General features: G+C 53.1%; 5 protein-coding genes and 1 long non-coding RNA gene across 11 annotated transcripts; 3 read left to right on the top strand and 3 right to left on the bottom strand.

Annotated features, from left to right (window-relative positions):
- Positions 1–1,461: 1,461 nt before the first annotated feature.
- Positions 1,462–6,451, bottom strand: ZNF48 (zinc finger protein 48). 4 transcript variants are annotated; one of them, XM_017954548.3, is made up of 3 exons: positions 5,990–6,451; positions 5,695–5,788; positions 1,462–4,243 (listed from the first exon to the last, which is right to left on the bottom strand). In XM_017954548.3, exons 2-3 carry the CDS (start codon positions 5,771–5,773, stop codon positions 2,463–2,465), a joined length of 1,860 nt encoding a protein of 619 aa, XP_017810037.1. In that variant the 5' UTR covers positions 5,774–5,788; positions 5,990–6,451; the 3' UTR covers positions 1,462–2,462. The 4 variants fall into 4 exon arrangements, with proteins under 4 accessions (XP_017810037.1, XP_031514177.1, XP_031514179.1 ...); XM_031658317.1 differs by having other exon boundaries at positions 5,662–5,788; XM_031658319.1 differs by having other exon boundaries at positions 5,954–6,444.
- Positions 6,452–16,403: 9,952 nt separating this feature from the next.
- Positions 16,404–21,372, top strand: SEPTIN1 (septin 1). Of its 3 annotated transcripts, XM_031658320.1 has the most exons (11): positions 16,404–16,688; positions 16,849–16,939; positions 17,036–17,122; positions 17,331–17,454; positions 17,752–17,886; positions 17,981–18,098; positions 19,493–19,594; positions 19,962–20,061; positions 20,318–20,483; positions 20,807–20,897; positions 20,987–21,372. In XM_031658320.1, the coding sequence occupies exons 1-11, from the start codon at positions 16,671–16,673 to the stop codon at positions 21,071–21,073; spliced, it is 1,119 nt and encodes a 372-aa protein (XP_031514180.1). In that variant the 5' UTR covers positions 16,404–16,670; the 3' UTR covers positions 21,074–21,372. The 3 variants fall into 3 exon arrangements, 2 of the variants coding, with proteins under 2 accessions (XP_031514180.1, XP_009197110.1); XR_004179811.1 differs by lacking the exon at positions 20,987–21,372 and having other exon boundaries at positions 20,318–20,567; positions 20,807–20,903; XM_009198846.4 differs by lacking the exon at positions 19,493–19,594.
- Positions 21,373–21,515: 143 nt separating this feature from the next.
- On the bottom strand, positions 21,516–24,745 carry MYLPF (myosin light chain, phosphorylatable, fast skeletal muscle). The gene is made up of 7 exons (XM_003918681.4): positions 24,648–24,745; positions 23,604–23,696; positions 23,287–23,362; positions 22,980–23,084; positions 22,809–22,887; positions 21,805–21,853; positions 21,516–21,711 (listed from the first exon to the last, which is right to left on the bottom strand). Exons 1-7 carry the CDS (start codon positions 24,648–24,650, stop codon positions 21,607–21,609), a joined length of 510 nt encoding a protein of 169 aa, XP_003918730.1. The 5' UTR covers positions 24,651–24,745; the 3' UTR covers positions 21,516–21,606.
- A 4,937-nt stretch (positions 24,746–29,682) lies between these two features.
- On the top strand, positions 29,683–44,568 carry TBC1D10B (TBC1 domain family member 10B). Its single transcript, XM_031658321.1, has 9 exons — positions 29,683–30,943; positions 35,488–35,587; positions 35,887–35,994; positions 36,093–36,199; positions 41,814–41,928; positions 42,052–42,117; positions 42,294–42,483; positions 42,828–42,982; positions 43,072–44,568. The coding sequence occupies exons 1-9, from the start codon at positions 29,994–29,996 to the stop codon at positions 43,723–43,725; spliced, it is 2,445 nt and encodes an 814-aa protein (XP_031514181.1). The 5' UTR covers positions 29,683–29,993; the 3' UTR covers positions 43,726–44,568.
- Positions 44,569–44,570: 2 nt separating this feature from the next.
- On the bottom strand, positions 44,571–46,282 carry LOC116271305. Its single transcript, XR_004179812.1, has 2 exons — positions 46,191–46,282; positions 44,571–45,341 (listed from the first exon to the last, which is right to left on the bottom strand). It is a non-coding gene; the product is annotated as an uncharacterized LOC116271305 (long non-coding RNA).
- Positions 46,283–46,358: 76 nt separating this feature from the next.
- On the top strand, positions 46,359–49,034 carry CD2BP2 (CD2 cytoplasmic tail binding protein 2). Its single transcript, XM_003918682.4, has 7 exons — positions 46,359–46,491; positions 46,999–47,102; positions 47,383–47,518; positions 47,644–47,801; positions 47,902–48,337; positions 48,418–48,524; positions 48,610–49,034. The coding sequence occupies exons 2-7, from the start codon at positions 47,025–47,027 to the stop codon at positions 48,718–48,720; spliced, it is 1,026 nt and encodes a 341-aa protein (XP_003918731.1). The 5' UTR covers positions 46,359–46,491; positions 46,999–47,024; the 3' UTR covers positions 48,721–49,034.
- The last annotated feature ends 17,747 nt before the right edge of the window (positions 49,035–66,781 follow it).

Raw genomic sequence — 66,781 nt, forward strand, 5'->3', positions numbered from 1 at the left:
ACGGTGGCTCACGCCTATAAATCCCAGCACTTTGGGAGGCAGAGGCGGGCAGATCACCTGAGGTCAGGAGCTCGAGACCAGCCTGGCCAACATGGTGAAATCCCGTCCCTACTAAAAATAAAAAAAATTATCTGGGCGTGGTGGCTTAATCCCAGCTACTAGGGAGGCTGGGGCAGGAGAATCGCTTGAACCCGAGCGGAGGTTGCAGTAAGCCGAAGATCCTGCCACTGCACTCTAGCCTAAGCGACAGAGTGAGACTCCGTCTCAAAAAAAAAAAAAAAAAAGAAATCAAGAAATCAAGAAAAGAAAGTGGCCAGGCGTGGTGGCTCACGCCTGTAATCCCAGCACTTTGGAAGGCTGAGGTGGGCGGATCACGAGGTCAGGAGTTCGAGACCAGCCTGATAAACATGGTGAAACTCCGTCTCTACTAAAAATACAAAAATTAGTCGGGCGTGGTAGCGCGCGCCTGTAATCCCAGCTACTCAGGAGACTGAGGCAGGGGAATCGCTTGAACCCGGGAGGCGGAGGTTGCAGTGAGCCGAGATCGCGCCACTGCACCCCAGCCTGGCCGACAGAGAGAGACTCCGTCTCAAAAAAAAAGAAAGTTCACTGAAGGTCGGCTTGGAGGGCACACTGGTAGGGAAGGGAGCTAGGAAAACCAGGAAGAAGGAACTTCTAGAAGCCCCAAAGAGCTCCCCTCAGGCCATCAAGAGCCCCAGCCCCGAACGCAGGGTTCTAGGGTTTTGAGAGCCCAGCAATTTGGAAAGCGCGGGCGGAGCAAGAGGAGCCGCACTGCAGCCAGCCCTGGTCTGTTTCTAGGGAAGCCAGGCCGGTGCTTACGATCTCGCGAGAACCCGTCCAGGGATTCTTCCCGCACGGAGATCGGGGAGAGCGGGGGGCGGGAACTTGAGAGCCTGTATTTCGTTGCCTTCATTGCTTAGAGGGGAGAATCGCCCTGGACTTTTTTTTTTCTTTAATCTCTGGCCGATCTGGCCAGTGGTTCTCAAAACGCGAGGGATTGCAGACGTGCTTCCGAGGCCCCGCAGGGCGGTGGGAAATCCGGCGGGCTTTTTGGGGGGTGAAGGAGCACTCTATTTGCCCTCCCTTTGGGCCGTGCAGCCGAATGACTCTTTTGCCGACGCATAAAAAGGGTCTCGGATGTCGGGTTTCCCAGGTCCCGGTGGGCGGCGCGCCGGCGTCCGGGCTTTCCACGCAGGTTCCAGACCTGTGGGCCGCCTCCCGCCGACAGCCGTCGCCATAGCAACAGCGCCCCCCGCACGCCCCCTCCTCCTCCTTCTCGCTGCCTTCCCTCTGGAGTGCCGCGCGGTTTTCCTTTTAAGGGTCGCGCTGGATGCTGTGGCGTAGGTGGTGCCTGCGGGCAGCCAGACCTCAGGCGGGGCATCGGCTGATGCAGCTGGCGGCCGTTTTTGAACCAGACGTCGGGGCCAGAAAGCCGCTGACTACGCCAAGACAACCTCTTTATTTAATGGGCTCAAACAGCAAGGGAACCATACAAAATTTACAGTTTGAATTTTGCCCGCAGACACCCCTCTCCACCTTTTTCATGCCTGTGTGTACACACACACACAGCCCAAGCCTCAGACGAGAAGCCGTTTATTGGTAAAGAGACACATGGAAATGTGGCTGCCAGGCCTCAGAGTGTCCTGCCCTTCTCCCAGCCAGCTGGCCTCTGCTATCCACCAGGACTGGGGCTTGGCATCCAGGCTGGATACCATGAGTGCACCTTCTGTCTCTGGTCTATTCTGCCAGTGTGTCCGTGTCAGGGTGGGTTGGCTCCCTCCAGGGCACAAAGGTCTGGCTCTGTCCAAGAGTGCCCCTCCATAGGGGTGGGTACCACCATACCACAGAGCAGTATTTGCCCCATCTTGATGATCAAGATACCCCTGCCTCATCCCATTACCTTAAATTCCAGAAGCCCCATCACTGCAGCTCAGAAGGTAAACAAACCCTGGTTCAGGCGTTGGTCTCCCAGAGCAAGATTGGGAGGCATCAGTGGTGCAATCAGCTTACTGCAGCCTCAAACTTTTGGGCTCAAGTGACTCTCCCACCTCATCCCCCCAAAGTGCTGGGATTACAGGTGTGTACTACCTGCCCAGCAAGGGGAAAGTGTCAGTTCTTAACAGATGAGGCAGCAGGAATTCAGGGTTGAGTCCTCAGGTGAAAGCCAGTTTATTTATTCAACAAGTATCGAATGCCTACTGTGTGCTAGGCAGTCTTCTAGAAGCCAGGGGTATAGCCCGTCCTGGCAAGATCCTGACTGGGCCCAGCCAGGACAGTTTCCTGAGCTTCAAGGTTACTCTCTCCAATCCCTATTTCTATCTATTCTCCTTCCTCCCCTTTCTTCCCTTCCTTCTCCCTCCCACCACCTCCCAGGCCCTTTCTTTGCTAAGCAGCAGAGCCCCTCCCTTTGGTCTCCTGGGCCTCCACCCTCCCTGGACCTGTCATTCCAGTCCTGTTGGTGCCTCCTGCTTGAGGGGCCTTGCCCTACCATCCCCTATCCCAAAGGGCCTCAGGACCAGGTGCCCACGTTGGTGCTTGATGCGGGCAGAACTGTCACCAAAACCCTTGCCACACTCTGCACACTTGTATGGCTTCTCCCCTGTGTGTGTACGCCTGTGTTTGACCAGATCTGAGCTTCGGGGGAACTCCTTCCCACAGAAGCCACACACGTGGGGCTGGCTGGGTCCAGAAGGCTGGGCCCGAACTCGGGGTCGAGGGGCTGTGGGTACTGGGCCAGGTGGGTTATGTGGCCGCAGGAGAGTGGATGGTGGTGGTGGCCGGGCCCGTTCACCACGGTGGGTGCGGAGGTGCTTGACTCGGGCTGAGCTGTCAGCAAAACCCTTGCCGCATTCAGGACAGAGGTAGGGTTTCTCCCCTGTGTGCACGCGATGGTGTTTCACCAGGTCAGAGCTTCGGCGGAAGCCCTTGCCACACTCAGGGCACTTGTGGGGCTTGTCGCCCGCCAGTGGTGGGGGTGGCTCCCCGGCCTGTGGGCCCCCAGGCTCCGGCTCCAAGCCAGGCAGGCCAAAAGGCTCACCAGAGTGTGAGGGACTTCGAGGTGTCAGCGGGGGGCTGGTGCCCAGAGGAGGTGGGGGTGGGCTGGGGATCAGAGCAGGTAGGGGATAGCCTGGGAAGCTGAAGTCCTGGGGCTCCATGTGAGTGAGGCGGTGGCGAAGAAGGGTAGAGCTGAGGCTGAAGGTACGGTCGCATTCCGGGCAGGCATGGGGCCTCTCGCCACTGTGGGTGCGGAGGTGTTTGACTCGGGCGGAGCTGTCCGCGAAACCCTTGCCGCACTCTGGGCAGAGGTAGGGCTTCTCACCCGTGTGTACCCGCAGGTGCTTCACCAGGTCGGATCCCCGGGCAAACTCCTTTCCACACACATCACAGCCAAAGGGCTTGGGCCCCAAGTGACTGCGCTGGTGACTCAGGAGGCTGCAGCTGAGCACAAACCTTTTGCCGCAATCAGTGCAGATATATGGCTTGTCCTGGGCCTTCGGTCCCTGGGTAGCTGCTGTGGCTGCCCGAGATGGCTGCCGTCGGGGCACCACTGGTCGGGGGGGCTGCTCCCCCCGGTGTGTCCGCTGGTGCTTGATGCGGGCGGAACTGTCACCAAAGCCCTTGCCACATATGCCACACTTGTAGGGCTTCTCACCAGTGTGTGTCCGCTGGTGTTTCACCAGGTCAGAACTCTGCCGGAAGCTCTTGCCACATTCACCACAGATAGTGGGGCGCTCACCAGCAGGGATCCGGGACCGAGGAATCTTTGGGGGACCCTGGGCTGGTGGCCGGGCTCTATAGGGCTTCTCCCCACTATGAGTCCGCTGGTGTTTGATCCGGGCAGAGCTATCCCCAAAGCCCTTGCCACAGACCCCACACTTGTAGGGTTTCTCCCCCGTGTGGGTCCGCTGGTGTTTCACCAGATCTGACATCTGCCTGAAGCTCTTGCCACACTCACCACACACAGCGGCCCGATCACTACTAGCCTGGCCCCAGCGTGGTTCCCCCAGGAGCCGGGGGCCTCTGTCCTGAGGCTGAGGCTTTCCTAGACCCTCTCTCTGGACCCATAAGTCATCCCAGTTCTGGATGCCTTCAGGTTTGAGAGAGGCATTTCCTACTTCATGATCTGGGGCCAAATCTTCTTCTTCCTTGAACCCCAAGCCATCTTCCTGTGGGGTATGTTCGAACTCATTCGGCTGGGAAATCACGTTCTCACTCCCTAGACCTGAGGAAAGAAAAGGAAGTTGTAGACCCTCCCCTTTGGCTCAGTCCTTATCTTTGACAGCAACCTCTCCAGGAAGACTCCCTTGACAATCTGTGGTCACGGGAACCCCAATCTGTCTCCTGTCAACCTCTGGTGCACTTACTATCTGTGCCTCTCAATAAAAACTTAACTGGGCCCTTAATGTATGCCATTCACCGAACTCAGCATTAGTATTCAATCCTTGCAAACAATACTATAACACTATGAATATCCCCATATTACAGGCATGGAAAGACTCAGAGAATTTAAGTCCCTTTGCTGGAGGTTAGAAAGGTTAGAAAGTAGCAAAGCCAGGCCAGCAAGGTGGCTCACACCTGTAATCCTAGCACTTTGGGAGGCCGAGGTGGGTGGATCACTTAAGCCCAGGAGTTAGAAACCAGCCTGGGCAACATGGTGAGACCCCATCTTTACAAAAAAATACAAAAATTAGCTGGACATGGTGGTGCGCACCTGTGGTCCCAGCTACTGGGAGGCTGAGGTAGGAGGATCACTTGAGCCCAGGAGGTGTAGGCTGCAGTGAGCTGTGATTGTGCCACTCTAGCCTGGGTGACACAGTGAGACCCTGTCGCCAAAAAAAAAAAAAGAAAAAAAGTAGCAAAGCCTGGTGTCTTAAGGTCTGTCTGACACTCAATCCCATGTTAATCCCTGCATTATACTGTCTATTTTGAAAACCTAGTATTTGCTATTATTATCTTATTATATTAGCCCATTCAGTAATTTATTACATCAGTTATCCTGTGTGTACCTGAGAGAACCCAGGCACACATCCCTTCCTCAAGAAGCTTAGGGTGGTAGGAGAGATAAGATAAAGTATCAATGGTTATAATTGTGGGTTCAGAATAACTATGTTGTCACAAGAGAGATAGGAGATAAGGAAGTAGGAACTGGCATTACGGCAGAGCGAAGAGAAAATAATGGAGTGGAATGGAAGATAAGGTGTCAAAGGATGTTGGCACTAGCCTGAGCACGCACGGTTTGGATTGGACACTAGCTAAGGCTTTTAATTAGGAGACAAGGGGACGCTAGGGAAGGTTTTCCAGAAGAGACACAGGATTATATCTGGACTTAGATCAATCTGGCGGCAGAATGCATCAGTGGAGAGAAAGGGGCAGAGAGGAGGCTACTGCAATTGCCAGGATAAAATAGAATGAAACCTGAAGTAGGGCAGAGGCAGAGAGGACGAGAAAGGCCGTGGGGGAGGGGGCAGAGGCCGTGAAGAGCCCCTCCCGGCCTGGTGCACAGTAGGTGTTCGGAAAGCTCCGCTCCCTCCCTCGGTGTTTGCTCCCCTCCCCCTTTCTCCCCGGAGGCACAGCTCACGTCCGATCTTCCTGCATCTCGGCCGGCCAAAGCCAAGCATCGCAGTCCCCACCGGCCGTTACCTGTTCGTGGTGGCGCACGGCCGAGGCCCTCACCTGTGCGGGCGCCTCTCAGCGGCTCCCTCTCCTCCTGGCCGTGGAGATCCGGGCCCCAGGGCTCTACCGCGCGCTCCATCGCCGGCACGCCGCCCTGAGGAAGAGGACAGACAGCATCCCGCGGTCATACAGCCATGTGTGGCCCGCGGCGCCCTGCCGCTGCCCTCTGCCGGCCAGCGCTGGCACCGGGTGGCGTCGGGTCCCAGGTACGGGCGAGGCTCCGGGTGCCCCCCGCCCGCGCCGCCGGCCGCCCCTGCACCTGCTGCTCCTCTCGGCGCGCAGCCGCCGCTCTCACCTTGCCGGCCGACGCCGGCTCCGCCACCCTGGCGCCCTCCGGAGCTCCTCAGCGGGGTGCGGGTGCCCGAGCCGCCAGCGGCTCCGGGATGCGGGCTCCGCGCCAAGCCAGGAGGGGGCTCGGACCCAGCCGTCCCGGGGGCGGCCGCCGGGGGCGGGGACGGGAAGCGGAAGCGCGGGGCCGCACGGAGCCGCTCTAGGACCTTGGAGGAGCTGCGCGCCTGTGGGGGTCGCCCGCGTCGGCGGGAGCTCGGTGGCCCGCGGGCGGCAGCGTGCGGCCCAAGGGCTACTCTAAGCCGAGGACGGCGGCCCGAACTCGGTGGTATTAACCGTGTGCCTCCTGGGCTGCAGCTGGGTAATGAGGCCGGAGGCTCTTCGCAATTGTGGCTGTGTGTCTCCGGCCACCCGCGCCGACCTCCGGGGCCGGCCGACTGCGCCAGCCACCCCGGCCTGGGAGAGACAAAGAAAGAGGGATCCAAAGACGGACTCGGGGAAGGGGGTGGGGGAGAGACCAAGGCAGACAAAGGGCGGCGGAGACCCCAGACGGGGCGGGGCGGGGCGCCGAGACATGGGAAACAAAGCGGGGCTGGTCCGAGAGGCCGAGAGCCGGGGTGGGGGTGGGGGGTGGGGGGGGAGGGGGGGCTGGGCTGGGGAGACCGAGGCAAGAGCAGAGGCTAGAGGCAGACACCGGGTAAATGCTGCTGGGGAAATGGAATCAGACCTGGGGCCCGGAACAGAGACCCTGAGCCAGAGACTCACATCAGAGCCTTGAGTCACAGAGGACGCAAGGGCAGAGAGAGACCGAGGGACAGCGGCTGACCAAAAATACGGGGAGCCAAAGATTGGCCGCTAGAGACAAAGAGACGTAGGAACGGATAAGAGATAAAGTCATTGACGCAGAGTCCGAGGAGCAGTAAGAAGAGGCTGGGAGCCTGGGGAGAAACAGGCCCAGGAGCAGAGGAACAAAAGACGGCAGTCAGCGAAACGGGCAGAGACAAAGAGAAAGAGACACAAAGAAAGAGGCGGCCAGAAAGACTCCGGACAGGTCGGCAGCACTACAAAGGCCAGGCTCAGGGAGAGGCTGAAGAACAAGCCCTGTTTCCCATCCTGGTGGGGCCCTGGCTGGAGCTGTGTTCCCAGGTTCCCAGGCCCCAGGAGCAAGATCCCAGTATCCGCCCACTGGGCGGGCTTGGTTTTGGGGTGGAGAGAGTGTCTGGAGGTGTCTTCAGCCCCTCTGCCAATGATGGTGGGGGTAACTGTGGTTTGTGTATTAATTCACATTTATTAGCATCTTAGTGCTAAGCCAACAGTTGGGGATAAAGAGTTGAAACACCTGCAAGATTTGTCCTTGGAGAGCTACCAGTCTAAAGGAGCAAGTACACAAATCACTGAAATTAGAGAATTTAGCTGGGCCTCGTGGCCTGCCCCTGTAATCCCAACTGGGAGGATTCCCTGAACCTGGAAATTCAAGGATGCAGTGAGCCATGATCATGCCACTGTACTCCATCCTGGTCAACAGAGTGAGACCCTGTCTCTAAAAAAAAAAAAAAAAAAAAAAAGAGACACACCAACAAGGCACAAGTATACATATGTAACAAACCTGCACGTTATGCACATGTACCCTAGAACTTAAAGTATAATAATAAAAAAAAAAAAAGAGAGCGGGCTGGGCCCAGTGGCTCATGCCTGTAATCCCAGCACTTTGGGAGGCCAAGGTGGGAGGATCACTTGAGGCCAGTAGTTCGAAACCAGCCTGGGCAAAAAAGTGGACCTTGTCTCTACAAAAAACCAAAAATTTAGCTGTGCATGGTAGCACATATCTGTGGTCTTGGCTACACTGGAGACTGAGGCAGGAGGATCACCTGAGCCCAGGAGGTAGAGGCTGCTGTGAACCCTGTTTGTGACACTGCACTTCAGCCTGGGCAATAGAGCGAGACCCCATCTAAAAAAAGGAGAGAAAGACTGTTAAGGTAGTTGTATGGACCCGGCCGGGTGCAGTGGCTCATATCTGTAATCCCAATACTTTGGGAAGCCGAGGCAGGCGAATCACATGAGGTCAGGAGTTTGAGACCAGTCTGGCCAACATGGTGAAACCCTGTCTCTAAAAAGATACAGGGCCGGGTGCTGTGGCTCACGCCTGTAATCCCAACACTTTGGGAGGCCGAGGTGGGCAGATCACGAGGTCAGGAGATCGAGACCATCCTGGCTAACACAGTGAAACCCCATCTCTACTAAAAATACAAAAAAAGTAGATGGGCATGGTGGTGGGCGCCTGTAGTCCCAGCTACTCAGGAGGCTGAGGCAGGAGAATGGCATGAACCCAGGAGGCAGAGCTTCCAGTGAGCCGAGATCATGCCACCGCACTCCAGCCTGGGCGACAGAGTAAGACTCCACCTCAGGAAAAAATAAATAAATAAATACAAAGATACAAAAAAAAAAAAACTAGATCTCCAGACCACGAGAACGGAACAAAAAGAAAACCTTAGGCTGGGATCAGTGGCTCACGCCTATAATCCCCACACTTTGGGAGGCTGAGGCAAGTGAATCACCTGAGGTCAGGAGTTCGAGACCAGTTTGGCCAACATGGTGAAACCCCATCTCTACTAAAACACAAAAATTAGCTGGGTGTGGTGGTATGCGCCTATAATCCCAGTTATTCGGGAGGCTGAAGCAGGAGAATTGCTTGAACTTGGGAGCTGGAGGTTGCAGTGAGCTGAGATCACACCACTGCATTCCATCCTGGGCAACAGAACAAAACTCTGTCTCAAAAGAAAAGAAAACCGCCAGGAATGGTGGCTCACACCTGCAATCCCAGCATTTTGGTAGGCTGAGGCGGGCAGATCGTGAGGTCAGGGGTTTGAGACCAGCCTGACCAACATGGTGAAACCCCGTCTCTACTAAAAATAAAAAAAATTAGCTAGGTGTGGTGGCACTCACCTGTAATCCCAGCTACTCAGGAGGCTGAGGCAGGAGAATCCTTTGAACCCTGGAGGCAGAGGTTGCAGTGAGCAGAGATCACTGCACTCCAGCCTGGTCGACAGAGTAAGACTCCGTCTCAAAATATAAAAATAAAAGAAAACCGGCCGGGCGCGGTGGCTCAAGCCTGTAATCCCAGCACTTTGGGAGGCCGAGACGGGCGGATCACGAGGTCAGGAGATCGAGACCATCCTGGTTAACATGGTGAAACCCCGTCTCTACTAAAAAATACAAAAAACTAGCCGGGCGAGGTGGCGGACGCCTGTAGTCCCAGCTACTCGGGAGGCTGAGGCAGGAGAATGGCGTGAACCCGGGAGGCGGAGCTTGCAGTGAGCTGAGATCCGGCCACTGCACTCCAGCCTGGGTGACAGAGCGAGACTCCGTCTCAAAAATAAATAAATAAATAAATAAATAAATAAATAAATAAAAGAAAACCTAATGTGTGCTAGAAGCTTGAGATCCAAAGATGACTATGGATTATGACCTATTTTCAGAGAGGAAAATAGAGAATAGTTCTGTTTTAATGTGCCGTGAGTTTACGTATTAGGAAAGCAGTGAAAGATGAAGACAGAATGTAAGCTTATTTGGCCAGGTGCAGTGGCTCATGCCTGTAATCCCAGCACTTTGGGAGGTCGAGGCGGGCAGATCACGAGGTCAGGAGATCGAGACCATCCTGGCTAACACGTTGAAACACCCTCTCTCCTAAAAATACAAAAAATTAGCTGGGCGTGGTGGCGGGAGCCTATAGTCCCCGCTACTCGGGAGGCTGAGGCAGGAGAATCACGTGAACCCGGGAGGGGATGCAGCAGTGAGCCCAGATTGCGCCACTGCACTCCAGCCTGGGTGACAGAGCGAGACTCCAACTCAAAAAAAAAAAAGAGAATTTGCTAGGGATGGTGGTGCAAAGCTCTAGTCCCAGCTACTTGGGAGGGAGAAGTGACCCCAGGTGTTCAAGGCTGCAGTAAGCTATGATCGCACTACTACATTCCAGCCTGGGCAACAGAACAAGACCCTGTCTCAAAAAAAAAAAAAAAAAAAAAAAAGAACTAATCCAAATTACTAAATAATTACTAAATGGGAAGAGAGCTGTCCTGTCCACCACACACTGCCCTATATGAAACTCAAGGTACTGCCGTCCTTTGTCGAGGCAAACAAGCCCCAAATATCGTGTGAATGATTCGTCATAATTAGTTGGAATTAAGCACATAAATGGACTATGGTGTCACTGTTAATTCATATAAACTCTACATTTAACACAATGACCAAGCAAGAGTCTTTTTTTTTTCTTTTTTTTTTTTTGAGACGGAGTCTCGCTCTGTCGCTCAGGCTGGAGTGCAGTGGCACCATCTCAGCTCACCACAACCTCCACCTCCCAGGTTCAAGCAATTCTCCTGCCTTAGCCTCCCGAGTAGCTGGAATTACAGGAGTGCACTACCATGCCCAGCTAATTTTTGTATTTTTAGTAGAGACGAAGTTTCATTTTGTTGACCAGGCTAGTCTCTAACTCCTGATTTCATGATCCGCCTTCCTCAGCTTCCCAAAGTGCAGGGATTACAGGCGTGAGCCACCATGCCCGGCCGCAAGAGCCTTTTCTGCAGGGCAATTTGTTTTCTTTTTGTTATTGTTGTTTTTGTTTTATTTTTATTTATCTTTATTTTTAATTTTCTTTTGAGATAGAGTCTTACTCTGTCGCCCAGGCTGGAGTGCAGTGGCGTGATCTCAGCTCACTGCAACCTCCACCTCCTGAGTTCAAGCAATTCTCCTGCCTCGGCCTCCTGAGTAGCTGAGATTACAGGTGTGCGGCACCACGCTCGGCTAATTTTTGTATTTTTTTTAGTAGAGATGGGGTGTCGCAATGTTGGCCAGGCTGGTCTTGAACTCCTGACCTCAGGTGATCCACCCATGTTGACCTCCCAAAGTGCTGGGATTACAGGCGTGGCCACTGCACCCGGACTGTTTCGTTTTTTTGAGACAGGGTCTCGCTCTGTTGCCACTGCACCTGGCCTGGCATTAATATGTAGAAATGCTTCAAATATATAACTTCCTGGGCCAGGTGCAGCAGCTGTAATCCCAGGACTTTGGGAGATCAAGAAGGGAGGATTATATAAGTTCAGGAGTTCAAGACCAGCCTGGGCAACATAGCAAGATCTTGTCTTTACTAAAAATCAAAAAGCTTAACTGGGTGTGGTGGTGCGCACCTGTAGCCCCAGCTATAACAAACACAAAAACAAAAACAGATAATGTACATGTGCATGTATCATGGATAGATGTAGAGAACAGGCCTGGCACGGTGGCTTACACCTGTAATCCCAGCACTTTGGGAGGCTGAGGTGGGTGGATCACCTGAAATTGGGAATTCGAGACCAGCCTGACCAACATGAAGAAACCCTATCTCTACTAAAAATACAAAACAAAATTAGCCGAACCTGGTGGTGCATGCTTGTAATCCCAGCTACTTGGGAGGCTGAGGTAGGAGGAAAATCACTTGAACCCAGGAGGCAGAGGTTGCGGTGAGCCAAGATCGCGCCATTGCACTCTAGCCTGGGCAACAAGAGCAAAACTCCCTGTCAAAAAAAAAAAAAAAAAAAGGCTGGGCGCAGTGGCTCATGCCTATAATCCCAGCACTTTGGGAGTCCAAGGTCAGGAGATCAAGACTCTGTCTCAAATTTAAAAAAAAAAAAATGAAGTGACAAAAGCATGTTTCCAAAGTTACAGTGTGACCCTATTTTTATAAATATAAACAGTATGTATACATATATATAGGCGTACGAGAAGGATAAATACTAAAATTGGGTTATAGAAAGATAGTGATTGGGAGGCCAAGGCGAGCAGAGCACCTGAGGTCAGGAGTTCGAGATCAGCCTGAACAACATGGTGAAACTCTGAGTCTACTAAAAATACAAAAATTAGTCAGGTATGGTGGCAGGCGCCTGTAATCCCAGCTAGTTGGGAGGCTGAGGCAGGAGAATCGCTTGAACCCGGAAGGCGGAGGTTGAAGTGAGTTGAGATCGCGCCATCGTACTCCAGCCTGGGGGACAAGAGTGAAACTCTGTTGGCCGGGCGCGGTGGCTCAAGCCTGTAATCCCAGCACTTTGGGAGGCCGAGACGGGCGGATCACGAGGTCAGGAGATGAGACCATCCTGGCTAACACGGTGAAACCCGTCTCTACTAAAAAAATACAAAAAAAACTAGCAGAGGCCCGAGGTGGGGCGCCTGTAGTCCCAGCTACTGGGAGGCTGAGGCAGAATAGGCGAACCCAGGAGGCCGGGCTTGCAGTGAGCTGAGATCAGGCCACACTTCCCAGCCTGGGTGACAGAGCAAGACTCCGTCTCAAAAAAAAAAAAAAAAAAAAAAAAAAAAAAAAAGAAATTGAAACTCTGTACTGTTTTGTTTTGGAGACAAAGTCTCACTCTTGTCCCCAGGCTGGAGTAGATGGCTGATCTCTTCAGTGCAACCTCTGCCTCCCCGGTTTCAGGAGGTGCCATAGAGGCACCGGGGCGGCAGGGATGCCGAACTCAGCCTGACTGGGCCACTGTGCTGGGAACAGGGACGGCATGGCTGGTGGGTGCAGAACTCCCAAGCACCTCAGGTGAACAGCCTGCCTCAGCCTCCCAAGTGCTGGGATTACAGGAGTGAGCCACCCGAAACTCTGTCTTAAAATAAATAAAAAGAAGAAGAAAAAGAAAAAGGCGAGGCTGTGACGGTGGCTCACACCTGCCTGTAATCCCAGCACTTCAGGCAAGGCGAGGTGGATCCGCAGTCAGGAGGCTCGAGGCCATCCTCATCTCTGTAAAATGCATGCCAGGCATGGTGGTGAGCGTCTGTAGTCCCAGCTATGAAGACAGGGCAGGGAAAGTAACATGAAGCTGGGAGGTGAAACCAGTGAGCTGAATGTGCCACTGCACTCCAGCCTGGCAGCATGGGCTCAGCCTCAAATAAAAAAAAAAAAAAAAAAAAAAAAAAAATTAATTGAGTGCAGTGGCTCATGCCATCCCAGCACTTTGGGAGGCGAGGTGGGATCACTTGGGGAGCCAGGAGTTTGAGACCAGCCTGAGCAACACAGTAAGATCCTGTCTTTACAAAAAAAAAAAAAAAATTAGCTGGGCATCGTGATGCACAACTATTGTCCCAGCTAGCTGGGAAGTTGAGGCAGGAGGATCACTTGAGCCCAGGAGTTTGAGGCTGCAATGAGTCATTGTGGTGTCACTACACTAAAGCATGGGTGACAGAGCGAGACCCTGTCTCAAAAATAAATAAAAAGAGATTACAGACGTGAGCCACTGTCTGGCCTACATTTTTTATTTATTTTTTTAATACAGATCGGGTCTTGCTATGTTGACCAGACTGCTCCTGAACTCCTAGCCTCAAGTAATCCTCCCACCTCAGCCTCCCAAAGCACTGGGATTACAGGCATGAGCCATCACGCCCAACTTTTTTTTTTTTTTTTTTTTTTTTTGAGAGAGAGTCTCGCTCTGTCACCCAGGCTGAAGTGCAGTGGCACAGTCTCAGCTCACTGCAAGCTCCACCTCCTGGGTTCACGCCATTCTCCTGCCTCAGCCTCCTGAGTAGCTGGGACTACAGGTACCTGCCACCATGCCCGGCTAATTTTTTGTATTTTTAGTAGAGACGGGGTTTCACCGTGTTAGCCAGGATGGTCTCGATCTCCTGACCTCATGATCCGCCTCATGATCGGCCTCCCAAAGTGCTGGGATTACAGGCATGAGCCACCACGCCCGGCCCAACTTTTTTTTTTTTTCCTTTAAACATGGTATTCTGTCAAAGGCTGTTGAATAACTCAGAGAAGAATTGATCAGGATCTGAACCCAAAGCAGGTTAATGGCATGGAGAGTGTGGAGAAAAGGAGACCAATTTTTCTGAAGGATAGGCGGGAATTGGAAACTCACTGGAAACACTTGCGGGGAGTGAGGGTGGGAGTTCAGATTTTTTTTTTTTTTTTTTTTTTTTTTTTTGAGACAGAGTCTTGCTCTGTCGCCAGGCTGGAGTGCAGTGGTACTATCTTGGCTCACTGCAACCTGCGCCTTCTGGGTTCAAGCGATTCTTGTGCCTCAGTCTCCCGAGTAGCTGGGATTACAGGCATGTGCCACCACACCCAGCTAATTTTTGTATTTTAGTAGAAACGGGGTTTCACCATGTTGGCCAGCATGGTCTCGATCTCCTGACCTCCTGATCTGCCTGCCTTGGCCTCCCCAAATCCTGTGATTACAGGTGTGAACCACCATGTCCTGCTGAGTTCAGAATTTTAACTAAGACCATAGAGATGCTCAGCCTGGTGAGAGATGCAGGAGGAAGGCCGGTGGTGGAGTGCTGAGAGGTAACATGATCCCTGCCCTTTGCTTATTTATTTATTTATTTATTATTTGAGAAAGAGTTTTGCTCTTGTCACCCAGATTGGAGTGCGATGGCACGATCTCGGCTCACTACGACCTCCGCCTCCCAGGTTCAAGTGATTCTCCTGCTTCAGCTCCCGTGTAGCTGGGATTACAGGCATGCGCCACCACGCCCGACTAATTTTGTATTTTTAGTAGAGTCAGGGTTTCTCCATGTCGGTCAGGCTGGTCTTGAACTCCTGACCACAGGTGATCTGCCCGACTTGGCCTCCCAAAGTGCTGGGATTACAGGCATGAGCCACCACGCCTGGCCTATTTATTTATTTTTTTGAGATGGAGTCTTGCCCTGTCGCCCAGGCTGGAGTGCAGTGGCAGGATCTTGGCTCACTGCAACCTACGCCTCTCAGGTTCTAGCAATTCTCCTGCCTCAGCCTCCCTAGTAGCTGTGATTACAGGCACGCACCACCACACCTGGCTAATTTTTGTATTCTTAGTAGAGACGGGGGTTTCACCATGTTGGCCAGGCTGGTCTCCAACTCCTGAACTCAAATGATCCACTTGCCCTGGCCTCCCAAAGTGCTGGAATTACAGGCGTGAGCCACTGCGCCCAGCTACCGTTTCCAGATTCTTAACAGTCCCTAGATGGTATTAAGTAGCATTTTTGTTTGTTTTTGTTTTTTGAGATGGAGTCTTGCTCTGTAACCAGGCTGGAGTGCAGTGGCGTGATCTTGGCTCACTGCAACCTCCACCTCCTGGGTTCAAGCAATTCTCCTGCCTTAGCCTCCTGAGTAGCTGGGACTACAGGCACACGCCACCATGCCCAGCTAATTGTTTGTATTTTTAGTAGAGATGGAGTTTCACCATGTTGGCCAGGATGGTCACGATCTCTTGACCTCGTGATCTGCCCAACTCGGCCTCCCAAAGTGCCAGGATAACAGGTGTGAACCACCGTACCTGTCCTGGGGTAGATTTGTTTGCTTGTTTGTTTGAGATAGGGTCTTGCTCTGTTGTCCAGGATGGAGTGTAGCGGTGCAATCTTGGCTCACTGCAACCTCCATGTCCTGGGTTCGAGCAATTTTCTTGCCTCAGATTCCCAAGTAGCTGGAATTATAGGCACACACCACCACGCCTTGCTAATTTTTGTATTTTGCTAGACAGGGTCTCGCCATGTTGGCCAGGCTGGTCTTGAACTCCTGACCTGAAGTGATCCACCCACCTCGGCCTCCCAAAGAGCTGGGATTACAGGCATGAGCCACCATGCCCAGCCTGGTGCTGGGAATCTGAAGAAGGAACAATGACCCTGCCTATGGTAGGTGGGGAGATTGCATAGAGGCAGAGCCCTTGGAAAGAAACACTTGAAGGATGAGGAAGAGTTTAACTGATTCGGAAAAAGGAAAAGCTCAATGTGGGTAGAGAGCCAAGGATGTTTGGAAGAGTGAGAGATGGGGTGATGAGGCCAGCTGAAGGAGGCTTTGGCAGTCAGGCCAGAATTCAGACTTGACTCTGAGTTACTGGGGAGTTCCTAAAGGATTTCGAGCAGCGGAGTTCCTTGGCCAGGATTCTGAAGGAAAATCTCTCCGGCAGTGGTTTCCAAAGACCTGGAGTCCTTTTATGAATCCATTGTCTTAGCTGGAAAATGGATGGCCTTACCCACTCCCAATCCCATCATGGCTTCTGGTCCACTTAAACCATGAGAATTTTTTTCTTTTTCTTTTTTTGAAACAGGGTCTTGCTGTGTTGCTCAGGCTGGAGTGTAGTGGTGTGATCACAGCTCACTGCAGTCTTGATCTCCTGGGCTCATGCAATCCTCCCACCTCAGCCTCCCCAGTAGCTGGGACTACAGGATTGTACCATCATGCCTGGCTAATTTTTAAAGTTTTTGTAGAGATGGTAGAGGGGCACATCCCTCTGTTGCCCAGGGTGGTCTTGAGCTCCTTGGCTCAAGCAGTCCTCCCTCCTCTGCCTCCCAAAGTGCCGAGATTACAGGCGTGAGCCACCTTGCCTGTCCTGGGAACTGGTTTTTAATCAGCTCATCAAAACCTTCATCTCACTTGCTAACAAAGGGAGCCGCTTCCTTCCTCTCTGCACATACCCCATGTCTCACCATGATAATGGAGTTACAGTGGGACTTGGAATCCAGATGTGTGAAAGATGGAGGGGTTGAAGGTGCATAGAGGGGTGATGGGCAAAGGGGTCCAGGAGGTGATAACCCCAGGTATTCTTGGCCTTGGCCTTCCCCACCTCTCTGGGACTGGGCCAGTTTGAGCATCTCAGCTGCCTCTTCTGCCCGCCCACTCGTTAGCCGCACTCAGCTTCCTGCCCCACCAGAGGAAGTGGGGAGAGACGGCAGGTGCAGTGATGGCTGGCGGAGTCATGGTGAGTCCTTATGCCCAGAAACCCAGGCATCTCGGCCCCCAGCCCCCTATGCCTAGGGTCCCCAGACCCCACTGACTCTTCCTAGCCCAGGAACTCAAATGATCCTGGGGACCCTGCCTGCCATTGCCAGCAGCCTCATATTGTCCACCCCCATCCACAGGACAAGGAGTACGTGGGTTTTGCTGCCCTCCCCAACCAGCTGCACCGCAAGTCTGTCAAGAAGGGGTTTGACTTCACACTAATGGTGGCAGGTCTGGGGGGTTTTGGAGAGGGAACTGCAGAGAGGATGCCCTTAGGAGACCCTGGTTGTCCCCTCCCCTGACCAGCTGGGCCTGTTCTGTCCACAGGGGAGTCAGGCCTAGGGAAATCCACCCTCATCAACAGCCTCTTCCTCACCAACCTCTATGAGGATCGCCAGGTGCCAGAGGCCAGTGGTAAGACCCTCCCCACCCTCCCCAGGCAGTGGCCCCTGTCCCCAGGTTACACCCTAGTCTTTTCCATCTGGGGACTCAGGTAGTTGACTACTTTTTTCTGAGACTTTCCTCCCCTGGAAAATGGGTGCAGGCAACTGTGATATTAACAAAGGAAATTAATCTTGCCTCAGAGCCTCCCTGGATCCCTGACCTCTCCCCACTCCCACAGCTCGCTTGACACAGACCCTGGCCATTGAGCGCCGGGGTGTGGAGATCGAGGAAGGAGGTGTGAAAGTGAAGCTAACCCTTGTGGACACGCCTGGCTTTGGGGACTCAGTGGACTGCTCTGACTGGTGAGGAAGAGGGAAGGGGACAGAGGCTCAGCCTCTCACAGTGGCGACTCCCTGAAGACCAACGGGTCAGTTAGAGGGCTGGTTTGTGCTGGCTCCCTATTCCAAAAGGTTGTGTCTGTTTCAGAGGGTCACTGGGTCTCTGTGCTTCTTGATGACTCGCCTAGGCCCCCACCAGTTCCCTTTAATGTCTTTGGAGGGAGCCAAAGAAATGATGTTCTATTCCCACAGTCCTGGCTAGCCTCGCCCCCTGCCCTCTGGCCTTTGATCTCTGACCTCACATCCTCTTCCCACACCCAGCTGGCTTCCCGTGGTGAAATTCATCGAGGAGCAGTTTGAGCAGTACCTTAGGGATGAGAGTGGCCTGAACCGGAAGAACATCCAGGACTCCCGCGTCCATTGCTGCCTCTACTTCATCTCACCCTTTGGCCGGGGGTCTGGTGGGGGGATCCTGGGGGCTGGGGCATTTAGGGAGGGCTGGGGGGTCTCTGCCCCCTGAGGCTGGGCACTGACCAATCCCTGGGTGCAGGCTCCGGCCCCTAGATGTGGCCTTCCTTCGGGCGGTACACGAGAAAGTCAACATCATCCCAGTCATTGGCAAAGCGGATGCCCTGATGCCCCAGGAAACCCAGGCCCTCAAGCAGAAGGTGTGAGTGATGACCTCTGGCCTTTGACCACAAGTGAGGCCAAACCTGATTTCAGCTTAGACTTCTTTGATCTTTTTTTTTTTTTTTTTTTTTTTGAGACGGAGTCTCGCTGTGTTGCCCAGGCTGGAGTGCAGTGGCGTGATCTCGGCTCACTGCAAGCTCCGCCTCCCAGGTTTTCACCATTCTCCTGCCTCAGCCTCCTGAGTAGCTGGGACTACAGGCGCCCGCCACCGCGCCCGGCTAGTTTTTTGTATTTTTTAGTAGAGACGGGGTTTCACCATGTTAGCCAGGATGGTCTTGATCTCCTGACCTCGTGATCCGCCCGTCTCGGCCTCCCAAAGTGCTGGGATTACAGGCTTGAGCCACCGCGCCCGGCCGACTTCTTTGATCTTAAAGTGGCCTTTTTGGAGCATAGTGTCTCAGGCTAGATTGTAGGAGAAGCTTCTGAGGAATGTGGGTGGTAAGCTGCCAGCCAGCGTAGCCATGTCTCTGAAGGCTCAAAATAGGCTAGATATGCAGCCCCTGGGCTAGATGCCTGGCTAAGGCCTATTTGAGGGCGGGAGCATAGACATAAGAACATGGTGACTTCCATCTGGCCCCCACCCCGTGTCTTCAGAGCCCTTTCCCACTGTTTCTGCTTATATATCTCTCAGCCTCTCTTTTTTTTTTTTTTTTTTTTAGATAGAGTCTCACTCTGTGGCCCAGGCTGAGTACAGTGGCAAGATCATAGCTCACTGCAGCCTCAAATTTGTAGGCTCAAGTGATCCTCCTGCCTCAGCCTATTGAATAGCAGGGACTACAGATGAGCACCACCATGCCCGGCTAACTTTTTTGGCTGGGCGTGGTGGCAGACACCTGTAATCCCAGCACTTTGGGAGGCTGAGGTCAGTGGATTACTTGAGCTGAAGAGTTTAAGACAAGCCAGGGCAACATGGCAAAACCCCATCTCTACAAAAAATATAAAAATTAGCCAGGTGTGGTGGTGTGCACTTGTAGTCCCAGCTATTCAGGAGGCTGAGATGGGAGGATCACCTGAGCCTGTGAGGTTGAGGCTGCAGTGAACCAAGATGGAGCCACTGGACTCCACCCTGGGTGATAGAGTGAAACCTTGTTTCAAAATATATATATTTTTTTGTAGAGATGGGATCTAGCTATATTGCCCAGGCTTCTCCTGGTCTCTTAATGTCTGCCCCATATTAGAATCTTGTGTTTCTCACCATCTATGTCTCTGAGATTTTGTTTTTGTCTTCCTGTACGTCCATCTCTCCCCATCTCTGTCTTTCATGTCTTTCTGTCTCTGACCACCCAGTATCTCTGTGTCTCCCTGTCTCTGGTCATGCAATGTCTGTCATTGTGGCCTGTTTCACACTGTCTCCGTATCTGTTTCCCCTGAGATCCGGGATCAGTTGAAGGAGGAGGAGATCCACATCTACCAGTTCCCTGAATGTGACTCTGACGAAGATGAAGACTTCAAGAGGCAGGATGCAGAGATGAAGGTGTGGGAGACAAAGAAGGAAGGCAGGCTGGGCGCGGTGGCTCACGTCTGTAATCCCAGCACTTTGGGAGGCTGAGGCAGGCGGATCCCCTGAGGTCAGGAGTTCGAGACCAGCCTGGGCAACATGGCGAGACCCCGCCTCTACTAAAAACACAAAAATTAGCTAGGTGTGGTGGCGGGCGCCTGTAATTCCAGCCACTCGGGAGGCTGAGGCAGGAGAATCACTTGAACACTCCAGCCTGGGCAATGGAGCGAGACCCTATCTTAAAAAAAAAAAAAAAAAAGAGGAAGGGGCAGGAAGCAGAGGAGGTGGGTGAGAAAGTTTCTGCCATGTGGGCCAGCGGTGACCCCTGCCCCCTGCCCTCCAGGAAAGCATCCCTTTTGCAGTCGTGGGTTCATGCGAGGTGGTGAGGGATGGCGGGAAGCGACCGGTGAGGGGACGCCGCTACTCCTGGGGGACCGTGGAGGGTGAGTGAGGCCAGGCAGGGTTCCTAAGGCCAGCAAGGAGCCCGGGGCCTCTGGGTCAGGCGCACTCAACATGTGAAGTTGGGGTGGGCTTTGGTCCCAGGGGATCCTAGGGGGAAACGGGTTCTCCTTTCCATGGGCTGCAGACCGCGGACCCTCCGCTAGAGTGGCAGCAGGACTTCCCTGTTGACCCGACCCTACGGGTGGGTGGGACCCGAAACTCCCTGACGTTCGCTGGTCCGCGCCGCCCCCTCTCCAGTGGAGAACCCACATCACTGCGATTTCCTGAACCTGCGACGGATGCTGGTGCAGACACACCTGCAGGACCTGAAAGAGGTGACGCACGATCTGCTCTACGAGGGCTACCGGGCCCGCTGCCTACAGAGCCTGGCCCGGCCTGGGGCTCGCGATCGAGCCAGCCGCAGGTGAGACCCGGGGCCGACAGTCTCGGAGCCTCCAAGGTCCCGTCTCACCCAAGACCCTGCCCTGAGGCCCCGTCCCCACCACCCGTGAGTCCGCCTTCACCACTCAGACCTCTCTCTCCCTCCCTCCCTCCCTCTCTCCCCCTCTCTCCCTTCCTCCCTCTCTCCCTCTCCCTCTCTCCCTACCGGCTTTGCCTCCGGCCCTAACCTGAGGGACCTGGCTCCGCCTCCTAGACCCCAACCTCGCCCCAAGCCCTGCCTCCTGGGCCTCACCCACAACCTCAGGCCCTGCTCCTGATTCCTGTCCCCTTCCCACTGTCCCGCAGTAAGCTTTCCCGCCAAAGCGCCACGGAGATCCCGCTGCCCATGCTGCCTCTGGCGGACACCGAGAAGCTGATCCGCGAGAAAGACGAAGAGGTGAGCATGCACCTCGCTTCCCCCCGACAGAGGCCCCAGGTCCCTCGCTGGCCTCGCCAGGTCACCGCCTGCAATCTCGCCCTGCACAGCTGCGCCGCATGCAAGAGATGCTAGAGAAGATGCAGGCCCAGATGCAGCAGAGCCAGGCCCAGGGCGAGCAGTCAGACACCCTTTGAGGCCACGCCCCTCCCGGCCTTACCTCGGCTCCGCCTTCAGTCGGCCTCTTGTCCAATCCCCGCGCCCCACACTGCCCAGCGCCCCCTGGAACCCCGTGGGTGCGGCCCTCGCGCGGGCTAGGGGGAGGTTCTACCAGCCCGGGCCCGTAGCCCCGCCCCGGCGCTGGTCCCGCCCACCCAGACACCGCCCACTTCCCGGCCGGAGCCTGCGGCCCAGTCTCCGACCGCCCCACTGTCTTCCGGGGTGCCCCCCTCTTCTCCCAGACTGTCTTCAATAAAAACTGAGCTTCCCGCGGCCACGCGAGCCTTCTCCTTCCTTGCGGAAAAAGGCGGCGGGCGTAGATTGTGGGGCCGTCCCCCGCAGGCCTCCAGGGCGCATCCATCCCTTTGTGGGGCGCTCCCACCTGCGGCCCTCGCGCAAACACTCTGAAGGCGCCCCCCATAAGAAACAAAGACCAGTTAAATTTTATTGGGAGCTGGGGTGGGGGTGGGGCCGAACGGAAGCGTCAGCCAGCAGAAGCCCGCGGAAGCCCCTACTCCTGGTCCTTGGCGTCGCCGTGCGTGATGACGTAGCAGATGTTTTTGTAGTCGACGTTGCCGCCCACGTCGGGGGGGAAAGCAGCCCACATGTTCTTGATCTGGGGAAACACGCAGGGGCGTCTCGCACCGGCCGTTAGGCTTCCCTCCCCCAGCCCCTTTGCTGCTCCGGCCCCGCCGCGGGGCCCACTCACCTCCTCCGGGGTGAAGCGGTCACACTGCGTGGTCAGCAGCTCCTCCAGGCTGGAGAGAGGTGATACACGGGGAGTTGCGATTGGGTTCCTGGTTCCTTTCCACTCCCTCGCACCTCATTCCCTTTGCCAGCCCCAGCCTCCCCCGAAAACCCAGGTCACTCTACTTCCTTCATTGGCCTCCCAGACACTCGCTTTTGCCCTCTCCGCTCACATTTGCTGTGAAAATGCAGTCTTGCCGCCCATTACCACAATCTTAACTACTCCCTGACCTCTGACAGTGACTAACCCTTCGTGGGAATTTTTGGGGTTTTTTTTGTTTGTTTTGAGACAGGGTCTCGCCCTGATGCCCAGGCAGCAATGAAGTGGTTTGATCATAGCTCACTGCAACCTGGAACTCCTGGGCTCAAGGCATCTTCCTGCCTCAGCCTCTAGCGTAGCTGCGACTATAGGTGTTTGCCACCACGCCGGCGATTTTTTTGTGTGTTTTTTTTGGAGACGGAGTTTTGCTATTGTTGCCCAGGTTGGAGAGCAGTGGCATGATCTCGGCTGACTGCAACCTCCGGCTCCAGGGTTCAAGCGATTCTCATGTCTCAGTCTCCCGAGTAGCTGGGACTGCAGGCGCCCGCCACCACGCCCAGCTAATTTTTGTATTTTTTGTAGAAACGGGGTTTCACCATGTTGGCTAGGCTGGTCTTGAACTCCTGACCTCACGTGATCCGCCCGCCTTGGCCTCCCAAAGTGCTGGGATTACAGGCATGAGCCACTGCGCCTGGCCAGCCCGCGAATTTTTTAGTTAATTGTTTAGAAACAGGGTCATGCTGCGTTACCCAGGCTGATCTCAAACTCCTGTCCTCAAGTGAATCCTGTCTCCGCCTCCCAAAGCACTGGGATTATAGGCCTGAGCCACAGGGCCCAGCCTTGGTAGGAATTTAAGGAGGCTTTCAGTGTGGGAGCAGCTGGTGGAGTGGGGGAAGGGTTGGAAGGGTGGGAGAGCTGATGCTTACAACTTCTTCTTGATGGTGCCCTTTCCTTCAGGGTCCAGGACCTTGAAGGCTCCAGTTATCACATCCTCAGGGTCGGCACCTGGGGGGGACAGAGGGCACATGAAGCTGATGGGTCCCTGAAGGATCTGGGAAAAGGCAGCTGGGGCCATGGATCCAGGACACTCCACTCACCCTTGAGCTTTTCCCCGAACATGGTCAGGAAGACGGTGAAGTTGATGGGACCACTGGCTTCCTTCATCATGGCATCCAACTCCTCATTCTTCACATTGAGGCGGCCTGGAGGGGGTTGGGGGAAGCGTGGGCTGGAGCAGCCTCCTGGGGCCAGGCCTGTGCTTCCTACTAATTCAGATGATCACATCCGTTTTTCAGCTGGGTAGACTGAGGCCCAAGGTGGAGCTGACAGGGCTGGAACCCAAGGCCACTGAATTTCCTAGACTCTGCAGCCTTGAATATTCCCACCTGGAGGTAGGGGGCTCACCCATGGCTGCGAAGGTGTCCCGAAGGTCCTCCTTGTCGATAATACCATCACGGTTCTGGTCGATCACAGTGAAGGCCTGGGGAGGGCCGGGGTGGGAGGGTTAGGTCCCCCATGGCCCAGCCTCAGCATCCCTACCCCAGGCAGATCAGATGCTGGCTCCCAGCCAGCTGTCCTCTTCCACCCCAAGCAGGGAGGGGAGGAAGGAATTCTAAACCTTTCCCCTCCTTTGAACAGGTGCACATTCCAGGGAGAGGGCCGGGGGAGAGGGCCAGCAGGGCTGTTTTTGGTCAGTCTTCCAGTTTCCCTTGTCCCCTCACCTCCTTGAACTCCTGGATCTGAGTCTGGTCAAACATGGAGAAGACGCTGGAACTTCCACCCTCTACTGCCCTTCTCTTGGCCTTCTTGGGTGCCTGGAGGGTAAGGGTTGAACAAAGGGGCCCATGGATGAGTCCCTCCACCTCTCTGGGAGCAATGAATTAGATTCAGAATTCTTTGAGTCCCTGTTCCTAAAGCAACCCTTTAGCCTGAGTCTCCCCTTCCTTGGGACCTCTTTGCTGAGGGGGCTTGCTTTGATTGCATTCCCCAAATTCCCCTCTGTGGCTCCTGGGTCTCCAACTCTTTATCCCCTACAATGGGTGGAAGCTTCTTCTCAGTGCCCTGAGCCTAGCTCCTCTGAGCCCCAGACTTGCTGAGGCTCAGCCACTCATTTGCCCTGTTTGAGCCTCTTTTCTTTTCTTTCTTTTCTTTTCTTTTTTCGAGACAGAGTCTTGCTCTGTCACCCAGGCTGGAGTGCAGTGCTGCGATCTCGGCTCACCGCAACCTCTGCCTCCTGGGTTCAAGCGATTCTCATGCTCCAGCCTCCTGAGTAGCTGGGATTACAGGCATGCACCACCATGCCGAGTTAATTTTTGTGTTTTTAGTAGAGACTGGATTTCGCCATGTTGACCAGGATGGTCTCAAACTCCTGGCTTCAAGTGATCCAACCGCCTTGGCCTCCCAAAGTGCTGGGATTACAGGCATGAACCACAGCACCTGGCCCCAGCCTCTACTTTCTCATTTGTAAAATGGGATGGGAGTTATTGCCCGGCTGGTGCCAGAGCACTTTAGGAAGATGGAATACAGGAACGAATGGATCAGGTTTTGAGAGGGACTGGGGCCCTGTGAGTTGAATGTCTGGGCGGATTATCATTGATTGGATCCTTAAGGCCATCACACGGTCTGTTTTCCATCAGTGATGCCGAGAAAGAGACGAGCATCCTTTTAACTTTTTGTTGGACTGGGAACCAGCTACTTTCTTTCAAAGGGTGAGGCTGCCCTGAGGTCTAAGGGATCTGAGCAGGGGTTGGAGGATTCTCACTCACCATGTCTTCAGTCTCCCGGGGGGCAAGGCAGCGGCTCCAGCTGGAAAGAAGCAGGGAGTCAGCATGGGGCAGTTCCTCTGGGGTTATATAGTCCTGCCCCAGGGAGCCCTTAACATACCAAGGTAACCTTAGCCCTGCGGGTGCCCACCCCAGATACCAAAATAGCCCAACTTAGGGCCTTTCCTTTCTTGGAGGGCCAGCAGCAGCTGGAGCCCAGGGGGGAGGAAGGGGGAGAGCAGGTCTTGCGATGCATGTCTCACTAGGGCCTGGGCAAGAAGGGATGTTCTTTCTCCCAAAGAGGGGCTGGAATGTGCCAGAGTTTAGAGAGGACCCAACCCAAGGCATCGTTCTGGGAGATACATGAACCAGATCCTGTACCCCTGAGTGGGGTGGGCTCAGATTTATTTATTTATTTATTTATTTATTTTTATTTATTTATTTTTTTTGAGAGGGAGTCTCGCTCTGTCGCCCAGGCTGGAGTGCAGTGGCCGGATCTCAGCTCACTGCAAGCACCGCCTCCCGGGTTTACGCCATTCTCCTGCCTCAGCCTCCCGAGTAGCTGGGACTACAGGCGCCCACCACCTCGCCGGGCTATTTTTTTGTATTTTTTTAGTAGAGACGGGGTTTCACCGTGTTAGCCAGGATGGTCTCGATCTCCTGACCTCGTGATCCGCCCGTCTTGGCCTCCCAAAGTGCTGGGATTACAGGCTTGAGCCACTGCACCTGGCTTGTGTTTTGTTTTTTAGAGACAGAGTCTTGCTCTGTTGCCCAGGCTGGAGTGCAGTGGCCGGATCTCAGCTCACTGCAAGCACCGCCTCCCGGGTTTACGCCATTCTCCTGCCTCAGCCTCCCGAGTAGCTGGGACTACAGGCGCCCGTCACCTCGCCCGGCTAGTTTTTTTTTGTATTTTTTTAGTAGAGATGGGGTTTCACTGTGTTAGCCAGGATAGTCTCGATCTCCTGACCTCGTGATCCGCCCGTCTCGGCCTCCCAAAGTGCTGGGATTATAGGCTTGAGCCACCGCGCCCGGCCGGGCTCAGATTTAAACCCAGTAAACGTCCGGGTGCAGTGGTTCACACCTGTAATCCCAGCACTTTGGGAGGCTGAGGTGGGAGGATTGTTTGAGGCCAGGAGTTCAGGACCAGCCTGGGCAAACATAGTGAGACCCCTGTCTCAATTTTTTTGTTTTTTAAGACAGAGTCTCGCTCTGTTGCCCAGGCTGGAGTGCAGTAGTAGCGTGATCTTGGCTCACTGCAACCTCCACCTTCCCGATTCAAGTGATTCTCCTGCCTCAGCCTCCGGAGTAGCTGGGATTATAGGTGTGCCAAGACACCAGGCTAATTTTTTTTTTTTTTTGTATTTTTAGTAGAGATGGGGTTTCATTCACCATGTTGGCTAGGGTGGTCTCAATCTTCTGACACTGTGATCCATCCGCCTTGGCCTCCCAAAGTGCTGCGATTACAGGTGTGAGCCACTGTGCCCGGCCCCCAGTCTCTATTTTAAATTAATAAAATAAACCCAGTAAACATGTATTGAACGCACACAGTGTGCCTTGTGCTAGGCTGGGCTTTGTAGGTGCACTTTGGCAGACACAATCCGTCTACCCCCACATGGTGGAGTTCATAGTCGAGTGTGTGTAAGTGTGAGGATGGTAAGAAAGAGCCGTCTGTGGAAGCTGAGGGATCAGGTGGATCTCCTACCTGCCTTCAAGGAGAGGGGAATTTTTTTTTTTTTCTTTTTGAGATGGAGTCTTGCTCTTGTCGCCCGGCTGGAGTGCAATGGTGTGATCTTGGCTTACTGCAATCTCCACCTTCTGGGTTCAAGCGATACTTCTGCCTCAGCCTCCTGAGTAGCTGGGATTCCAGGCACCTGCCACCACGCCCAGCTATTTTTTTTTTTTTTTTTTTTTTTGAGATGGAGTCTTGTTCTGTTACCCAGGTTGGAGTGCAGTGGTGTGATCCTGGCTCACTGCAACCTCCGCCTCCCGGGTTCAAGTGATTCTCCTGCTTCAGCCTCCCGAGTAGCTGGGACTACAGGCGTGTGCCACCACGCCCGCCTAATTTTTTTGTATTTTTAGTAGAAACGGGGTTTCGCGGTGTTAGCCAGGATGGTCTCGATCTGCTGACCTCGTGATCCACCTGCCTCGGCCTCCCAAAGTGCTGGGATTACAGGCGTGAGCCACCATACCCGGCATCTAATTTTTTGTATTTTTAGTAGAGATGGGGTTTCACCATGTTGGCCAGGCTGGTCTCGAACTCCAACCTCAGGGGACCTACCCGTTTCAGCCTCCCAAAGTGCTGAGATTACAGGCATGAGCCACCGTGCCAAGCTGAGAGGGATTTTTTTGAGGTGAGATACTTTGTGGTCTCAGGTTTTGTCCTGGGCCTTGGTTTCCCCTCTGTAAAAGGGAGAGGTAGTTCCCATCCCACAGAACTTGCATTATAACTAATAATTATCCCTGCCTTGCTGGAATTTACAGTCTAGCCATAGAGACAGGAATGAATGCAGAAAGTGACATACCAGGGCTGGTCAGGAGCCCAGAAGTGGAGGGCTCGGCAGCCCTGTCTAGGAGTATGGGAGTAGCTTCATGAGGGCTAGGGAGTCAGGTGCAGGTGGAGGAGCAGGTGTGTTGGGCAGAGGGCATGGCCTGAGCAAAGGCCTGGAGAGCACAAGATCAGAGGTATTCAGGTTGCCAGAATTGTGATGGGGCTGGTGACCAGCCCCTGGGGGGCCTTCAAGGCCAGGCACAGGATGGAGACCCTGGGGAACCTTGGAAAGGTTTCATGCAGAAGGATGTGATCTAGTATGAGTCTAGAATATTTTCTCTGGGTACTGGTGTGGAGGCTGGAACTCAGGAGGGGAGGCAAAGACCCTAAGAGGACAGCCAGCTGGTCACCTTCTGTGAGGTGCCTTGATGGCCAGTGGCTGCTCACTTCATTCTGGCCAAGAGCCAGCTTGGCTGATTGTGTAGCTTTGATGTACCCTCTCTTCTCCCTCTGGGCCTCAGTGACCCAGTCCCCTCCATGCAGCAGAAGTCTGGAAAAACAGTGGCTGAGGAAGCCCCAGGTTGGCAAGGACAACCATGTCCTTCTCCTCCTGCTCCCTCTAGGACCCGATGTCCTGAAGAAGATGCCTCGCCCTCCCCACTCCCTCCTCCTCCAGGCCCATGCCGATACCTCTAAGACATTTTCTTTTCTGGGCACTGAGGCCCAGCCACCTGTTGTCTCTAAGAAGAGAGAAGGAGCCACCCTAAACTTAGCAGCTGCCCTTAGCCTCCCACACCAGCCCCTCCCTGCCTCAGACGGCAGCTGCCTCGCCTTATAGGGTTACCATGGGGGTCCAAGTCAGGGAGGAGCCCACTTATTACTGGGTTCTGGGAGAGCAGGAGGACTCCAAAAAGGGGAATGGGAGGAGTGCTCAGGAAGCTTGGGTCAAATGGGAGATGGGAAAGGTGAGGAGGAGATCAGACACTGAATGGGAATTGACAGGACTTGGGACTGAGTTGAGAGTGAGGGACCTTTGAGAACTCAGAAACCAAGGAGGAACTGAAAAGTCGGGAGCTAGGTCTCACTGGAATTCCAGAATGGTGGATGCTGTATGGAAATCGGACTATGGGGGTCAGAGAAAGAAGAGGGTGTTTAGAAGTTGGAAGGTTGGAGCTCATAACGTCAGGTCTTTATGCTTGTGATCTAAGGACAACCTGGGAGCGCTCATGAGATTGAGGTCGGGGTTCTCAGAGGAACATGAGGAGCACAGAGGGATGTGGCACTGAGGGGAAGGGGTTGACGGGACTGGGGCCTCGGATCCCCAAAAGAATAATACACATATGGGGAGTTCATGGTACTGGGGATTCATGGATTTGGGGTTTGAGATCCTCACTAGAAGAAATGGTGGGGGTACTCAGAGGCATAAGATCTGAGGAATTGGAGCCTGGGTTCTGGGGAGGAGCTCAGATAGATGGGAACTGAGGAGAGGGACTTGGAGGTTGGGATTCCCGCAGGAAATGGGTGAAGCAGAGAGATGGGTTGCTTATAGGATCTAGGGGCTCTGGCTATTGCAACCTGGGCCTGGAGTGTTGGGGTTAGTTTGGGGCCGGGATCGGAGAATTACAGAGTAAAGGCTGAGGGTACTGGGTCAGGGCACTGGATCTGTGGTGGGGCTCAGGGTCCCACAGACCACCAGAGTTGGGGGCTCAGGAGTTAAACGAAGAATAGGGGCCCGGGAAGGACTCGAGAAGGGCAGCGCGGCACTCATTGGTTGAGGGCTGCACTAATGCCCCCGCCCCTTCTCCGTACTGTCCCCAGCTGTCACCCTCCTGTAGGGCTTGTCTCCGGTTGTCACCGACTATCCCTGGGCTGGCACCGCCTGCTGGCAGCGTCTTTGCCCTTTGGATGCTCCCATTGGCTGAGACAGCTATCTATTTTCCTGTCCTGTGGTCGAAGTGGGAGAACACGATCATTGGCTGACGAGGCGAATTAATCTCTAGCTTGCCCCGCCTCCTCCCAGCTGTCATTCCTAACTGACCATTTTGGGAGACCTAAAGAATTCCTCAGCTCTTCCTATTGACTGTGGATGCTGTCTGTCACCGCCTAAAGAGACATCACTGCCTGTCAATTTGGCCACCACCTACTCCCCTTTTCATTGGCTCCGTTTTTACCGTTCCTATTGGTCAAGAAACTGCCAGGCCCCACCTCTTACTCGTACAGCCCCTGCCTTCTCCTCCGCCCTTCCGCGGTCATTCACTCTTCAGTCATATTTATTGGCCAGGAGGTTCAGGCTCCTGCATTTCTATTGGTTATTTCTTTGGTCCCACCTCCCCCTGCCTTTCTTCGTCCTCTGACTGGTCTTACAGCCCTACGCCTTCTACGTTTCCTCTTTCCAGATGAGCCACCCCTTTTTCGTCTCCGGCCCCGCCCACGGTTCCAACGATTGGCAGAAGCCCAGCTCTCTCTCTCCCACTATTCGTCCAAATCCTCTGACGAGGCGGGAGAAAAAAGGAGCGCGATGGGCCAGTCCGCGCGCAGGCGTGGAACACCGAGATGCTGGCCGCGGAGCCGGCTCTGAGGCGTGTGCGCAGGCGCGAGGTCGGCGGCTCGCCCCAAGCGGGAGGGAGGGGGCGGCGGCAAGAGCGCGCTAGGGGGTGAGACGGCACGAGCTAGACCCCGGCGCGCGGCGCCCCCGGACCCCTGCCCCGCCTCCGCGCGCCCGGCGGCTGCCCCGCCCCCGGCGCGCGCCGAGCCGCGCCCTTCGCCCTCTCCCCTTTCTCGGCTGGTCTCGCCGGGAGGCCCGAGGGGCGGCGCCTTCTGCGGCCTCCCCGGCGGGGGGATGTGAGGGGCGGCCCGCGGCCATGGAGACCGGCCCGGCGCCCCTGGTGGCCCCGCCGCGCCGTCATGGCGCCCCCGCGGCCCCGTCGCCGCCGCCCCGGGGTTCCCGGGCCGGGCCCGTCGTGGTGGTGGCTCCGGGACCTCCAGTGACTACGGCCACTTCGGCCCCCGTCACCCTGGTGGCCCCCGGGGAGGCGCGGCCCGCCTGGGTCCCGGGGTCGGCCCAGACCTCTGCCCCGGCCCCGGCCCCGGCCCCAGCCCCGGCAGTCACGGGCAGCACGGTGGTGGTGCTGACCCTGGAGGCCTCGCCCGAAGCCCCAAAGCCTCAGGTCCCCTCCGGCCCGGAACCCTCAGAGCCCGCGGCCGTGGCTGGAGCTGAGACGTCAAGGGCTCTGGCCGCAGGGGCAGACTCTCCGAGGACAGAGGAGGCTCGACCCTCACCCGCCCCAGGACCAGGGACCCCCACCGGGACCCCTACCAGGACCCCTTCCAGAACGGCTCCTGGGGCCCTGACCGCCAAACCCCCGCTTGCCCCCAAGCCGGGAACCACAGTGGCCTCAGGAGTGACTGCACGGAGTGCATCAGGACAAGTGACAGGTGGGCATGGAGCTGCCGCAGCAACATCATCATCAGCAGGACAGGCTCCTGAGGACCCCTTAGGCCCTGGCGCAGGCCCCTCGGGGACTTGTGAGGCTCCGGTAGCTGTCGTGACCGTGACCCCAGCTCCGGAGCCTGCTGAAAACTCTCAAGACCTGGGCTCCACGTCCAGCCTGGGACCTGGCATCTCTGGGCCTCGAGGGCAGGCCCCGGACACGCTGAGTTACTTGGACTCCGTGAGCCTCATGTCTGGGACCTTGGAGTCCTTGGCGGATGATGTGAGCTCCATGGGCTCAGACTCAGAGATAAACGGGCTGGCCCTGCGCAAGACGGACAAGTATGGCTTCCTTGGGGGCAGCCAGTACTCGGGCAGCCTGTGAGTACCAGTGGGCACCCAGCGGGACCGCCTCGGGGAAGCAGAGGTTGGGGGAGGGCGAAACGATACACTTTGCCCAGACTCTGGCAGCCCAGCCTCCTCTGAGGATCCAGGGGGTGATCAGCGCGAGCTGCCGTTCCTTGAGCATCCTGAGGTGCCTGTGACATTGGCCTGTTAGTGAGTTTCAGACCAGGGGTCAGGAGGTCTAGGTTTAAGCCTTGCCTTTGATGGGTTGTGTGCCCTTGAGCTAGTGGCTTCCCCAGTTCCGTGCCTCAGTTTCTTCCTCTATAAAGTGGATTGAATGAAATGATACCTGAGGTCTTCCCAGCTCTGCGATGGGGAACTCCCGCTACAGGCCGGATATTCTGGAGGGTTGGTTGGGCGAGGGTTCTGGTAGAGACCCTTCGTCCCATAGGGGTGGAGAGCCTGGGAGGGGTGCAGGCACCTCCTTTCCCCCATAGCCCTAGGTCCCAGGGATGGAGTAGAAAGGTGGGGAAGTCTGCCTGATGGAAGGGAGACTGTGCAGTCAGGACCTTGCTGTGAAACAGGGCAGTCTTGTATCTGCACTGAAGTAAAGGGGGTGGGAGAGGCCTCTTCCCCATTTCCTCATCTCCCCAGCCGGGCTTACTCTTTCCTAGTTCCCTCCCGGGCCTGAGTCACTCCCGAGGTGTAGGGGGTGATTGCCTCTGACTTCTTCCTTCCCCCTCTCTGGATCCTGCCCATTGTTCCTGTGCCCCTTTGACCTGCTGGGCCAGTCAGCCTACGGCATCGCCTGGGCCCTCAGGTGTCAGGCCCCAGGTGCTAAGGATAAATAGTCCTTTTAAGGAGTCAGTCATCTGGAGAGAAAGACAAGTACTTAAACAGTTGGTTTCAATAGAAGACCTCAGGTTTAGCCTAGAGATCCCCAGAGGGTTTCCTGAGTGCACACAGGCAGGGAGTCAGCTGAACCTGCTCTGAATCGTGGAAAGTAAGTAGGATTTAGTCTTGGCTATGTGTGCGGGGATGGGGGAAAGCCCTGTGGGAAGGTTTTCCAGGCAGGGTTCGTGAGCCAACCAAAATCAGAAAGCCTTTGATTGGGTACCAACATTCAGGGTCTTAACACGGGAAAGCAACTGAAGTTTGACCCTGGTGCTTTCCAGGCACGAGGCCTCGGTTTATAGATGAAGAAACAGAATTAGTGCAGTTGAGTGAATTGTCCCCCTCAAATAATCTGGATCTGTGTGACCAGTGGCTCTCTCCTCAATAGCAGGCTGTCCTGAGGAACTCGGGCTGAATTCAGTTTGAGGGAGTCCCTCTTGTGTGCCAGGCACTGTGCCGGGTGCTGTTTCTCTGCTTTGTAGTGTTGTTTCTCTAAGATCAGCTTCTCTGCCAGAGAACTCTACCTCTGGGGCAAGACTGACTGTAATCGACATCACTTTCTCAGCATTCAGTGGCTCGCTGCTGTCCACAGGATGAAGTCCAGGCTCTTTGGCCCGCGCACAGCCTCTCTGGTCACCTCTGCCACCACTCCTCACTGGGTGCTTTGCGCTGTGGTTCTGCTGAACTAGTTGTAGTCCTTTCCCCTTCATATTCAGGCTGTGCACCTGCCAGGAGTGTTCTTCTCCCCTTTCTTTGCCTGCTAAGTTCTCATTTCTTCATGGCTTACCTCAGATGTCCCCTCCTCCAGGAAGCCTTCCCTGATACCCACTGCCCCCACTCCAATTAGATGCCTCTTTGGTGCATCTTTGTCATTGCATTTCCCATACCGTATTACAGTTTTCGCTCCTCTTAGGCTGTAACCTCCTTGAGGGCCAGAAGGTGTCTTACTCTTACCAGCCCTTGGTAGAGTTTGGAACTGACTTATGATAGAAATTAATGAGAGATGGTTTCTCTATTTAAGGAGCTTCTAACACAAAGGAAACTAACATTTAATGAGCCCCTTCTATTTAACAATTGTTTATATGCAGTTTCTCAATAGTGTTCTCATAACTTTGTGATGTAGGTGGTGGTGTCTTTTTAAATTTTTTTATTTTTTTCTTTTGAGACGGAGTTTCGGTCTTGTTGTCCAGGCTGGAGTGCAATGGCGCGGTCTCGGCTCACTGCAACCTCCACTTCCCAGGTTCAAGCAATTTTCCTGCCTCAGCCTCCCTAGTATCTGGGATTGAAGGCATGTGCCACCACACTCGACTAATTTTGTATTTTTAGTAGAGACAGGGTTTCACCATGTTGGCCAAGCTGGTCTTGAACTCCCAACCTCAGGTGATCCTCCCACCTCGGCCTCCCAAAGTGCTGGGATTACAGGCATGAGCCACCGCGCCTGGCCCAGTGGTGTCTTTCTATAATTTGAGGAAGGGACTCAGGTCATCCCTTGCCAAGGCTCCCCAGGGTCTCAGAGACGGAACTGAAATTTGAACTTAGGTGGGTTTGATTCTTTTTTTAAATTTTTATTTATTTATTTATTTATTTTTTTGAGACGGAGTCTCGCTCTGTCACCCAGGCTGGAGTGCAGTGGCCGGATCTCAGCTCACTGCAAGCTCCGCCTCCCGGGTTTACGCCATTCTCCTGCCTCAGCCTCCCGAGTAGCTGGGACTACAGGCGCCCACTACCTCGCCCGGCTAGTTTTTTGTATTTTTTAGTAGAGACGGGGTTTCACCGTATTAGCCAGGATGGTCTCGATCTCCTGACCTCGTGATCCACCCGTCTCGGCCTCCCAAAGTGCTGGGATTACAGGCTTGAGCCACTGTGCCCGGCCTGGTGGGTTTGATTCTTAAGACCCAAGCTTTCTTCTGTTCCACTCACCTCCTAGTACTGACTCCTACAAGTAACTGAAGAATGTTGGGGCACCATAAGTATGAAGCTCTGACAGAACAGTGGGTAAATAGGGCAGGGAGACCTTTATTTGCCTGGGATGATTTCAGGGAGGAGGAGTAGAGTAAATTGCAGGTGACCCAAGGGATCACAAAAGTTTGATAGGACAAAACTCAGATGATAGTGTCTAAGGAGACAGAAGTACATTTGGTCTGTATTTTTTTTTTCATTATTATTTTTTGAGATGGAGTCTTGCTCTGTCGTCCAGGCTGGAGTGCAGTGGCGCAATCTCGGCTTGCATCCTCCGCCTCCTGGGTTCAAGCCATTCTCGTGCCTCAGCCTCTCGAATAGCTGGGATTTCAAGCACATGCCACCATGCCTGGCTAATTTTTGCATTTTTTAGTAGAGACAGGGTTTTACCATGTTGTCCAAGCTGGTCTCGAACTCCTGACCTCAAATCATCCGCCTGCCTCGGCCTCCCAAAGTGCTGGGATTACAGGCCTCAGCCACCATGCCCGGCCTATTTTATTATTTTATTTTTATTTTTTGTAGAGACAGAATCACATTATGTTGCCCAGGCTGGCTTTGAATTCCTGGCCTCAAGTGATCCTCCTGCCTCTGCTTCCCAAAATGCTGGGATTACAGGCATGAGCTATCATGCCTGGCCCTCTAGAGTATTTTATTTTATGGATAGTATTACTTTTTTTTTTTTTGAGATGGAGTCTCGCTCTGTCACCCGGGCTGGAGTGCAGTGGCCGGATCTCAGCTCACTGCAAGCTCCGCCTCCCGAGTTCACGCCATTCTCCTGCCTCAGCCTCCCGAGTAGCTGGGACTACAGGCGCCCGTCACCTCGCCCGGCTAGTTTTTTTCTTTTGTATTTTTTGGTAGAGACGGGGTTTCACCATGTTCGCCAGGATGGTCTCGATCTCCTGACCTCGTGATCCGCCCGTCTCGGCCTCCCAAAGTGCTGGGATTACAGGCTTGAGCCACCGCGCCCTGCCGATAGTATTACTTAATGGGCACCTTGCTGTGTGTTATTTTGTATAAACTCTCAACAGACCCCTTCAGGCAGGTATTGTTATTCTCTGCACCTTACAGATGAGGAAATTGAGGCTTAGCAAAATTAAGTGATTTGCTCAAGGTCACACGATGAATAAATGGTAAAGCTAGGACTTGGATCCAGATCTAATGCAAAATGTGGCTTTAAAATACTCCATACTCATCCCAGCACTTTCGGAGGCCGAGACGGGCGGATCATGAGGTCAGGAGATCGAGACCATCCTGGCTAACACAGTGAAACCCCGTCTCCACTAAAAAATACAAAAAACTAGCTAGGCGAGGTGGCGGGTGCCTGTAGTCACAGCTTCTCGGGAGGCTGAAGCAGGAGAATGGCGTAAACCTGGGAGGCGGAGCTTGCAGTGAGCTGAGATCCAGCCACTGCACTCCAGCCTGGGCGACAGAGCGAGACTCCGTCTAAAAAACAAACAAACAAACAAAATACTCCATACTCTCTCCCCAGATTTGGATGTGTCAGAAGTGAGATTTAAATATGACCTCTGAATAGAGATCCATCAGGGAAGGAAGGCCTTTCAGTGTGCCTTGGGATGACCAAGTGGCCAGACATCCTGATGTTTGGTAGCTCACAGACTATCCAGTTTCTCGTTTGAACTTGGGGAGGTGGCTCGCCTCAGTTCCACCTGCAATGCAGGTTTTACCCTATTGCTACTGACCCCTTCTGTGCTCCCCGCACCCTGCAGAGAGAGCTCCATTCCCGTGGACGTGGCTCGGCAGCGGGAGCTCAAATGGCTGGACATGTTCAGTAACTGGGATAAGTGGCTGTCACGGCGATTCCAGAAGGTTTGAGGGCTGAATGGTGGGCAGGGCAATGCGCAAGTTGGGAGGGGCGGCAAGTTGGGAGGGGCGGCGTGTGCTCCAGGGAAGCCCAGGAAGCTGATAATATCTGCCCTCTGGACCACACTAGGGATAGATGGGCCCTGGCAGGCGAATGGCTTTAAAAATTGAAGGCCAGGCCAGGTCCAGTGGAATCAAGCCTATGGGATGTGGGGGGAGTATCCAGGGAGCCTGTGGACTGCTAGGGAAAGCTTGGAGGCTGTGCCGGCCCTTGAAGCTGTCCCCCTCCTGCCACTTTGCCTTAGGTGAAGCTGCGCTGCCGGAAGGGGATCCCCTCATCTCTCAGAGCCAAGGCCTGGCAGTACCTGTCTAATAGCAAGGAACTTCTGGAGCAGAACCCAGGAAAGTTTGAGGTGCGTGCAGCTCCAGGGTGTGGGGACATGTGGCCCTGTCTGTGCAAGGGGTATCAGTTCCCCCAGATCCTGAGGTAATCCCCGCTGTCCCACTGCAGGAGCTGGAACGGGCTCCTGGGGACCCCAAGTGGCTGGATGTGATTGAGAAGGACCTGCACCGCCAGTTCCCTTTCCACGAGATGTTTGCTGCTCGAGGGGGGCATGGGTAAGGTGGCCAGACCATGGGGATCAGTCAGCAAACATTGGCTGGAGGATCCACCTTTTATCTAGGTGGATACAAGACTGAATTGAAAGTGGTTTTTGCCCTCCAGGACTTGTAGAAGAGAGATCTGTAATGGACTAAGTGTCAAGCCATGTCAAAGGAACTGTCCCGGGAAGGAGACTCGACTCGGGTTGTGTGTGGGGGCACATCACGGGGTCCTTGAAGAGCTTGCATTTGGGCTGGGTTTTGGAGAGGTGGGAGCTATAGCAGTGGAGCAGGGTTTTCCTGCCTGGGGGTTATGGAAAAGATCACCAGGGACCCTTAAATGCTATGCCAAGGCATTTGGAATTTTGTTCTATAGACCAAGCTTCCTCCAGATGTCAATATATACTGTTCCCTAGTAGTATGCAAGGTGATCTTAGGGAGTTCTCGGATGGACGTTTTTTTTTTTTTTGAGATGGAGTCTTCCTTTGGTTTTTTTTTTTTTTTTTTTTTTTGAGACGGAGTCTTGCGCTGTCGCCCAGGCTGGAGTGCAGTGGCGTGATCTCCGCTCACTGCGAGCTCCGCCTCCCGGGTTCACGCCATTCTCCTGCCTCAGCCTCCTGAGTAGCTGGGACTACAGGCGCCCGCCACCGTGCCCGGATAATTTTTTGTATTTTTAGTAGAGACGGGGTTTCACTGTGGTCTCGATCTCCTGACCTTGTGATCCGCCCGCCTCGGCCTCCCAAAGTGCTGGGATTACAGGCGTGAGCCACCGCGCCCGGCCTAGAGTCTTCCTTTGTTGCCCAGGCTGGAGTGCAGTGGTTCGATCTTGGCTCACTGCAACCTCTGCCTCCCAGGTTCAAGCAATTCTCATGCCTCAGCCTCCTGACTAGCTGGGATTATAGGTGCACACTATCATGCCCGGCTCATTTTTGTGTTTTTAGCAGAGACGGGGTTTCACCATGTTGGCCAGGCTGGTCTTGAACTCCCAATCTCAAGTGATATGCCTGCCTTGGCCTCTCAAAGTGCTGGGATTACAGGTGTGAGCCACTGCGCCTGGCCAGATGGAATTTTTTTTTTTTTTTTTGAGATGGAGCTTTGCTCTTGTCGCCGAGGCTGGAGTACAGCGGCACGATCTCGACTCACTGCAACCTCTGCCTCCTGGATTCAGGTGATTCTCCTGCCTCAGCCTCCGAAGTAGCTGGGATTACAGGTGCCCACCATCATGCCCGGCTAATTTTTGTATTTTTAGTAGAGATGGGCTTTCACCATATTGGCCAGGCTGGTCTCGAACCCCTGACCTTAGGTGATCTACCTGCCTCGGCCTCCCAAAGTGCTAGGATTATAGACATGAGCCACCATGGTCGGCCAGACAATTTTTTTTTTTGTTTTTTTTTTGTTGTTTTTTTTTTGAAACGGAGTCTTGCTCTGTCACCCAGGCTGGAGTGCAGTGGCCGGATCTCAGCTCACTGCAAGCTCTGCCTCCCGGGTTCACGCCATTCTCCTGCTTCAGCCTCCCAAGTAGCTGGGACTACAGGCGCCCGCCACCACGTCTGGCTAATTTTTTTTGTATTTTAGTAGAGACGGGGTTTCACTGTGTTAGCCAGGATGGTCTCGATCTCCTGACCTCGTGATCTGCCCGTCTCGGCCTCCCAAAGTGCTGGGACAGACAATTTTTTTAATCAATAATTCATCCTTTAGCAAATATTTATTTAGCATCTGCTATCTGCCAGGCACTGTCTAGTCACAAATGATTGCAGTGAAGAAAAAAAGAAAAACTCCTCTCATGGTGTTTATATTTTAGTGGGGACAAACAATAAATCAGGGAAAGGAACGTATTTTGTATGTGAAATGATGGTAAGCATTAGGAGGTTATTTTTATTTTTACTTTTATTTGTTTTTTGATAGGATGGGTTTTCATCATGTTGCCCAGGCTGGTCTTGAACTCCTGGGCTCAAGTGATCTGCCCGCCTCATCTTCCTTAAGTGCTGGGATTACAGGCGTGAGCCACTGTGCCTGGGCCTAAAGAGCACTTTAAAGCAAGAGGGAAATAGAGAATGTGAGTGGGGATGGGGTTATAAATGACTTGATCCCACTTATGTTTTAAAAGGGTCATTCTGGCTACCATGCTGAGAACAGACTATAGGGAGACAAGGACAGAAACGAACCAGTTAGGAGACTTCCTGTAATCCAGAGAGGGATGAGAGCTAGACCAGCATGGTAGCAGCAGGAGTATGGAGAGAAGTGGTTGGATTCTGGATATATTTTGAAGGTCGAGTCAAAGGGATTTGCCGATGGAGTGTGAGGGGAGAGAGGGGAGTAGGGTTTTTGGCCTGAGAAATGAGAAGAATGGAGTTGCTGTTTACTAATATAGATGGGGTAAAGGTAGCTGTGGGGGGCATATCAGGAGCTCAGTTTTGGAACGTTTATTTTTTATTTTTATTTTTTGAGACGGAGTCTCGCTTCGTTGCCCAGGCTGGAATACAGTGGCGCCACTTCGGGTCACTGCAACCTCTGCCTTCCGGGTTCAAGCAATTCTCCTGCCTCAGCCTCCTGAGTAGCTGGAATTACAGGTGCCCGCCACCATGCCCAGCTAAGTTTAGTATTTTTAGTAGAGACAGGGTTTCACCATGTTGGCCAGGCTGGTCTCGAACTCCTGACCTCAAGTGATCTGCTTACCTCCGCCTCCCAAAGTGCTGGAATTACAGGTGTGAGTCTCCGTGCCCAGCAGGGAACATTAAATTTAAAATGCTTATTGGACCTCTAGATGGAGATGTAAGTTCAGTGTACAATATACACAAACCTGGATTTCAGGGCAGACGTTTAAACTGGAGATAAATTGGAAATTAAGAGTCGTCAACTTATAGAGGGACTAAATCTTACCCAGGAGACTGGATGAAGTCACCAAGGCAACAAGTGTAGACACAAAAGGAATCGATGCACAACATCCAGCGATTGAGCCCTGCAGCTCCAATATTTTGAGAATGGAAAGATGAGAAAGAGCTGGTAAAGGAGACTGGAATGAGAAGCTAGAGGTAGGAGGAGGACCAGGAGCGTGTGATTGGGAGCAAAGTGAAGCGGGGTTTCAAGGGTCAGCTGTGTGAAATGCTGCTGAAGGGTCCAATAAAGTCCAGCCTGAAAATTGACCTCTGGATTGCACACTGGAGAAGTCAATAGTGACCATGTTAAAAACAGTCTTGTGGCTGGGCGCGGTGACCTGATCACCTGAGGTCGGGAGTTCAAGACCAGCCTGGCCAACATGGTGAAACCCCGTCTCTACTAAAAATATTTTAAAAAGGCCAGGCATGGTGGCTCATGCCTGTAATCCCAGCACTTTGGGAGGCCGAGGCGGGGGCGGATCGTGAGGTCAGAAGTTTGAGACCATCTTGGCTAACACAGTGAAACCCCATCTCTACTAAAAAAAAAAATACAAAAAATTAGCCAGGTGTGGTGGTGGGCGCCTGTAGTCCCAGCTACTCAGGAGGCTGAGGCAGGAGAATGGCGTGAACCTGGGAGGCGGAGCTTGCAGTGAGCTGAGACGGCACCATTGTACTCCAGCCTGGGCGACAGAGGAGACTCCGTCTCAAAAAAAAAAAAAAAAAATTAGCTGGGTGTGGTGGCAGGCGCCTCTGTAATCCCAGTTACTCGGGAGGCTGAGGCAGGTTGCAGTGAGCCGAGATCGTGCCATTGCACTCCAGCCTGGGCAACAAGAGCGAAACTCTGTCTCAAAGAAAAAAAAAAATAGTTCTGTGGTTGGGCGTGGTGGCTCACACCTGTAATCCCAGCACTTTAGGAGGCTGAGGCAGGCGGATCACCTGAGGTGAGGAGTTTTTTGAGACCAGCATGGAGAAACCCCATCTCTACTAAAAATACAAAATTAGCCGGGCGTGGTCGGGAGGCTGAGGCAGGAGAATTGCTTAAACCTGGGAGACAGAGGTTGCAGTGAGCCAAAATCACGCCATTGCACTCTAGCCTGGGCAAGGGGAGTGAAACTCTTGTCTCCAAACAAAAACAGTTTTGTGTGGAGCAGTGGGTGAAACCCTGACTGGAGAATGGGAGGAAAGAGATTGAGGACAGTGAATTTATAGGTAGGGAAAGAAACTGTGTGGTATTTGGAGAGAAGAGAGGGGTAAAGAGACTTGTTTTTTTTGTTTTGTTTTGAGACAGTCTTGCTCTGTCACCCAGGCTGGAGTGCAGTGGTGTGATCTTGGCTTACTGCAACCTCCGCCTCCCAGATTCCCGGATTCAAGTGATTCTTCCACCTCAGCCTCCCAAGTACCTGGGATCACAGGTGCCCGCCACCACACCTGGCTAATTTTTGTATTTTTAGTAGAGATGGGGTTTCGCCATGTTGGCCAGGCTGGTCTCAAACTCCTGACCTCAGGTGATCCACCCACCTTGGCCTCCCAAAGTGCTGGGATTACAGGCCTGAGCTACTGTGCCTGGCGAAGAGACCTTTTTTTTTTTTTTTTTTTTTTTTGAAACTCAAAGAAATAACAGCACGTAGGTATGCTTGTGGGAATGGTGTAGTGGAGAGAGAAATTGATAATGCAGGAGCAAGGGGAGGGCTGTTGGAGTGGTGGCCTGTACAGGCGAGAGTGGATGGGATCCTGGGCCCAACTGGAAAGGAAGTGCTTGCCAGGATCACAGACTCTTCACCCATAGCAACAGGGAGAAGGCAGGGACACAGAAGCAGGCAGGTGGGTGATGGGCGTGGGCGCTTGTGGAAGTTACATATTTATTTTAATATGCATTAGGTAAAATAACCATTATCAAACCTGTCATTTCGTGGATGCTTTTGCAAAGTGGAGAAAAAATGTCAAGTAAATAATAGTAGGGTGGTATGCAGATAAAATACAAATGAAGATCACACTTGAATGCCTGGAGTTTTGGGAAAAGCTATTCTGAGCACTGGTCAGGAGGAGGATGTGTGAGACTGGAGGCAGGGAGAGGATTTGGGAGGTCATTTTTTCTGGGCAAGAAATGGAAGTTTGAGCTGCGAATGGCTGTGGAGGTGGAGAGCAGGCAGGAGTGGAATTCAGGGTGCAGTGCTGCTTAGGCTTGGAGGAAGAGGCTCTTTTCTGATGTGGGGCTGAGTGAATGGAAGTCCTGGACATGGCAGTGGGGCACCCTCAAGAGGAGCAGGTCTAGGGTGCAGATTTTATTCTTTTGTATGCAGAGACAAGAGAAAGGGCTGAGGCCCAGCTGGCTTCCAAGCCTTCCCCAAGAACCATGAAATCCAGAGAGACCTATAAGGCAGGCCCTGCTCTGGGGAGCTCCTGCTTTGCGGTAACAAAGACATTCAGTGCTAGAGAAGGGCTGATGCTGCGGCTGTGGAAAGCTTCCTGGAGAAAATGACCTGGAAGGTTTCTGGGATGTGGCAGAGGAAGGAGGGTGAGGGTGCAGCCTGTGCTGGGATGGCAGGGAGCATGTGGAGTGTGTAGCCAAAGGCGGAGCCCTGGGGCCTGGAGTGCTCTGCTGTGGGCTGAGCCTTTAGCTGAAGCTTGCTCAGCAGGACTGGACAGGTGGATGGAAGGTCCTGGTAGTAAAGCTCTGGGATGAATCTGGAACTGGGCTTGGGAACACAGCTCTTGGCCCCTGTGACTGCCCTCATGGTCTTCCCCAACCCCCACAGGCAACAGGACCTGTACCGAATCCTGAAGGCCTACACCATCTACCGGCCTGACGAGGGTTACTGCCAGGCCCAGGCCCCCGTGGCCGCGGTCCTGCTCATGCACATGCCTGCGGAGGTCAGCGCCCTGGTTCTGGGCCGGGAGGGGCAGGGGGGATCTCAGCCTGCAGTGGTGATGGGGGAGCTCCCTGCTCCCTGCTTCTCAGGCCCCACCCCTCCTCCTTGTTCTTGCTCTTCTCAGCAAGCCTTTTGGTGCCTGGTGCAGATCTGCGACAAGTACCTGCCAGGTTACTACAGTGCAGGGCTGGTGAGTGTCTGAAGGCTGGGTGCATCCAGGGCTGTGGCATTTCCTCCAGGCTGCAGGGAGGTCCTTGCCTTGCCCCACCCTGGCCTTCTCAGCCTCTGCCCACAGGGCCTGCCAGTTCTCCCCTGATGGGGGCACAGCTGACTTAGCCCTCTTCTCATGACTTGTCCCACCTGTAGGAGGCCATTCAGCTGGACGGGGAGATCTTTTTTGCGCTCCTGCGCCGGGCCTCTCCGCTGGCACATCGCCACCTGCGGCGGCAGCGCATCGACCCTGTGCTCTACATGACGGAGTGGTTCATGTGCATCTTCGCCCGTACCCTGCCCTGGGCATCGGTGCTGCGTGTCTGGGACATGTTTTTCTGTGAAGGTACTTCTGTGGCCCTCCAGGCCATGAGGGGCTATGGTGGCTACCAGGGGTTCTGTCATATTTCTGGTGGTCCCTGGACAAAAGGTACTTGTGGGTGGAAGTTTCACCATAAGCAGCTGGGGGCTGGAGAAACAGGCCTGATTTTGGTTCTGCCACCAACCTAGAGCCTGCTCTCCCTGCCAAGATCCTGAGACTGATAGCAGCTCATTTCCTTTCATGGGGCCTCAGTTTCCTCATCTGAGATTGGCAGTAGATGGGGATGAGGGCTGTGAGTCCGTCCTAATCAGGACAGGCTGAGATCCTGGGTCTGACCACCCTGTGCTCTCTACTCTTCACCCCTGCAGGCGTTAAGATCATCTTCCGGGTGGCCCTGGTCCTGCTGCGCCACACGCTGGGCTCGGTGGAGAAGCTGCGCTCCTGCCAAGGCATGTATGAGACCATGGAGCAGCTGCGTAACCTGCCCCAGCAGTGCATGCAGGAGGACTTCCTGGTGCACGAGGTAGGCCTGCACCCTCAGCACAGCCCCTGCCTGCATCAGCCCGCTCCCACCCTCAGCTCCATTCTGGTATGCACTTCCTCTCTGTCCAGGTGACCAATCTGCCAGTGACAGAAGCACTCATTGAGAGGGAGAATGCAGCCCAGCTCAAGAAGTGGCGGGAAACACGGGGGGAGCTGCAGTATCGGCCCTCACGGCGACTGCATGGCTCCCGGGCCATCCATGAGGAGCGCCGGCGGCAACAGCCACCCCTGGGCCCCTCCTCCAGCCTCCTCAGCCTCCCTGGTCTCAAGAGCCGAGGCTCCAGGGCAGCTGGAGGGGCCCCCTCCCCGCCGCCTCCCGTCCGCAGGGCCAGTGCTGGGCCTGCCCCAGGGCCTGTGGTCACTGCTGAGGGACTGCATCCATCCCTTCCCTCACCCACTGGCAACAGCACCCCATTGGGTTCCAGCAAGGAGACCAGGAAGCAGGAGAAGGAGCGGCAGAAACAGGAGAAGGAGCGGGAGAAGGAGCGGCAGAAGCAGGAGAAGGAGCGGCAGAAGCAGGAGAAAGAGCGGGAGAAACAGGAGAAGGAGCGGGAGAAGCAGGAGAAGGAGCGGGAGAAGCAGGAGAAGGAGCGGCAGAAGCAGGAGAAGAAGGCTCAAGGCCGGAAGCTTTCGCTGCGTCGAAAGGCAGATGGGCCCCCAGGCCCCCACGATGGTGGGGACAAACCCTCAGCAGCCGAGGCCCGGCAGGACGCTTACTTCTGACCTCTGCCCTGGGGCTGGACTGCATGGCCCCCCCCTTCTTTCCCTCAGCCAAGAGCAGGCCTGGCCCGAGGTGCCACCCCCTAGCCCCTCGGCAGGCTGTCCCTCACTGGGGAAAGTGGCTTGGTTCCCTGTCTCCTCGCCAGCCGCTGATCCCTACACGGGCAGGACAGATGGGCAGCTGTAAACGAGTCTGGAGCCTCTCATCTCCCATGAGGCTTAGCTGGGGTCTTTGTCGCTCCTGCCCCAGTTCCCTCTGGGTCCCCTACTAGGTGCTGTCCTGATGGGCCCGTTGTCATCCCAGGGGTGACTCCTGGTGATGGGAGTCAGCAGTTTCAAATTCTTACACTCCATGGCTCCCCTTACCATGAGGTGGAGCTGGCTTCCTTTTCCCTGTCTTCAGCCCTCCCTGTCTCCAATTCCTGGCCAGGGCTCTCCTGGACCTTTCTGTGTTGTAATTATGTACAGAGGATGGGGTTGGCCTGGGGTGGGGATGCTCGCTTTTGTCTTCTGTCCTTTGGTTCTCCTTCCATAATGCTCCTGTACCCAGTTTATTTAAGGGGACATGCACTGGAATAGGAAATGTCCCCCATATCCCTTCCCGCACCCTGCTGTGCACCCTCCAAACCCACCTTGCTCTGTGTTCTCAGGCCCCCCTGCTTTGTCTCACCAGGACCCCTACCTTTCACCTTGTTCCCTTCCACCCCTCCAGTTAGTCCCTATCTGGGTAAGGGTCTTCCCTTGAGCTCCAGGGGGTGGAACCCAATGTTTACATTCTCTTCTGTCTCTGCCCCCACCCCATGCAGCGCTTTGAGGAATCAGAAAAGAACCTGCTGTTGTACCTGAGTCTGTCTCCTGCCTTGTTACTTGATGGGGGTTGGGGTGGGGTAAGGATGAGGGAGGGAGGGAGAGACAGAGCCAGTCTCTGTTAAAGCAGTCTGCTGTCTTGGCAAGTAGGTATCTCTTGGCTTTGGGTCCATCTCTCAAGTCACTCATCAGACACTGGTTGAGCTCCTACTCCAGCTTTGCCTGGGATGTGCTGTCTCCATTGTCACTGGCTGCCTGGAGCTCTCTAGGTACCACCTGCAGCACCCAGATTTGCTTCCCAAAGTGCTCATGCAACTCCTGGAAGCTGGAACGGGTACTCATGGTGGCTAGAAAGCCACTGTCCTCTGGGCATGAGATGGGTTCTTGGCCAGCTGCCTGGCACAGCTCCCGGTATTAGGTCTTGAGTGGGGGCAGCAGCCCAGCCAGCCACCTCCAGCTCACACCAGCCAGTGCCCACAGCCAAGTCTCCAGGTTTTCCTGGGTTTCTGCAGCCAGCTTGTAGGCCCGCCCACCCCAGGAGTCAGGATGGTAAAGGCATAGGGTTCTTAAGGTCTAGCTCCACCTGGCAGTTCTCCAACAGGATGAGGCCCAGGGGTGCATGATCGGTCTGGTGTTCTAGGTAGAAGAGGTTTCCTTGGAGGATGAACCATCGGTGCTGGTAGCTGAGGTTTCGGGTCCCCTTCTTTAGCAAGATGCCTTCCTGGTCTGGGGCCTGTGTTCTGTAACCATGGAAGAAACTGAGCATGGACTTTCTGTGCAGTTCCATCGTGATCCAACATGGGAGGAAATCCCTAGGGAGAGAGAAGTGGCCCATCTAGTTGCCTTGGGGAAGAGTAGGGGAACTCTCACACTGTCCTCGTCTGGTTCCAGCAGGTGCCGCCTGGGCAGTCTTGGCTTAGGGGGATGCAGGCTCCGAGTGTCCTCAAGAGCTAGAGGTTCCAGTACAGGGGCTGACCCCCGCCACCTCCCCCAGTCCCGCTTCTGCTTGGGCCACATTCTGTTACCTGGGCACGAGTTGCTAGGCCCTGTTTGCTCAGAGGAGCTTCATGCTACAGAGAGGCACTGTTGCCCTTTCCCAGGCTGTGGTGCTAGGCCCTGTTTGCTCAGAGGGGCTTCATGCTACAGAGAGGCACTGTTGCCCTTTTCCAGGCCTATCTGAGAGCAGGGCACAAGGGACTTCTGGCCTGGGTACTGGTGCCAATGCCACCTCTCCAGTGATGGCTCTCCCACCTCAGAAGCCACGAACTCGCCCAGGGTATGGGCGTGGGACAAATGACTTCCCCTGGGTCCTAAAGGGAGCTGTGTCCAGAAAGTGCCCCAAGAGCCGTCAGGGGCCCCGGGCTGGCCATCGGGAGAGCCAGGCTTCCCCTCGGGGAGGGCAAGGCTCCACCTCTCAGACTAGGAGAGCTTACCACCGGACCATAGGAGTGGGAAAGCAGGATTTCTAACGAGACGGTAGGGGCGCTGAGCCCTCAGCCCTGGGGGAAGGGTGACTCGAACCCAGGACAGGAAAATGGGGCAGCGACCCACTGGCCCTGCTCGGACTTTGCCCCTCCATCCTGACCCTGGGCGACCCTTTAAGTAGATGCTCTCGTTTTTCTCCAGAGCCTCTACTGCTTGAATGAGGGAATCGAAGGTACTTCTGGCCATTTCTCACGCCCGGTCAGAGTGTAGGCATTCTCAGGTCCCCTCTTCTCGCCATTGTCCTCCCACGCGACTGCCGTCACTTCTTGCGGGAGAGAGGGTGGAGGCGTCGTCCCTCGCTCACCGCGTACTTCCGCCCGCTCTTCCAGTTAGTTCCCTAACCCGAGTGAAGCCACTTCCGGGCTTCCCAGGCGCCTTCCACAGTCCTCTTCCGGGTGATGGCGGCCGGGTGCCCCGGATGTAGCCTTGGCGCAAGCATCTCTTCTTTTCGCCACCTCGCCTCCCGCGGAGTCCCAGGTGAGCGCGCGAGGGTGGGACAGCCCGGATCCCCGTGGCCCTCTAATTTGTACACAGCCCGGGACAGTTGGGGCTCACCACACGGAATTGGGAGTTCGGAGCAGGGAGGAACGGGGTGGCGAGAGCGCCAGGTCCTGGGTCTGCCCGGGCCCCGCGAGCTCCGAGAGAGCCAGAGTAGGAGGCGGGGGTCAGCCGGTCGAGCCGGTGGCGCCCAGACTGCGGGGGCTGGAGTTGGGAGCGGTCACGTGGTGAAGCCTGTCCCCTGTTGGCCAGGGTCAGGGGATCCAGAGGGTCCGCTCCTCCGTCCCCACCCCATTTAACTCGCGGATGCTAGACCCAAGTCCTGCAGGCCTCCTGGCTGCCAGCTTCTCTTCAGCCCTTGCTTTTGTGCTCCCTCCGCTCCCAAATTGTACCTGTCACAGACCAGGAAAAATATTTGCTGTGCTGGGTCCTCTGGTGGCGAGTCCCCTCCTCACCCCATTCTCTTTCTCTGCATCCTTTCCTCAGCTTGAGAAACACCTCTCTGCCCCGTCATGCCAAAGAGGAAGGTGACCTTCCAAGGCGTGGGAGATGAGGAAGATGAGGATGAAATCAGTGTCCCCAAGAAGAAGGTGAGGGGGCCAGACTCCTTTGTGTGGGGGAAAGAGAGGAGCTAGAAGCCTGAGGAGAAAGAAAGCTGGCGGGAGTGGGGCGGGGCGGGCAGGCAGAGAAAAGCCTAGTTTTTTCAGGTTCTCTGAGGAATGGGTTGGGAGCATCTTCAGTGTGGGTCCTAAAATATTTGGGGAAGTAGTCGAGATCCTGAAATATTTGGGGAATATTTGGGTCCAGATCCGGAAGTATTTGGGGAGGTAGCCAGTAACCTGCATTTCTTGACTTGACTCCTGCTCACAGCTGGTGGACCCTGTGGCTGGGTCAGGGGGTCCTGGGAGCCGCTTCAAAGGCAAACACTCTTTGGATAGCGATGAGGAGGATGATGATGATGGGGGGTCCAGCAAATATGACATCCTGGCCTCAGAGGATGTAGAAGGTGAGCTGTACCCAAGAATACACTCTGCTGGAGAAACAAGTAGGGGCCTCTGGTGGTGTGGAGCGAGGGAGGCTCCGGTCTCTTTTTTCCATGCCTAGAAAAGGGCACCTGTGTCTTTGGTGCAGGTCAGGAGGCAGCCACACTCCCCAGCGAGGGGGGTGTTCGGATCACACCCTTTAACCTGCAGGAGGAGATGGAGGAAGGACACTTTGATGCTGATGGCAACTACTTCCTGAACCGGGATGCTCAGATCCGAGACAGCTGGCTGGACAACATTGACTGGGTGCGGCCCAGGGGCTCGTGTGGCTGGGGCCTGGGAGTGGCGGATGCTAGGCCTGCTCCCATGGCAGTTCGTGGGAAATCACTGCATCTTTCCATTACAGGTGAAGATCAGGGAGCGGCCACCTGGCCAGCACCAGGCCTCAGACTCGGAGGAGGAAGACAGCTTGGGCCAGACCCCAATGAGTGCCCAAGCCCTCTTGGAGGGACTTTTGGAGCTCCTGTTGCCTAGAGAGACAGTGGCTGGGGCACTGAGGCGTCTGGGGGCCCGAGGAGGAGGCAAAGGGAGCAGCAAGGGGCCTGGGCGTCCCAGTTCCCCTCAGCGCCTGGACCGGCTCTCCGGGTTGGCCGACCAGATGGTGGCCCGGGGCAACCTTGGCGTGTACCAGGAAACAAGGGAACGGTTGGCTATGCGGCTGAAGGGTTTGGGGTGTCAGACCGTGGGACCCCACAATCCCACACCCCCACCCTCCCTGGACATGTTTGCTGAGGAAGTGGCAGAGGAGGAACTGGAGACCCCAACCCCTACACAGAGAGGAGGTAAGCTTGGAGGACAGAGGAGGGGGCAGTGGGCGGGAAGTGAGACACTGGAGGTCAAATGGCTTTGCCTGTTATTTTAGAAGCAGAGTCGCCAGGAGATGGGCTGGTGGATGTGATGTGGGAATATAAGTGGGAGAACACGGGGGATGCCGAGCTGTATGGGCCCTTCACCAGCGCCCAGATGCAGGTGAGCTGCTTTCTCCCTCCTTCTGGCTTGTCCCTGCTTCCCCTACTCCTGTCAGTCCTTCCCCAGCTCTGCCCTCTCCTTGCAGACCTGGGTGAGTGAAGGCTACTTCCCGGACGGTGTTTATTGCCGGAAGCTGGACCCCCCTGGTGGTCAGTTCTACAACTCCAAACGCATTGACTTTGACCTCTACACCTGAGCCTGCTGGGGGCCCAGTTTGGTGGGTCCTTCTTTCCTGGACTTTGTGGAGGAGGCACCAAGTGTCTCAGGCAGTGAGGAAATTGGAGGCCATTTTTCAGTCAATTTCCCTTTCCCAATAAAAGCCTTTAGTTGTGTATTGGGGCCTTGGCTGTGCTGACGGCCAGAAGCCAGGGGCCTTCTCCACAGCCACTTTTGACTTGCCTTGGTCCCTGAGTGTTTGCTCCCATGAAGATCTTCTTTGGAGGTGCCTGTCAGGTGTCCTGTGGCCTCACTGCCTGGACTCTGCTTGCTGTGTAAACACCCCCAACTGCGCTACTCTGGGTTCCTCTCTGAGGTTTCTTGTTTGGTTCCCCTTAGGTCTTTGGCTTTCAGGATGTCAAATTCTTTGTCCTTGTAGCCACCAGGGGATGGAGCCCCAGAAGTGGAGCTTTTAGGCCTGGAAGGACCGGGGCATGGAGAAGACATTGGGTCCCTGTTGGGGGTGAGCATGGAAACCTTTTACTCTTGCTCCACCCTCTCAAGCTCCATAGACACTGGGCAGAAGTGGGATGAGTGGTCCAAGACCGAGATCCCTAAGGTTCTGAGAGCCAGTATCTTCCCTAGCCTGGCTTTCCTCTCTCCTCGCAGTCGTTCCCATAGCCCTTCAGTGAAATGCAAACTCAGTGGCCAAGCGTGGGCCAAGCGTGCGTTGTACTGGCACAGAGGGGCAGTGACTCACTGGAGGTCACAGGAATCAAAGGGCTGGCCCAGAACCAGTGGGCTCCTTTCCCAGACCTTTCTTGGCACAAAGCCTTTGCTGCCTGGCCTTTGAGGCCCTGCGGCCTACATTCCTTCGGCCCCACTAGGTGCCTGGCACAGGGCTAGTGCCTTCAGGAAACTGAGGTAGCTGGGCTGGTCCCCTTCCAGGAATTCAGAGTTTGGTGGCGGAGGCATGGGTGTAATTCTATAGCCTGGGCCTGGCACCCTCCACCCCCCACCCCCTACCAGCATTGCCTTATGCCTCCCTTGCACCACGTTAGATGGTTTCTTCCGGTTTTCCATTCTGGCTGCCCTTTGGAATCTCCTGGGGAGCTGTAATATCTGTTTGGATATTCGGATTGAGCTGGTCTAGGTTGTGGCCCAGGCATTGGGTATTTCGGAAGCCCCCAGGTGTTTTCAGTTTGCAGCCAGGCCGAGAGAGAGCCCCTGGGTCCGACCCCCATGGTTGAGGCACCGCTAGCAGGAGGGCTGGCTCCTGGACCCCACCGTGGTTGTAGAGCTGAGCGTGTGTGTGGCTTTAGTGGCGTCCGTTAGTTACGGGGATCTGGGCACCGGAGCTGCAGGACACTTGGAATCCCAGGGCAGAAAGGGCCAGACGAGCAACTAGGAAAGACTTGGGGGCCAGGGCGGAGTGGGGTTACCTGACGCTCTTGTGAGGCCTGCTCTAGTGCCTGCTCACACTGGAATTTCACTCACTCCAAGAAGCCATCAGGGGTAAGATACTTTCCTTTAAACGTCACTAAGAAAGAAGAGGCCTGCCAGTGACACAGTAAGATGCCATTGATCTAAAGATGCGTCTTGATTTCAGAAAGGTCCGGAAGTGGAAAGCAGGTGTCAGGGCTGAGGTACAGGGTTCACCTGTAGGCCCCAGGGATGGTCTCTCAGGGGTGCTGAGTGAGTGCATGGTAAATCGATGGAGCCCAGGGGCGCCTCCTGCCGGTGTCCTCCAGGCACTCAAACCTAGCCCTTCCGAAGCCGACCTCACGTGACCTCACAGCCCCTCCTTAGGGCGCCTCACTGATGACGGTGGTGGGTGAAGTAACAGCCACCAAAGATGTCCAGGTTCTGAACCTCAGAACCTGGGAAAGTGTTACCTTGTATGGCAAAAGGGACCCGGCGCCTCTGCTTCAGTTCAGGATTTCATGGTGGGGAGATGACCCTGGGTAGTTGAGGTGGGCCCCGAGTAATCATGGGGGCCCTTATAAGGGAAAGGGAGTCAGGAGGGTCTGCGCATGAAGCAGGGAAGCTTCTGGCTCTGAAGATGGCAAGAAGGCCCAGAGCCAGGCGATGAGGTGGCCCCTGGAGGAGCTGAAAAAGGCATTGGATTCTGCCCCAGAGCCTCCGTGGAGAAACAAAGCCGCACTGACACAGCTTCAGCCCGGTGAAAATCATTTTGGACTCCTGACCTCTAGAACTGTAAGATAATAAATTGGTGTGGTTTTCAGCCTCTCAGTTTGTGGTAATTTGTTAACAACCCCAATAGGAAACAACTACTCATGCATCCAGCGGACGCCTCATGAACCACCCGATCTCGCTAAGTTCTCCCTTCCTGTGACCACATTGCTATTTCAGGTCCCTGTCAGGACTTATAAATGTGGCTGTCTCTTGCTAGGGTGGCCTTTATAGTGCATCTGAATCAGCACTCCTTGGCTTTTTATTTGTTTTGTTTTTAGAGACAGGGCCTTACCTAGGCTGGAGTACAGTGGTGTGATCATAGCTCACTGCAGGCTTGAACTCCTGGGTTCAAGTGATCCTCCCACCTCAGCCTCCTATGTAGCTGGGTCTACAGGAGTACACCACTTCACCTGGCTAATTAAGAAACTTTTTTTTTTTTTTTGTAGTGGCAGGGTCTTGCTTTGTTGCCCAGGCTAGTCTCAAACTCCTGCACTCAACTGATCCTCCCAGCTCAGCCTCCCAAAGTGCTGGGGTTACAGGTGTGGGCCACTGTGACCAGCATGCTTTTCTTTTTTAGTTGTATATATGCAGTTTATATGTATACAGTTTGTAAGATATATATAGAGAGAGATTTTGTTTGAGTAAGCTTTTTTTTTTTTTTTGAGATGGAGTTTTGCTGTTGTTGCCAGGCTGGAGTGCAAATGGCACGATCTCAGCTCACTGCAACCTCCGCCTCCTGGGTTCAAGGGATTGTCATGCCTCAGTCTCCTGAATAGCTGGGACTACAGGCACCTGTCACCACGCTTCAGTACCCTTCAGTGGTTTTTTGTATATTCACAGGGTTGCGCAACCATCACCACAGTTTAATTTTAAAACTTTTTTTTCCTGCCATGAAAGAAACCTGACCCATGAGTAGCCCCTCCCACTACTCCCCACCCTTCTTCACCCCCCAGCCCTGGCAACCACCCATCTACTTCCTGCCTCTAGATTTGCCTCTTCTGGGCATTGAAGATAAATGGAATCATACATGTGGTCTTCTGGGTCTGGCTTCTACTTGGGCCTATGCTTTCAAGTTCAATTATGTTGCAGATATCTTCATCTATCTCGCTTTGTTTTGTTTTGTTTTGTTTTGAGACTGAGTCTTGCTCTGTCACCCAGGCTGGAGTGCAGTGGTGCGATCTTGGCTCACTGCAACCTCTGCTTCCCAGGTTCGAGTGATTCTGCCTCAACCTCCCAAGTAGTTGGGATTACAGGCCTGTGCTACCATGCCCAGCTGATTTTTGTATTTTTAGTAGAGACCAGGTCTCACCATGTTGGCCAAGCTGGTCTCGAACCCCTGACCTCAGGTGATCTCACCTCGGTTTCCCAAAATACTGGGATTACAGGTGTGAACCACTGTGCCCAGTCCTCATGTTTATTGTTGAATAACAGTGTATTGTGTGCATGTATGATATATTACTACTAATTGAACTTCACCCTTTAAAACATTTTTTTCTTACTAATTCAACTGTACACTTTTTAAAAATTTTTCTAGTTTTCCCCTAATGTCCTTTTCTGCTTCAGGATCCCTTCTGGCACCATGTTATATTAAGTGGTCACATCTCCTTAGCTTCCTCAGCTTGACAGCTTCTCAGACTTCACCTGTCTTTGTTGACCTTGATAGTTTCAAGAAGTGCTGGTTAGGTATTTTGTAGAATATTCCTTTTTTTTTCTTTTTGGGACGGAGTCTCTCTCTGTCACCCAAGCTAGAGTGCAATGGTGCGATCTCTGCTCACTGCAACCTCTACCTCCTGGGTTCAGTGATTCTCCTGCCTCAGCTTCCCGAGGCAGGAGGCTGGGATTATAGGTGTGCGCCACCACGCCTGGCTAATTTTTGTATTTTTAGTAGAAATGGGATTTCACCACATTGGTCAGGCTGGTCTCAAACTCCTGACCTCAGGTGATCCATCCGCCTCGGCCTCGCAAAGTGCTGGGATTACAGGTGTGAGCCACCGCACCTGGCCTCAGAATATTCTTTTTAAAAACAACTTTTTAAATTTAAAATATATATATGTATATATTTTCTAGATATGAGGTCTCACTATGTTGCCCAGGCTGTTCTTGAACTCCTGGGCTCAAGTGAGTCTCTCGCCTCAGCCTCTTACAGTGCTGAGATTACAGGTGTGAGCCTCCACACCCAGTTGAATATTCCTAAAATCTGAGTTTGATCCTTTTTCTCATGAATAGGCTTGGGTTATGGAGTTTAGGGAGGAGGACCACAGAGGTGAAGTTCTTTGCTTTTCACTTAAAACTTTTTTTCTAAGCCTTTTTTTGAGACCAGGTCTTGCTCTGTTGAGCCAGGTGGAGTGCAGTGGTGCAATCATGGCTCAGTGCGGCCTTGAGCTTCTGGGCTCAAGTAATCCTGCCTCAGCCTCCCTAGTAGCTGGAGCAAGAAACGCATGGCGCCACTCCTGGCTAAATTTTTGCGATTTTTTTTTTTTTTTTTTTTTTTTTGTAGAGACAAGGTTTCACCATGTTGCCCAGGCTGGTCTCGAACTCCTGACCTCAGGTAATCCGCCCACCTCAGCCTCCCAAAGTGCTGGGATTACAGGCGTGAGCCATGGCGCCAGGGCCTGAATGCAGCCTCTTGCCTTGGCCAGGTTATCATTCAGAGAAGCAGCAGGAGTTGGGGAAGGAAGTCCCAGCACTCCTAGCAGAGGCCTGGGGTGTCAGACTCTGTCCTGGGCACTTGCTGGGGCCCTGTGAGAGACAAGGCCTGCACAGGAGTCCAGCGGGGTTCAAATAAGCGAAGGCTCCGGCTCCTCACGCGGAGGAATGAGGGCTCTTCATGTCTCTGCCACATCTGCCACCCCTGCCCATGAGGAGTGGCTAGTTACCCAGACCCCAGAGCGGCAGTGTGGCCAGCTTGATGACCTGCTGCTAGTCGTGCATGACCTCCCAGGCAGAGGGTCAGCCTGAGCTACTTGCCTTCCGTTCTGCTCCTGGCAGGAACCAAGCTGGAGACCTGGACATGCCCAGCTCCTCCTGATGTGGAGACCTGAGAGGAGTTTCTCTCAAGGATGGATTCCAAGGCAGGTGTTTTGTGTGGGGCCCAAGTAACAACAGTGCTCCATGGAGTCAGCAGCCACTCTGAACTCCCTGTGGAGCCCAGTCCCCAGCTGCCAGGCACCCTCAGGGGTATGCTCTGCAAGGGAGGGTTCAGCGGCCCCTGACCACCTACACCCCCTGCAGCGGGCCACCCCTGCCATCTCCAGTTGGCCGCTGCAGATGGCTGCGACCCTGTCCTCACGAGGCCCCTGTTCCCCAGGAGGCTTCTGTATCCCAGCTTCCCAGCTGCCCAAGCAGACGTGGCACATGACCTGCCTGTAAAAGTCAGCAGCAGGCGCTGGCAGCCTCTGGTTTCCCTGTTCTTATTTATTATTATTTATTTTTTATTTGTATGTATGTATGTATGCATGCATATATATGTATTTATTGAGACGGAGTTTCACTCTTGTTGCCCAGGCTGGAGTGCAATGGCGTGATCTCGGCTCACTGCAACCTCCACCTCCTGGGTTCAAGTGATTCTCCTTCTTCAGCCTCCTGAGTAGCTGGGATTACAGGTGTCAGCCACCACGCCCAGCTAATATTTTTGTATTTTTAGTAGAGATGGGGTTTCACCATGTTGGCCAGGCTGGTCTTGAACTCCTGACCTCAGGGATCCACTCGCCACAGCCTCCCAAAGTGCTGGGTTTACAGGCGTGAGCCACCGTGCCCGGCCCTTTTGATTTTTTTTTTTTTTCTTTTACTTTTTTCTTGAGACAGAGTCTTGCTCTGTCACCCAGGCTGGAGTACAGTGGTGTGATCTTGGCTCACTGCAACCTCTGCCTCCTGGGTTCAAGCAGTTCTCCTGCCTCAGCCTCCTGAGTAGCTGGGATTGCAGGCGCCCGCCACCATGCCCAGCTAAGTTTTGTAGTTTTAGTAGAGATGGGATTTCGCCATGTTGGCCAGGGTGGTCTTGAGCCACCTCCCAAAGTACTGGGATTACAGGTGTGAGCCACCACACTGCCATTTATTTTTAGAGACAGCATCTTGCTGTGTTGCCCAGGCTGGAGTGCAGTGGTGTGATCATAGCTTACTACAGGCTGGACCTCCCGAGCTCAAGTGATCCTCCCATGTCAGCCCCTTTATTTTTATTTTTTATAGACATGGGGTCTCACCTGTTGACCAGGCTGATCTCAAACTCCTGGCCTCAAATGATCCTGCCTGGGTCTCCCAAAGTGTTGGGATTACAGGCATGAGCTGCCACGCCCAGCCCAGTTTCTCCATTCTGATGCCATCATACTTGCTCTTACCTTCCTGATATCCCACCCATCCCTATTCCCTCCCCATGCAGCTACCCTGCAGCTCTCAGTGGCTTCAGACCTTGTAGCTCCAGTACATTCTTTGGGACACATTTCTCTGTCTTGAACACTTCACATTCCCTTGGATACAATGTGGGCATTTGCCCTCTGGCCTCAGACATTGAAGCCTCTTACCTGGCCCAGCCTTCCCAGGCTTATACACTAAGCCTGTTTTCTGCCAGGCGTGTAATCCCAGCTGAGATGGGCAGATGGCTTGAGCCCAGGAGTTTGAGACCAGCTGGGCAATATGGCGAGACTCCTTCTCTACACACAAAAAAAGTGTGTATATATATATATTTGTGTGTGTATGTGTGTGTGTGTGTCTGTGTGTGTGTGTATTTGACAGGGGAAGAAGAGGGTATCTGGCATTTATTAGGGACCTAAATAAGTTCAGAATATTATGTTTAATCTCCTTGACTACCTATTGAGTTACGTATCTCTCCCACTTTGCCGATGAGAAAAACGAGGCTCAGAGAGGTGACATGCAACATCGCATAGCCTGAGGGTGGTAAAGCCAGGATTTTAACCCAGGTCTTTGGGACTCTAAAGTCCAGTCAGAATTTTTGGTGAAGTGTCTGCTCATATTTTTTGCCTGTTTTAAAAACTGAATTGTTTGTCTTCTGATTGATTTTGTAAGAGACCTTGATCATTATATATTCCAGATATGAGTCCTTTGTCGGATTCTGTTTTGTGAATATTTTCTTGATCCATGACTTGTCTTTCTTTTCCCCTCCTCCATCATCATCTTTTGAAGAGCTAAAGTTTTAAATCTGATTAAAATTTAATTTGCTGATTTTTTCTTTTTTGAGACAGAATCTTGCTCTGTTGCCCAGGCTGGGGTGCAGTGGTGCGATCTCACCTCAGTGCAACCTCCGCCTCCCAGGTTCAAGCAATTCTTCTGCCTCAGCTTCCCAACTAGCTGGCATTAGAGGTGCACACCACCATGCCTGGCTAATTTTTGTATTTTTAGTAGAGATGGAGTTTCACCATATTGGCCAGGCTGGTCTTTTTTTTTTTTTTTTTTTGAGACACAGTCTCACTCTGTGGTCTAGGTCGGAGTGCAGTGGCGCAATCTTGGCTCACTGCAACCTCTGCCATCTGGGTTCAAGGGATTCTTGTGCCTCAGCCTCCCGAGTAGCAGGGACTACAGGCTGCCACACCCAGCTAATTTTTGTATTTTTAGTAGAGAAGGGGTTTCATCATGTTGGCCAGGCTTGTCTTGAACTCCTGACCTCAAGTGATTGGCCCGCTTCGGCCTCCCAAAGTGCTGCGATTACAAGTGTGAGCCGCCGCACCTGGCTTAATTTGTTGATTTAAAAAATCGTTTGTGCTTTTTGTGTCCTATTTAAGAAATCTTTGGGCCAGGTATAGTGGCTCATGCCTGTAATTCCAGTATTTTGGGAGGCTGAGGCAGGAGGCTCAGTTGAGTCCAGGAGTTGGAGACCAGCCTAGGCAACATAGCAAGACCCTGTCCCTACAAAAATTTAAAAAATTAGCCAGGCATGGTGGCTCGAGCCTGTAGTTCCAGCTACTCCATTGGCTGAGGCAGGAGGATCTCTTGAGCCTAGGAGTTTGAGGCTGCAGTGAGCTCTGATTGTGCCACGGCACTCCATTCTGGGTGACAGACCAAGACTTTGTCTCTAAAGAAATGAAATAAAAAAAATAAATAAAATAAAATGCATTTTAAAAATTAAAAAAAGAGCCAGGCACGGTGGCTCATGCCTGTAATCCCAGCACTTTGGGAGGCCTAGATGGGCAGATCACCTGAGGTCAGGAGTTTGAGACCAGCCTGGACAACATGGTGAAACCCCGTCTCTACTAAAAATAAAAAACTTAGCTGGGCATGGTGGCTGATGCCTGTAATCCCAGCTACTCGGTAGGCTGAGACAGGAGAATCACTTGAACCTGGGAGGCGGAGGTTGCAGTGAGTTGAGACTGGGCCACTGCACTCCAGCCTGGGCAACAGAGGGAGACTCGGTTTAAAAAAAAAAAAAAAAATTAAAAAGAGCACTTCTGGGAGTGAAAAAGAAAAACCTTTCTCTTGATGCCTAGAGAACTGTGCTAACTCCAAAGATAAAGCTTTTACTTTAGGCGCTGGCCTCAAATTAATCTTGTAGGAACGTTTTTTTGTTTTGTTTTGTTTTGTTTTGTTTGTTTTTTGTTTTTTGAGACAGAGTTTCGCTCTTGTTGCCAGGCTGGAGTGCAGTGGCACGATCTTAGCTCACTGTAAGCTCCGCCTCCCAGGTTGAAGTGATTCTCTGCCTCAGCCTCCTGAGTAGCTGGGATTACAGGTGCTGGACACCACACCTGGCTAATTTTTTTATTTTTAGTAGAGATGGGGTTTCACCATGTTGGTCAGGCTGGTCTCAAACTCCTGACCTCGTGATCTGCCCACCTCGGCCTCCCAAAGTCCTGGGATTACAGGCGTGAGCCACTGCACCCGGCCTTATTAATTATATTTAAGGCTATTCAAGTTTTCTTTTCTTTTCTTTTCTTTTTTTGAGACAGAATTTCACTCTGTTGCCCAGGCTAGAGTGCACCAGTGTGATCTTGGCTCACTGCAGCCTCTGCCTCCCAGGTTCAAGTGAGTCTTGTGCCTCAGCCTCCCCAGTAGCTGGGACTACAGGCGCACATCACCACACCTAGCTAATTTTTGTATTTTTACTAGAGACGGGGTTTTGCCATGTTTGCCAGGTTGGTCTTGAACTACTGCTGGCCTCAAGTGATCCACCTGCCTCGGCCTCCTGGGATTAGCACTTTGGAAGGCCAAGGTGGGTGGTTCACCTGAGGTCAGGAGTTCAAGACCAGCCTGTCCAACGTGGTGAAACCCTGTCTTTACTAAAAATACAAAAAATTAGTCCAGCGTGGTGGCAGGCACCTGCAATCCCCGCTACTCAGGAGGCTGAGGCAAGAAAATCGCTTGAACCTGGGAGGCAGAGGTTGCAGTGAGTTGAGATTGCACCATTATACTCCAGCTTGGGCAATAAGAGTGAAACTCCATCTCAGACAAAACAAAAGAGAGAGAAAAAAAAGAAAACCCCACAAAGTGCTGGGATTACTGGTGCGAGCCACCTTGCCCGGCCTATTCAAGTTTTCTATTTCTTTTTCTTTTTCTTTTTTTTTTTTAAGATAGAGTCTCGCTCTGTCCCCCAGGCTAGAGTGCAGTGGTGCAATCTCGGCTCACTGCAAGCTCTGGCTTCCGGGTTCACGCCTTTCTCCTGCCTCAGTCTCGCGAGTAGCTGGGACTACAGGCGCCCACCACCACGCCCTGCTAATTTTTTGTATTTTTAGTAGAGACGGGGTTTCATTGTGTTAGCCAGGATGGTCTCGATCTCCTGACCTTGTGATCCGCCTGCCTTGGCCTCCCAAAGTGCTGGGATTACAGGTGTGAGCCACCGTGCCCGGCCTTCTATTTATTCTTGAGTGAGCTTTGGTGGTTTATTATTTTTAAGGAATTTGTCCATTTTGTCTGTGTTGTTGAATTTACTGGCATAAAGTCGTCTATGAAATTTCCATCAAAAATTTTACTTTTGATGGGTTATTTGTACTTTGAACATGTCATTGGACTGCCTCTGGTTTCTGTTGTTTCAGATAAGAAGTCACTGAGCCACCGCTGGTCGGGTGAGGTGGCTCATGCCTGTAATCTCAGCACTTTGGGAGTCTGAGGCAGGAGGATTGTTTGAGGCCAGAAGTTTGAGACCAGCCTGGGCAACACAGTGAGACCCCCATCTCTACAAAATAAAAGTTAAAAAAAGCCAGCTGCTTGTCAATATTGATGTTTTCCTACACATGATGAGTCTTCCCAATTGCTGCTTTTATGATTTTCTCTTTGTCTTTGAACAGTTTACGATGCAGCTGGCTATGGATCCTTATGCATTTATCCTGTGTGGCATTCTTTGAACTTCTTGGATGCGTAGATTACTGTATTTTTTTAAAATCAATTTTGGGAAGTTTTTTTTTTCCATCATTTCATCAAATATTTTTTTCTGCCCTCTCTCTTTGCTTTCCTCCTGGGACTCCTATATGCTTGTTGTGCCTCCCACAGGTCTCTCAGTTCTCCTCTTCCTCCTCCTCCTCCTCCTCTTTCTTCTTCTTCCTTCTTCCTCTTCCTCTTCCTCTCCTTCTCCTTCCTCTCCCTTTCCCTCTCCTTCTTCTTCCCTTCTCCTCTCCTTCTTCTTCTTCTTTCCTCCTCCTCCTTTTCCTCCTCCTTCTTCTTTCTTCTCTTTCTTTTTGGAGACAGGATCTTGCTCTGTTGCTCAGGTTGGAGTGAAATGGTGAAATCTCAGCTCACCTCTGCCTCTTGGGTGGTCCTCCCACCGCAGCCTCCTGAGTAGCTAGGACTACAGGTGCACACCACCACTCCTGGATAATTTTTGTTTGTATTTTTTTTGTTTTTTGAGACGGAGTCTCGCTCTGTCGCCCAGGCTGGAGTGCAGTGGCGCGATCTCGGCTCACTGCAAGCTCTGCCTCCCAGGTTCACACCATTCTCCTGCCTCAGTCTCCCGAGCAGCTGGGACTACAGGCACCTGCCACCACACCTGGCTAATTTTTTGTATTTTTAGTAGAGACAGGGTTTCTCCGTGGTCTCGATCTCCTGACCTCGTGATCCGCCTGCCTTGGCCTCCCAAAGTGCTGGGATTACAGGCGTCAGCCACTGCGCCTGGCCAATTTTTGAATTTTTTGTAGAGACAGGGATTCACCATGTTAGCCAGGCTGGTCTTGAACTTCTGAGCTCAAGCAATCTGCCCACCTCAGCCTTCCAAAGTGCTATTCATTTTTCTTTGCTTTTTCTCCTCTTTCTTCTTTACTTTGGATGGGATGGTTGTTGTTCTTTCCTTTTCTTTGTTTTTTTCTTTCGAGATGGAGTTTCGCTCTTATTGCCCAGGCTGGAGTACAATGGCACTATCTCTGCTCACCACAACCTCCGCCTCCCGGGTTCAAGTGGTTCTTCTGCTTCAGCCTCCTGAGTAGCTGGAATTACAGACATGCACCACTACGCCCGGCTAATTTTGTATTTTTCGTAGAGAAGGGATTTCACCATGTTTGTTAGGCTGGTCTCAAACTCCTGACTTGAGGTAATCCACCCACCTTGGCCTCCCAAAGTGCTGGGATTACAGTAGTGAGTCACCACACCAGCCCCCACTTTTTTTTTTTTTTGGTGACAGAGTCTTGTTCTGTCGCTCATGCTGGAGTGCAGTGCAGTGCAGTGGTGCAATCTCAGCTCACTGCAACCTCCGCTTCCTGGGTTCAAGTGATCCTCCAACCGCAGCCTCCTGAATAGCTGAGACTACAGGTGCACACCACCATCCCTGGCCAATTTTTGTATTTATTTATTTATTTATTTTTTGGAGACAAAGTCTCGCTCTTGTCGCCCGGGCTGGAGTGCAATGGCGAGATCTCAGCTCACTGCAACCTCCACCTCCCGGGCTCAAGTGATTTTCCTGCCTCAGCCTCCTGAGTAGCTGGGATTACAGGCGCCTGCCACCACACCCGGCTAATTTTTGCACTTTTAGTAGAGACAGGGTTTCGCCATGTTGTCCAGGCTGGTCTCAAATTCCTGACCTTAGGTGGTCTGCCTGCCTCAGCCTCCCAAAGTGCCTGGGATTATAGGCGGGAGCCATTGCACCTGGCCAATTTTTGTATTTTTTGTAGGAACAGGGTTTCACCATGTTAGCCAGGCTGGTCTTGAATTCCTGAGCTCAAGCAATCTGCCCACCTCAGCGTTCCAAAGTGCTATTCATTTTTTTTTTTTTTTTTGCCTTTTCTCCTCTTCTTTAGTTTGGATGGTTGTTTTTCTTTTCTTTTCTTTGTTTTTTTTTTTGGGATAAGGTCTTGCTCTGTTGCCTAGGCTGGAGTGCAGTAGTGCATTCGTGGCTCACTGTAGCCTCAATCTTCTGTGCTCAAGCCATCCTCCCACTTCAGCCTCCCAAGTAGCTGAGACTACAGGTATGCACCACCACACTTGGCTGAGTTTATTTATGTATATATATATATTTTTTTGGTAGAGATGGAGTCTTGCTATGTTGCAGAAGCTGGTCTCGAACTCCTGGGCTCAAGGGATCCTCCTACTTTGGCCTCCCAAATCACTGGGATTACAGGCATGAGCTGCTGCACCTGGCCCAGCTTGGCTAGTTTCTGTTGATCTTCAAGTTCATCAATTCTGTCTTTTGTCACCTCAAGTCTATTGTTAAACTCCTCTAGTGAATCTTTCATTTCAGTTACTGTTCTTTTCAACTCTGGAATTCCCTTACCTTTTCTTTTTTTGTAACCAGTCAAACCATTTGTGTGTGTGTGTGTGTATATATATATGTGTGTGTGTGTGTGTGTGTGTATATATATATATATATATTTTTTTTTTCTTTTTGAGATGGAGTCTTGCTCTGTTGCCCAGGCTGGAGTGCAGTGGCATGATCTGAGCTCACTGCAACCTCCACCTCTCGGGTTCAAGCAATTTTCTGCCTCAGCCTCCCGAGTAGCTAGTATTACAGGCACCCACCACCACACCTGGCTAATATTTTTGTATTTTTAGTAGAGATGGGGTTTCACCATCTTGTCCAGGCTGGTATTGAACACCTGACCTCGTAATCCACCCGCCCGGGCCTCCCAAAGTGCTAGCATTACAGGCGTGAGCAACCGTGCCCGGCCTCCAGTCAAACCATTACAGTTCAGTGGCATTAAGTACATTCACAATGTTGTGCAACCTTCATAACTATCCATTTGCAGAACTACTTTTTCATCATTTCAGACAGAAACTCTACCTATTAAACAATAACTGCCCATTCCCCCGTCTCCCCAGCTTCTGATAACCTCTATTCTTCCTGTCTCTATGAATTTTCCTACTCTAGGTACCTCATATAAGTGGAATCATACAATATTTGTCTTTTTGTGTCTGGTTTATTTCACTTAACATAGTGTTTTCAAGGTTCATCCATTGTTGTAGCATGTATTAGAATTTCATTCCTTTTTAAAAAAATTATTTATGGCCGGGTGCAGTGGTTCACACCTATAGTCCCAGGACTTTGGGAGGCCAAGGCAGGAGGATCACCTGAGTCTAGGAATTCAAGATCAGCCTCGGCAACATGGCTAGACCCCATCTCTACAAAAAAATACACAGATTAGCTGAGCGTCATGGCACACACTTGTAGTCCCAGCTACCTGGGAGGCTGAGGTGGGAGGATCACCTGAGCCCAGGGAGGTTAAGGTTGCAGTGAGCTGTGATTGCACCACTACACCCAAGCCTGGTTGACAGTGAGACCTTGTATCAAAACAATAAAACGAAGTAAAATAATTTCTACCCCCTTATCAAGATTCTCTATTTTTGATTCATTGTCATCACACTTTCCTTTTGAGTCTTTAAACATGGTTTACTTTAGTTCTGTGAATGTGTTTTTATTATTTTTAAAAATTTTTATTTTTATTTTATTTTATTTTTGAGACGAAGTCTTACTTTTGTCCCCCAGACTGGAGTGTAGTGGTGCAATCTCAGCTCACTGCAACCTCTGCCTCCTGGGTTCAAGCGATTCTCTTGCCTCAGCCTCCCAAGTAGCTAGGATTACAGGTGCCTGCCACCACACCCGGCTAATTTTTTTTTTTTGAGATGGAGTCTCGCTCTGTTGCCCAGGCTGGAGTGCAGTGGCACAATCTCGGCTCACTGCAAGCTCCGCCTCCTGGGTTCATGCCATTCTCCTGCCTCAGCCTCCCGAGTAGCTGGGATTACAGGCACCTGCCACCACGCCCGGCTAATTTTTTGTATTTTTAGTACAGACGGGGTTTCACCATGTTAGCCAGGATGGTCTTGATCTACTGATCTTGTGATCCACCTGCCTCGGCCTCCTAAAGTGTTGGGATTACAGGCGTGAGCCACCACGCCCAGCCAATTTTTGTATTTTTAATAGAGATGGGGTTTCACCATGTTGGCCAGGCTGGTCTCGAACTCCTGACCTCAAGTGATCTGCCCTCCTCGGCCTCCCAAAGTGCTGGGATTATAGGTGTGAGCCACCGCACCTGGCCTTTTTTTTTTTTTTTTTTGAGACAGAGTCTCTCTATGTTGCCCAGGCTGGAGTGCAGTGGTGCCATCTCGGCTCACTGCAACCTCTGCCTCCCGGGTCCAAGCGATTCTCCTGCCTTAGCCTCCTTAGTAGCCCAAGCTACCCATACGCTCTAGGCTGACCCTAAGGCTGCAAGCACAGAAAAGATCCCAAAGGACCAGACCTGGCTGACTGAAAAACAGCCTGAACTTTGTGCTCTATCAAGTGTGCACCACCATGCCTGACTCATTTTTGTATTTTTAGTAGAGATGGAGTTTCACCATGTTGGTCAGGCTGGTCTTGAACTCCTGACCTCATGATCCTCCTGCCTCAGCTTCCCAAAGTGCTGGGATTACAGGCGTGAGCCACCATGCCTGGCTATTTTTATTTTTATTTTTTTTGAGATGGAGTCACACTGTCACCCAGGCTGGTGTGAAGTGGCATGATCTCAGCTCACTGCAGCTTCCGCCTCTCAGTTCAAGCAGTTCTCTTGCCTTAGTCCCTCGAGTAGCTGGAATTACAGGCATGTGCCACCACGCCCAGCTATTTTTTTCTTTTTTTTTTTTTTTTTTGAGATGGAGTCTTGCTCTGTCGCCCAGGCTGGAGTGCAGTGGCGTGATCTCAGCTCACTGCAAGCTCCACCTCCCGGGTTCATGCCATTCTTCTGCCTCAGCCTCCCAAGTAGCTGGGACTACAGGCACCCGCCACCACACCTGGCTAATTTTTTGTATTTTTAGTAGAGACGGGGTTTCATCATGTTAGCCAGGATGGTCTCGATCTCCTGACTCGTGATCCGCCCGCCTCGGCCTCCCAAAGTGCTGGGATTACAGGCATGAGCCACAGCGCTCAGCCATGCCCAGCTAATTTTTGTATTTTTAGTAGAGACGGGGGTTTCACCATGTTGGCCAGGCTGGTCTCGAACACCTAACTTCAGGTGATACACCCGCCTCGGCCTCCCAAAGTGCTGGGATTACAGGTGTGAGCTACCGCATCTGGCCATGAATGTGTTTTTAACAGCTGCTCAGTCTTTGTCTTGTATATGCAACATCTGGGGATGATCAGTGACTTTCCACTGCTTACTTTTTTCCCCTTGCGTTTGAACTGGATTCTAATGCCCCCCATAGGCGGTTGTTGTCATTGCTTTGTGCTTGGTTTATAATTTGCCATGGTGTGTGCCCACTGGTGTCTCTGCCTCATTTTTTAAAATTCTTGTTTTTGTTTTCAAGTTTGAATTCTTAGGAATACCCCTGTGTCTGTGTAGCCTTAGGTCAGCCAGATAGAGGCTGGGCTCACTCACCTTGAGCCAAGGCGAGTTCTCTCCTCTGCCAGTGGATCTGGGTGTGGGTGGGAGAGCACAAAGTTCAGGCTGTTTTTCAGTCAGCCAGGTCTGGCCCTTTGGGATCTTTTCTGTGCTTGCAGCCTTAGGGTCAGCCTAGAGCGTATGGGTAGCTTGGGCTGTCTCTGCTTTCTGCTGCAAATGAAACTAGTATGTGTGACCCAATTGCAAATACATCAGGTTCCTACTCGCTTGCCACTAAGATTGTCACTTGCACTGACATTGCTGGGCATGGGTATCGTCCCTTTCTCCCAATCAAATGAGCTCCCTTTGGCAGTAAAGCTGCCAGCCCTTAAGGTGTGCCCACCGTGGCAGAACCTCTGCAGCTATCCAGCTGGGAATGGGGAGAGGGGGAGCCGTCCTGGCAAGAACACCACAGAACCCCCCACTGTTCTCACTCAGAGGTGAGCAGTTTTCAAGCATATATATGCCTCTGAGACTGCTATAGGTCTTTCTTTGTTTTTCTAAAATGTAATTACTTTTGTGTGTGTGTGTGGAGACATGGTCTCATCATGTTGCCCAGGCTGGTCTCAAACTCCTGGTCTCAAGCGATCCTGCTGCCTTGGCCTCCCAAAGTGCTGGGATTACAGGGGTGCACCCCGCACCTGGTCTAAGGGCTTTCTTTTCACCTTTGTTAGTCATGACCAGAATTGCCCCTAGTCTGGTTAATTTGGCCCCACAACTGAGCAGCCTGCTTCTGAGTCTTCTACAGGATGCCTCTATGCTCAGCGGTCTTTCTTTTTTTTTTGAGACGGAGTCTCACTCTGTCGCCCAGGCTAGAGTGCAGTGGCATGATCTTAGCTCACTGCAACCTCCATCTCCTGGGTTCAAGTGATTATCCTGCCTCAGCCTCCCGAGTAGCTGGGACTACAGGTGTGTGCCACCACACCTGGCTATGTTTTTTTTTTTATTTTCAGTAGAGATGGGGTTTTGCCACATTGGCCAGGCTGGTCTCGAACTTCTGACCTTGTGATCGCCCACCTCGACCTCCCGAAGTGTTGGGATTACAGGCATGAGCCACCATGCCCGGCCAAGAGAAGGGAAAAATTCATTACCGTGAAATGTGTGAAATTGCAATGGGAAGAAAACATACTCCAGGTGAGGGTCGAACTCACAACCTTGGCATAACCCACACATATACTGCTGTATAAGTACCAAGTGCTAACCGATTGAGCCACTGGAGCACGTGGTGGTCTTTCCACTCTGGTTGGTAAACCCTGTGCTAGCCTTGCCCTGTCTGAGCCCTGGGATTGTCCTGTCTGCTCTTTTCCGGTGGTCATTCTGTGGGCTCCCACACGGGCCGCACAGTGCTCAGCTGGACTGTGGCCCCTCTGCAGATGGCTGGAGCTCTCCTTGCATTCCTTATTACTCTGCCTTGCGAATCCCACCTGCCTTGGCCTCTCTGAAATCCAGTCTCTATTTCCTCCACTCGGGGAGACTGCTGGACCCTGTGAGTCCCTTTCCTGTGCTACAGCCTGGAAATTCTCTCCAGACAGGAAGCTGGCCAGTCCTAGGATTCATCTCCTTTGTTTCTCATTTCTCAGTGCTCACTGCCCTGTGCTGCTGGTGTGCAGTGTCTGAAAGGCCAAGATTTTGGGTGGGTTTTTACTTGTTTAAGATAGGTAGGTATATCTGGCCGGCGTTACTCCTCCTTTCTGGTTGGAAGACCCCACTTAGATTTTTTTTTTTTTTTGAGACGGAGTCTCACTCTGTCACCCAGGCTGGAGTGCAGTGGTGTGATCTCGGCTCACTGCATCCTCTGCCTCCCAGGTTCAAGTGATTCTCCTGACTCAGCCCTCAGCCTTCCAAGTAGCTGGGATTACAGGCATGTGCCACCATGCCCAGCTAATTTTTGTATTTTTAGTAGAGATGGGGTTTCACCATGCTGGCCAGGCTGGTCTCAAACTCCTGACCTCGTGATCTACCTGCCTTGGCCTCCCAAAGTGCTGGGATTACAAGCGTGAGCCACCGTGCCCGGACTTTTTTTTTTTTTTTTTTTTTTAAATTAGAGACAGGGTCTCCCTGTGTTGTCCAGGCTGGTCTTGAACTCCTGGGCCCAAGCAAGCCTCCTAAAGCGTTGAGATTACAGGCATGAGCCCCTGCACCTGGCCTTAGACTTTTCTTTCTTTTTTTTTTTTTTTGAGATGGGGTCTTACTCTG

Source organism: Papio anubis, chromosome 18 (assembly GCF_008728515.1).
Source record: "Papio anubis isolate 15944 chromosome 18, Panubis1.0, whole genome shotgun sequence".
In the NCBI taxonomy this organism is placed as follows: Eukaryota; Metazoa; Chordata; class Mammalia; order Primates; family Cercopithecidae; genus Papio; species Papio anubis.

What these genes read in the sequence shown, in the direction of transcription:
- ZNF48 (XM_031658317.1), bottom strand. Translation starts at nt 5,773, where the DNA reads ATGGAGCGCGCGGTAGAGCCCTGGGGCCCGGATCTCCACGGCCAGGAG. An exon ending in CCGTGCGCCACCACGAACAG is followed by an intron (nt 4,244 to 5,661) that starts GTAACGGCCGGT and finishes TTCTTTCCTCAG; the next exon opens with GTCTAGGGAGTGAGAACGTG.
- SEPTIN1 (XM_031658320.1), top strand. An exon ending in CCAGGTGCCAGAGGCCAGTG is followed by an intron (nt 17,123 to 17,330) that starts GTAAGACCCTCC and finishes CCACTCCCACAG; the next exon opens with CTCGCTTGACACAGACCCTG. An exon ending in TCCGCGAGAAAGACGAAGAG is followed by an intron (nt 20,898 to 20,986) that starts GTGAGCATGCAC and finishes CGCCCTGCACAG; the next exon opens with CTGCGCCGCATGCAAGAGAT.
- MYLPF (XM_003918681.4), bottom strand. An exon ending in AGATCCAGGAGTTCAAGGAG is followed by an intron (nt 23,363 to 23,603) that starts GTGAGGGGACAA and finishes GGCCCTCCCCAG; the next exon opens with GCCTTCACTGTGATCGACCA. An exon ending in GGCACCATCAAGAAGAAGTT is followed by an intron (nt 21,854 to 22,808) that starts GTAAGCATCAGC and finishes ACCTCTCTCCAG; the next exon opens with CCTGGAGGAGCTGCTGACCA.
- TBC1D10B (XM_031658321.1), top strand. Translation starts at nt 29,994, where the DNA reads ATGGAGACCGGCCCGGCGCCCCTGGTGGCCCCGCCGCGCCGTCATGGC. An exon ending in TGTCACGGCGATTCCAGAAG is followed by an intron (nt 35,588 to 35,886) that starts GTTTGAGGGCTG and finishes ACTTTGCCTTAG; the next exon opens with GTGAAGCTGCGCTGCCGGAA. An exon ending in AGGACTTCCTGGTGCACGAG is followed by an intron (nt 42,983 to 43,071) that starts GTAGGCCTGCAC and finishes CTCTCTGTCCAG; the next exon opens with GTGACCAATCTGCCAGTGAC.
- CD2BP2 (XM_003918682.4), top strand. Translation starts at nt 47,025, where the DNA reads ATGCCAAAGAGGAAGGTGACCTTCCAAGGCGTGGGAGATGAGGAAGAT. An exon ending in TCAGTGTCCCCAAGAAGAAG is followed by an intron (nt 47,103 to 47,382) that starts GTGAGGGGGCCA and finishes TCCTGCTCACAG; the next exon opens with CTGGTGGACCCTGTGGCTGG. An exon ending in GGCTGGACAACATTGACTGG is followed by an intron (nt 47,802 to 47,901) that starts GTGCGGCCCAGG and finishes TTTCCATTACAG; the next exon opens with GTGAAGATCAGGGAGCGGCC.